A 72,089-nucleotide genomic window follows, 5' to 3' on the forward strand; every position below is an offset into this window, starting at 1 on the left:
ATGTTAGAACATAAACCATGAAAGAACAAAGAACAAAGCCTACCTATTTGTAACTTGTGAGTCAGTTTGAAAGATTTCAAATTAAGGCTTGGAAAGTGCTTCATCCATTTTGATTTGTCCGATAAACTCTTACCACGCTTCAGGGAAATACTTTTAAGTCTGTCCTCCACATTCTAGAGTCTGTCTTGAATGTTAAATTTCAGACAAAATTTTCTTGTCTGTTCATTCTTATGCTTAATCTTAACTGAATTGATACAGACAGTAAACTTTTCTCTTCATTCTCAATTCTCTAGAAAGACTACCATTTTTCTATTTCAAAAGTCCACATCACCTATGAAGTATTCTTGCTAAAGCTTAAAACTCCAAAGTGATCAAGGCTCTAGAATTAACTACGGAAAGTACAAACTATACTGGGTGCAGAGGGATCTGTTGAAATATACCACTGTGATGTAGTCTGCCAAATACAGATTAGAGGAGGTGCTACATGTCCACGGGGAGTGGTTTCTTGAACAAACAAATTGCAAAAAAATAATAATAATGGAAGGGAAATCTATAGATTAAGAGATACATTAACCAATTGCAATGTATGGACCTTATTTGGATTCTGATTCAAACAAACTGTCAGAAAAAAGAACTATCAGGGAATTGTGAACACTAATTGTACATTTTATGATAGTATTAAAGGAATATTGTTTATTTTAGGTATTATAAGAATATTGTGATTATGTTAAAAGGGTCTCTATCTTTGAGAAATACGTGATAAATGTTTATGGAAACAATATAGGATATCAATGAGTTCTGAGATCTGCATCAAAATATTCAAGGGAGTGTGAGTAAAAGCTGGTTTAAATGAAGCAAGGTAGGTGGGGAGTTGGTATTTTTGAGGCTGGACAATGGATAAGTGGGCATTCAATGGACCGCTCTCATTATGTTTGTGTGCATTTGAAAATTTACTTATATTTAAAAGAATCAGCAGGAAATATCAAATACTGGATTTATATTTCAATTATTTTGAGTGTTTTCAGTTTCCTTTCTCAATCTACTTGTTCTATTTTTTTTTCTTTTGTGAGGAAGATTGGCACTGAGCTAACATCTGTGCCCATCTTCTTCTACTTTGTATGCGGGACGCTGCCACAGAATGGCTTGATGGGTGGTGTGTAGGTCTGCACCTGGAATGTGAATCCACTAACCCAGGGCTGCCGAAGCAGAGCACGCAAACTTAAACACTATGCTACCAGGCCGACCCCTACTTGTTCTATTTTTAAACATTTTAGAATAATTTAAAATGTGCTTAATTGTGACTGAGTAAATAGCAGCTCTGTGCCTCAGTTTCCTCAGTTGTAAAATGAAGATAATAAAAGGACTTCCTCAAGGTATTGCTGTGAATATTAAATAACAGAGAACAGGTAAGTTGCTTAGAACAGTAAATGCTAGCTATTGTTTTTAATATTACATTTCATTAAATGGTTACCTATTTCTACCTCTATATCTAAGCACAGATTTTTACCAATTTTTGTTTGTTCTATTTTTGTCCTTTTGACTGGCAAAATGAAGTCAGGGTTATTTATTGTCATAAACTGATGTCTGAGAGGTGATGATAAGTACACTCACTTATATAAAAGAATATTAAAGGGAAAGAGATGGCTTTTCTCTGCCACTCTTGAAGATGGCATGATGATTTGCAGAAGGATGTCCCACCTGTACCATTGCTAGCTATCAGAGCAAATAACAGAAAGAATTTTTATCTGTGGAAATGAGAAAGGAGGTAAAAGCCAAGATAAAAATAAAAAAGTTGTCCAGATAGTTTCTGGAGTGACTTTCAAGCACTGTGATCTTAAGATCTGATGTAGTTTATCTTCATAATAATAGTCAAGCCCAGGAATAGGTAATGTTCACATTGTGACAGTTGGATGTGAAATTTGGTGTGAGATTAGAAGAGGAGAACATTATCACTCTATTAAGAGGGGGAGGTGATAAACTTCTAAAGGGAATTGAGACTGATTTAATAGAAAGGAATTTTGTTTGTAGGATATTATTATTATTATTACTATTATTTTATTACTGATGTGAATATAAATGAGCATATTCAAATCTGGCAAAAAATATAAAGTCATGACAAATGAAAAAAGCATTTAATGCAAGGAAAATACCTAGGAAAAGAGATAGTATCTTCTGTGTTTATTGATAACTTAAAGCTATAAGAATTATGATTATAACATAATTAAAATAATCTATTGCTAACTACAGTAAACTAGTGTTTTGGTTTTTATCTATTTATTTTGAAACTATTTTCCCTACAGAATTCCTATACTTATCTAAGAAAGTCGCTGCATCTTTTCAGAGAAACTTTTCAAGACTTAACTTTATATCAGATTATTTCTCTCTTGTCAAAAACACTCAATAGTTTCCTTCACCCCAGTTTGCTCACTTCCACCTTGCCCTTTTTCTTCTGTTTTCTCCTTCTCTTCTTCCTAAAATGATTGTTAAACAACTTGTGTCAATTTCTTTCTCATTTCTTTTCAAATGCTTTTAATGAGATATAATTCACATGTCATGCAATTCACCAATGCAGTCTACGATTCAATGGTTCTTGGTATATTTACAGTTATGCAACAATCACCACAATCTAATTTTAGTACATTTTTATTGGTACAAAAAGAAATCCTGTAAAATTAATAAGTCATTCCCCATCCCACTTTTTCTAGCTCCCCATCCACCAGCCTTTAGCAGACACTAATCTACTTTCTGTGTCTATAGATTTGTCTATTCAGGATATTTCCCATAAATGGAAAAAATATAATTTGTGATATTTTGTTACTGGTTTCCTTTAAGTTTAATGTTTTCAAAGTTCATCCATGTTGTAGCATGCATCAGTACTTCACTCTTTTTTTGTTCTATAATATTCCATTGGATATGCCACATTTTGTTTATACATTCATGAATCAATGGCCACTTAAGTATTTTCTGCTTTTTGGCTATTATGACAAATGCTGTTATAAACAATTCATGCACAAGCTTTTGTGTGAATGGAACTTTCATTTCTTGTGGGTATGTACCTAGGAATTGAATTGCTGGATCATATGGTAACTTTATCTTTAACCTATTAAAGAACTGTCAGACTATAAGTGACTGCACCATTTTACATTCCCACCATCAATGTCTGAGGGTTCCAATTTCTCCACAACCTTGTCAACACTTGTTATGACCTGTCATTTTGATTAAAGTCATCCTAGTGGGTGTGAAATAGTATCTCATTGTAGTTCTAATTCGAATTTCCCTGATGGCTAATGATGTTGAGCATCTTTTCATGTAGACTGGTCATGTCAGTATCTTCTTTGAAAAACATGTCTATTCAAATCCTTTGCCCATTTAGTAAAAAATTGAGTTATCTGTCTTTTCATTATTGAGTGAGAAGAGTTCTTATATATTCTACATTCAAGTCACTTATCAGATATATGATTTACAAATATTTTCTCCTAATTTGTGTTATCTGTTCAATTTCTTTGTAGCGTTTAAAAAAATTCTGATGAAGTCCAATTAATCTATCTTTTCTTTTGTCACTTGTGCTTTTGATACTATATCCAAGAAGGCTTTGTTTAACTCAAATTCATAAAGATTTATTCCTATACTACCTTTTAAGAGTTTTAGAATTTTAGAGATTTTATAATTTTAGTTTTAGCATTTTAACTCTTACATTTAGCTCCATGATCCATTTGAGTTAAGTTTTGTGGATGGAGTAAGAAAGGAGTTCAACTTAATTTTTTTCATGCAGATAACCAGTTGTCGCAACACCATTTGCTGAAAAGACTATTACTTCTTTATTTACCTTTCTTGGAACCCTTGTTGAAAATCACTTGACTGTAAATGTAATGGTTTATTTTTAGATTCTCAATTCTATTTCATTGATCTATATGTATATCCTTAAGCAAAAACCATGCTGTCTTGTGTTCATCTAGAAATTTTTCCATTTCTTCTAAGTTATCTAGTTTGTTGACATACCATTGTTCATAGTATTCCATTGTAATCCTTTTTGCTTATGCAAGGTCAGAAGTGATGTCCCTCTTTCATTCTAAATTTTAGTGACTTAAATCTTATTTATTTTTTTCTTAGTTTAGCTCAAGGTTTGCCAATTTTTTTGAATTTTTCAAAGAACCAACTTTTGGTTTCTTTGATTTATGTGTTGTTTTCCTATTCTCTATTTCATTTATTTCCACTCTGATCTTTATTATTTCCTCTATTGTGTTTGCTTTAAGTTTAGTTGGCTCTTCTTCTTCCAGTTTCTTAAGGTAGAGGGTTATGTTACTGACTTGAGATTTTTTCTTTTAAACTGTAGGCATTTGCCACCATGAATTTCTCTCTAAGTAATGCTTCAGCTGCACCCCATAAGTTTTCAGAGGGCACAGCCTTAGGCATGCACATAGTCGCCCTGGGGAGACAGTGGTTTTACCCGGACTCTCTTTGACTGTCTCTCTCCCTGACATCTCTGTTATGTTGTCTGCCTCTATTGGTATCACACCCAGCTGTTAGCCTCCATTAATTGATAGATGATTGCTCTATTGTTTGTAATAATGCCCTGGAGCTTAAATTGCCCCACAGTCTGATCCAAATAAATTCATGCCCCTTTGTAGGGTTCTTTGAGGACTGTCTGTGAAATTTGTTCTGATCCCAATGGGGTTCTTCTTCTATGTCTCTTTTCCTGGTTCTCTCTGGTAAACTTTTAGCTAGTTTATGGTTTAGCTTGTTGCTCTCATAGAGCTTCCATCCTCATTTTAGTTGCTTACCCCCACAACTTCCATTGTTTTAAAAATTCCCCTTAAGCTTGGACTTCTCTACACGCCGTTCCAAATAGTCATTTCACTTGGAGAGAGCTTCAGAACTCTCTAGTCTTACTGTCTTCTCTGCCTGGGCTAAATCTTTGCACCACTGTTCTAGAGCTAGAGGCAAGGACATTGGCCCACTTTTCTCTGAGTAATACCCCTGCTTTATGAACAGAGCACTGGGCTGGAGCAGTAGCCTCTGGTCTTCTTGGCTTGCCTCTCCCAATGTGGAACCTCTTCCCTCTGAGCAAGCTTGGGGAAGGATGAACAGGGCCCAATTACTCTCAGCCTGCTGCTCTTGGAGCAGAGCCTTTACCCTATGAATGAGGGATGAGTTGAAGAAGTGAGCTCCAGAACTCTCAGAAATTCTTTCCTGGAATAGAGTTTCTGCAACAAAGAGCTGATAAAGGTAAAAGGTGAGAAATGCTGTGGCTTACTCTTCCCAAGGAGATACTATAGTCCTTGTTTGAGATCTAGAGGGAAAGGAAGCCCTGTGGTCTTACTTGCACTTCCCCGGAGTGGAACTTCCATAATGCTGAGCTGGGAGGAGGGAGAGTGGGAGTGGGTCATGATCAAATGCCACAAGACTCTTGCTTTTCTTACCAAAATTTAGTAGGTCTTCTTGAATAAATGTTTCTTCGCTTAGTGTGTGCTCTTAGGGCAATTTCAACAGATTTTAAATTGTTAATATTTTTAAAAAATGTTTACCAGTTATGTTGTTTCATCGTGGAGAGGGACCACGGAGCTCTTCACACTGCCATTCCAGAAGTTACCTCTCTCTATTTTCACTTTGCCTGATTGCATACATCATCTGTACCCATGTCGATATTCACACCATCAATTGTTCTAGTATGTTTTGTTTTATTCTTAGTAATTGTTCTGCCTTGCTTATTCATTAATACAGGGATCAGAATAGCCATTAAGATTTATGGCTCGTCTTATAGTAGGAACTTAATTATAATATATAAATAAAATAACTACCAGTGCTGGGATCCATGCTAAGCTTTTTTAATATGACTTTTCATTTAATCCTCTACAGATTATGAAGTAGAAATTATGATCCTGATTTTATACAGAAGAAACTTAGATGTGAGAGATTAAATAGCTTTTCAGGCCTGAAAGCAGATCTCTTTGTCTCCAGAGTAGATAACTTCTCTGTTGCTGGAAAAAACATGATCTGATTATGATCAAATAGAATGTTTTCTCTGGAGTTGTTTAGTTCAGAAGTTGTAAGGTAAACATAGACAGTCTCAGTCATGCTGAGACCCACCATAAAGGACACTGAAAAACTGTGTTCTCTCTCTCTCTCTCATTCTTTCTTGGTCTGTGCACCACCTCACCACCCCCACCACTCTCTCTCTCCTTTGCTGATACACCGCTCTTTTATTAACCCAAAACGTGACTTTTTGAATAGTTAATACATTTCAACAAATGGCTATGCAACACTAAAAAAATTACATAATCTTAGATTCTTGTATAAAGCTTATTAAATTTCTCAGTGCCAACAAAGTAAAGACTCTGACTCTGTCCACTGTTGAAGAAAATATCTTTGCTACATTTACTTACCTAAAGGTTTAGATTGCCATAGCCATTTGCTCAGTTCACAGACTTAACGCTCATCTAAAACATCTTTTTAATATCTACACAGGACTAACAACAGGTGTTCAAATAAGATACACAAAAATTATATCAGATATCAAAGCCGTGTTAAACAATTTAAAGGTAATTTTTGCCAAAGATTTTAAAGTTTATTTATTTATTTTAAGAAACCAAATAAAGGCAATGATATTACATAGGTTTTTCCCCTTTTTTAGAAAGTCTGCAGCAATATGCTATTCCCTAAGATGTCTCCTCAGAGCTCAGTTCATCTTTAAAAATTTTCAGAAGATAGAAGGAAAAAGAATTGATAGGAAAAGAGTGGTGCGTTTATAGCTTCTGTTCAAAAGAGAGTTGAACAAAACAAATATTTTTTAGGTATAGCAACATAGAAGACCAAATCTCTATTTTCTGAGTTTTCATTCTCAAAAGCCATTTCCTTTTTCTTCACGTGCTGATTGTTTCTCTACAACAGTCACAATCAGCCTGGACTAGTTTTAGGAAGTATTGTACAAATGTATTGAAAATATTTAGACACACACAATCGTTTCCTTTAGAACAGTTTGAGCAGAGTGTTAAACTGCAGGCCCTGTCCAAGAAGTGATGAAATGTTAGAGGAATATTGATGAAGAAGGGTAGAGGTAGTTCATTGAATTAATAACCAAGTTTGTTGCTAAGTTAACTTTTTTATTAATGGCAAGAAATTATCATGAAATTGAATATAGACTTTATGTACATCAAGAAAATAAGTGGTATATATTTTCTGTCTTGGAAGAGATCAAGAAATATGGAACATAAAGAATGAAAGAAAATATAAGATTAATTCCTCTTGCGTAACAGGGCAGGCTAATTAACTGATCAGGAAAACCAGTAAGAGGCCCTGACATTAGTGACTTTCAATTAAGCGAGAAGCTGAAGTCATTGTGATAGGACTTGTGAAACATGAACTCAAGTGACTAACTGATCAGGCATACATTTTTCCAAAGGCTGTAATGAGAGAAAGTCATAGTTTCACTAGAAATAGAAAGAGAAAGAAAATCAAAGTTTAGTTAAGAGATGATTTATAAGTGACAGCAAGAGGATTTAGCATCTAAGGTGTCAGTTTATATTTAACGTTATGCTTCTTTCAATCTTTCTCTAAACAACATCTTTTTTAAAGCATTCTTAAAGGTCATTACGAATGTCCAATAAAAATGTTTATGCTACTTACTTAGCAAGTTATGTTTTATAGAAAAAAGCATCAAGAACGGACTTGTTTATTGTTACTCATGCATCTAGTGGTCCATGCCTAAGGAAAATCTCTATTGTGGGGAGATTCAGATTTAAATTGACATCTTCCAGAATTGCAGGCACAGGTGATGATCAGTATCTGTGTGCTTAGTCCTACATTTCCAAACATGGTAAGTGACAGTAAACATCAAAATCTCCTTTCAAAGAGACCATCTTTTCTCACTATTCTTTGGAATAAAGAGAGAGATAAGAGCCTGTTCTTTTAAATACAATCTCATTTTCAAAAAGGCAGTGTGTCTGAGATCATTGCTATGGCAAGTATTAAGATCATCTGCCTGAAAAGCACAGCTCAGCTGCCTCCCTAGGGTGCATTGTCAGACTTTTTGATTTTCAAAGAACCAGCAGAGCTAAGATACATGTAGCCCTTTTCATAACAGCTCATCTTGGTGCTCGAGCCCTCTACATAGTCCCTCTCTGCTGCTAAGCAATTAGAATGGTCCTGAGCTTTTCAAAGCAATGATACAGATCGTTTTACCTTTATGTCCTGATTGCACAGGGCTCAAAGGGAAATGCTTCTAAAGAGGTTAAAATGCAGCCATCTCCTGCAAAGTCATGTTGCAGCCCCAAACTCAGCCTCCCGCAGGGAAGACAAAAGGAAGAAAGCAGGATAGACAATTTGACAAAATGATATAGTCGATTCAACAAATATTTCTGCGGTCTCCTACTTACAATAGCTGGCTCTACCTTCAGCATTGTTATTTGTGCTTTCCCCTACATTATTTCATTGAATCTTTTAATGAGCCAGTGAGGAAGAGATTTGTTGGCTTCTAAGGAAAGGCATGCAAGGCTCCTCTCAGCTCATTTTTCAATCTTCTCTTCAGTCGTTCCCTAAAAATGAGTTCAGATTAAGGTGAAGTTAGCCCATCTCAAAAAGGAAGTATCCAGATTTGGATCAGTCAAATTTCAGATTTCATGCTGGACCTCAGTCCTAATGCATAAGGATCTCTACACAGCATTGAAACAGTAACAACTAGCTCTCTGCCCACTCTCATTCACTCACCAGGCCTTGGACAGTGGCCTGAACTGGCTCTATTCCAAGGTTTGGGAAAAATGGCCTTATCGCTCTCATTTCTTTTCCTTTGTCACTAGGAGCTATAGTTTTAATTAATTAATTAATTTATTTATTTATTTTTACTATTGAAATGTGGACTTGAAATGAATGTTAGACTTTGGGGTAGATATAAATGGAAGAGGTCTCACCTGCTTTGGTTTGAGGTCAAAAAGGAAAAAAATACACTTTTCCAGGCTAAATCACCATATCTGCCCTGGAGTATGGGCTCAGAACCCCAGCTAGCTTTGTGCTAGCTTCACGGACTTTGTGGGCAAAGGTGACTGCACTAAGGAAGGATTTGGGCTTGTGGTTCTGGTCAAATATCATGATGTCATTTTAACTATACCACAGCTTGCACAACCTCAGCAGTATTACTGTAACAATTTTACACATGAAGAAATTCAACAGCAAAGAGTTGAAAGAAGAAATTCAACAGCATGGCTTGATGAGTGGTGCCTAGATCCGCGCCCGGGATCTGAACCTATGAACCCCACCTGGGCCGCCGAAGCGGAGTGTGCAAACTTAACCACTATTCCACCGGGCCGGGCCCAAAGACTTTACTCTTTTTTTTCTTAAGTCACATTTGTTGAGGTATAATTTATATATATATAGTAAAATCCATATCCTTTAGGTATGCAGTGCTATCAGTTTTTTCTTTTTTTAAAAAAATGTTTATTTTCCATGAGGTGAAATTGACATGACATAAAATTAACCATTTCAAAGTGAACATAGTGGCATTTAGTGCATTCACAATACTGTGAAACTACCACCTCTATCTGTTTCCAAGCCATTTTCATTACTATGAGCTTTGGCAAACACACAAAAAAGGAAATTCTACAACATGCGACAGCATGGATGAACCTTGAAGACATTATGCTAAGTGAAATAAGCCATTCACAGAAAGACAAATACTGCACGATTCCACTTATATGAAATATCTGAAAGAGTCAAATTCAGAGAATCAAAGCATGGAATAGTAGTTGCCAGGGGCTGTGAGAAGCAGAATTGGGAGTCATTAATCTACAGGCACAAAGTTTTAGTTAAGCAAGGTGAAAAAGCTCTAGAGATCTGCTGTACAACATTGTCCCTACAGTCAAGAATAATGTCTTGTACACAAAGCCTTTACTCTTAACGACTATCCTAAACTCAAACGATTTTTAAAAATAAAATAACAATACAGACCATGTACAAACACCAAGTGAATGGGACAGTGGACAGTATCAGAGGAATTCAGATAAAGCAGCTGTTCCAGCGGACAATGAGTCTTCATTAAGGAGCTCCTGATCCATAATGAAGCCCAAACACCAAAAAGCAGGAAAAATTAAGCCAGCAACAGAAACAAGACAGGGGACAGCCAGCCCAACTCAATACAGCATGCTCTCAGTGGGCCACTTGCAGCCACACACATTTATGTTGGTACCTGGGGGGGTCCCCAACAAAATAAACCAGAAAGTAACCAGAAGTTGGGAGGGACACCCCATCTCCACTACAAGAGTCCATTCTTTCCCTCCTCCCCCACTGCTGACCCTACTCAGGCCTTAACCAATTTGGATAACTCAATGTTTATTTTCACTCTTTCATCCAACCAAGAAAGTAAAACATTTGAACATGGCCTGTCATGTTCAAATATACTGTACTTAAGAAAACTGTAAAATAGAATACTAAAATTTGGAAAATTCTGACATTGTATATGATGCACCAAAATTACCACTTTAGTTTTGAGGAATGGCCCCCAAATCAAGATTCTCTCCTCTCAGTTTGATCAATACAGTGAGTGCTCTTTCTGAATATTTGATTTTTAAATTAAGATATTATTAAACCAAATGAAGGGAGACCTAAATGATGTGAATTATGCAGAAGTTATAAAGACATATATGAATTTGAAGATATATAGTAGAAGGTAACATTTTTATATTTGATATAAATTTCCTGGAACTCTTTAAATAATATTATCTGGAGATAGACCATGATAATATAACTTCTTTGGCTTTAGTAATAATATCTGAAATAGCCTCTGGCAAGTATTTGTTTGAAATTTACGAAGCTCTTCTGTTTAACATTTCTTTATTATGTTTCTCACATAGTGTAAGTTATTTCTGTATTCTAAGTACTAAACATCATTAGGAAATAAATTCAAAGACAGAGATTCTTTTCTGAGAATTGAGAATAAAATACTTCAACTGTATTTTCAGAGCTGGAGGTTTTTTCCTATGAAGAATTTATTGGTCAACATTTTTCATGTAAAAAACCAAATTTCTTTAAGAGCTAATTTGCTACTTCAGGGAATTTCCCATAGTGCTTCATGCCCACACACAAAATTTTTCTTCTCCAGTCTATCTTATTTGTCTTGGTGGAGAAAAACCTGGTGATGATGATGATGATGATGATGATGATAATAATAATGAAGTTATATTTTAGAAACAGTTGAATGGGATTCAACTTTTGGTTTGCCATTGGGTTTAACATGCATATGTGTCTTTGTGGTGGGTAGAGAGTTCTGAACTCAAAATACAGCTGATTTGTGCTATTATGTGACCACTCTATTTAAGAAAATTGTAGAACTCTCATTCTACCACCTCTAAGGCTGTAGTTGACATATTCATAACAGTTCGAAGGGAGAGAATGAGACGAGGATATACATTTTTAAGCTGGTGAGTTTGAATTTCTTTTTAAGGAGAGGATGCTTCTTTTTTCAGATAAAGCCTCCAAAGAACCAAATTATGTATGAAACACATCACAAAGAATCTATTTTGAGTAAAATGGGGCTGAGGTCCAGATTCCTGCCCACTCAGAGTCTCATGATGGTACTGGAACATGAAGCAGCTCATGGGACTCTAAGGCTTTGCCTGAAAACAATTTGAAAATCCCTGCTTTTGACTACATCTGAGGCTTATGTGGAACTGTAGGATTTCAAAAGTGTCTTCTTAAAGTGGAGGAAGTGAAAAGGAAAAGTATTCAAGGCAGGAAATGAGCACAATATAGTGTCTTTTAGAAAAGCATATTTTGAAGATCTATTTGGAATTCATTGTATTTAATGATGTTAAAATGATGTGTAGATTCCTAGACCAATCCTCCTAATATACAAAAGCCTATTGAAACAATAATGAGCCTGAAATGAATCTATTAAGACCCTTAAGTCCTTCTGAGTCTTTGAGACTAAATTACTAATCCTACCTTAGTTTTATATCCTTTTGGTTCATGATGGTCCTCAAATCTTTCAGTCCTTGAGTCAAGAAATTCTTTGACATCATCTGCTAAAAAATAACCTGTTGGAGGGGCCAGCCTGGTGGCACAGTGTTTGGGTTCATGTGCTTCACTTCAGTGGCCCAGGGTTCGTGGGTTCAGATCCTGGGCGCGGAACTACACACCACACATCAAGCCATGCTATGGCGGCATCCCACATGCAAAATAGAGAAAGATAGGCATAGATGTTAGCTCAGGGCCAATCTTCCTCACCCAAAAAGGAAAAAAAAACCTGGCAGAGAATATGAAGAGAGTTAAGATTCCACAGTGACGTATTCCTGATTGGAGAGGCAGTGCCAATTTAAAATTGGTTCTCTGATCAGACCCCTTTTCTCAATTTTTGATTCAGAAAATACTGTATCCATAAATATGTGGAGTTCTCTCATGAATAAGGCAACCAAAGGTTGTAGGTAAGACCTTTAATTTATCAATAGTTCACAGTTTGGGTATAATATGGCTTTTTAAGACCAGTGTTCTGTTCATAAATTTTAACAATTAAAGAAAGAGAAACAAATGAACCTAACTGTGTAAGGAGTTGATAGCATAAACACACTAGGCAATTATTTCAAACTATTTTTAAATGACTATTTTAACCATATATCCCTAACAGTATATATCTTAAGGGAAAAAATATAACTACAAAGAAATCTTTGGCTGATCTCAGTGTTGTCTGGGTAGTAATAATATTGATATTATTATTTTGAGATTGATAAAACAAATAAACAATTACGTTAATGTCTGGGAACCATTATTTTGTGTAAGAGAACGGAGATAGAGATATAAAGTCAATGAAATTAAATATGATCCCTGTTGTCTTAAATTTGAATATGAAATATGTTTTTTCTCTTACTAAAAATTATATATTTCCTTGTACTGTACATTAAAAAGCTTAGAACCAATAGTCCAGTAGAAAAGTGTCCCTAGGGCCCAGAGTTTTGTCTACAAACATGATTTCTTACTAAAATGAATCATAACCCCTTGAAAGAAAAAGCTGATTCCAGTTTGAGGTAATATATATGCAAGATGAACCTGGAATATTTTGTCATACCAGAAAGCAAGAAAAGTATTTTAAAAACTCTCAGAGTTGTCTCAGATAGACAAAAGAGTCTATCTGAAGGGAACACTAACAGGTCAAAGATGAGACACATTAAGCATGACAAAGAATAATGATTGCATTAATTGAAACAGCTCAAATATATAAAAATTTGACTATAATAAAACAAAAACATCAACTTCTTATCTTTGGACATTCCTATAGTATCAACTCATTTTTCTAAATTGGTAAATAAAGGGAAAAAAACAAAGCATTTACTTGCTTTTCCTAAACAGACTGCACTTCAAGATAACCAAATAGTTGATGAGGAAAAGTTCTTTACAGAAAAATTCCAGAGTTTAAATAAAGAGAATATCATGCAGTTAGAAAGTTACCATTTTTCAGACTGTAATAAAGTAATAGATCTAAGCAACCATTGGGTCTGAAACCAGCGGGTGAAACGCTGATGACAGCTTTGTAGTAAATGGATTAGGCTGGCATCACTGAAAACCTAATGATTAGTCTTAATATTAGTCAAAGTGGAACAATTAGACATTTCATGCTTCCTGGTGTGATACAATAAGTAATACACCACACCATCTATAGAGTATTCTTGCTATTGCTGTATTTAATCAATCCTATAGTTTTAGAGACAAATGGCAAATAAAGGAATAAGTTAAAAACACCACATGGATACAATCTGCCAAATTCATAAAGTGGGACACACTACAGAACAAATGATTTAGGGTTTATTTGACAAACAGAGCAATAAAAAATGCAGAGAAGTAACATATATCCTAAAAGTTACATAAGAGAGATAAATTTAGTGCAATGCAGGATATTGTGTTTTTCCTGCTTAAAAAATAGTGATTATAAAATAATATTTTTGAGATAAATGGGAAATGTTATCATGGTCTAGGCATTTAATGATATAAAGGAAACAATATTTATTTAGTTAGGTTGTTAGGTATGCTAATGCTTTTGTGGCTATGTATTTTTAAAGTCCTTATTTGATAGACATATATGCTGAAATGTTTACAGATGAAATGTTTGGTATTTTCTTTAGTTAAATTCATGAAACAAACATAAAACAAATAAATATACAGGGAAATGAAAAAATAAAAAGTGAATAAATAGCATATATAAAACATTGTACTTTATACAGGCATATATTCTTTTTAATAGTTCACAGAAAGTTTAAAAAACATTAATCCCACTGATAATCTTAATTCCTTAAAGATAAAATTCTAAAAATTTATTTTTTGAGTACAAGTACAATGAAGTAGAAATTAATAATAATGGCAATAATAATAGAAAACTCTCTAAATAATGCCTAGGTCAAGGAAAAAATAAAACCGTGAAATATAGCAGATTAAATTACAATATACAATATGCTGAATTAATACCTTAGAAAAGAAGACAAGGGCCAGCCCCGGTGGCCTAGTGGTTAAGTTCGGCACGTTCCACTTCAGTGGCCCTGGTTCGGTTCCTGGGTATGGACCTACACCACTCATCTATCAGTGGCCGTGCCCTGGCAGTACTCACATACAAAAAGAGGAAGATTGGCAACAGATGTTAGCTCAGGGCAAATCTTCCTCAGCTAAAAAAAAAAATGAAAAAGAAGACAAGCTTAGCTCATTAGTTTAGTAAACAATATTAGTGTTACAATATTTATAATGAATAACATACTTTTTACATATTATTGATATTTAGAAATTTTAATCAAAATTTAGATCAGGGAAGAAATTATAAAATTAATAGTGGAAGGCCATTTTGAGTTAAAGAGGATTCAGAGGAAAAGAGTGCTTTTAAAATATGTGTTTGGAAACATACTTTACTTTTGTCCCCTTAAATTTTATTCAGCTAAGAAAAATTTTCCTTTGCTGCTGAATTAAAATTTGACAATCCTGTCACTTTGCTCTTTACTCTAACATGATACAAGAACTTCACAAAAACAGTGTTTTATAAGGGAGAACCAATAGTACTAAAAGAGGATGTGGTTGCTTTTTCCTTTCTTTTTTGAAAGAAAAAAAAGAGGTAACTCTTTCCCCACTTGCCAGAGTAATGGTGAAAGCAGAAAGTTTGTATTTGACTGAAACTTTTGTAAAATATCTTAAAAACTCTCTGTGACTGGCAGATATATTAAGCTTGTTTAGCTTTCATGCAAAATTCCCTTCCTGGACTCTTCTGACTGTATCTCCTATGAAATGATGTTTTCTATTCTGCCAGCAATTGCTCCTTAGTCCATGGGTTTTCAGTAATCCCCTGCAAAGAGATACTCTCTGTTGGTCTCCCGTTATCTCCCAACGGTTCTCTTGGACAAGGGCTAAGTGGCTCCAATCTAGCTATATCTGCTACCATCGTTCCCACATCTAATCTCCAGAATTCTCACTATTTTGTTTGACTGCCGTTGGGGAGTTTCTTGCCAGACACAGCTGCTCTGAGCTTTAGTCCTCTCTGACAAGTCCTTTATCTGATTAGTTCTCGAGTTTGTATCAGACACCTGTCCATATGCTTCCCACATTCCACGGGGAAATATCAGTCTCTGAGTACTTTCAATCATTTGGAGGGAAGGCAGGTGCACAACTCTCACTTTTGGGGTGAGTTTGAATCATAGTACAACTTGTTTCAAAGCAAATATGTATGTCAAAATCCACTTTCCACCAAATCACCCTTGTAATAGGTGAACTTGGAAACCAGTTCTTGACCTTTTTTATGAAAAATTTTCACATGCTAGTCAAATTATGGAACTTTGATTCAAATCTAGGCATTCTGGCTTAAGAGTCAAGGCTTCTAATCACTAATATATACTGCTTAAATAATTATGCAATGCTGCCTAAATATTTTCCTTTTATGTTCTATGAGTATGTGTCTGATATCTTCAATTAGACTTCAAGCACCCAGAAAGTGGAGATTATATTTTTGGTCAGAATTATTTTTATATCTCCATAGGACAAAATATCTTATAGAGAATGATGTTCAGGTGCTTCCAGTTATTATGGCAAGCTGTCATGATATGACATACCACTCCGTCTCCTACACTTAGAAATTCTGGATAAAATAAGATAAAATTTATTTAAAAGGAATACACATGTTCAAAACTTGGACTGGAAAAGTATCAGTTCCCTGAAATAAAGAGAGAAAAGAAAGTCACAGAGGTGAGAGAGCTTAGGCTCAATCGCTTAATAAAGCATGAAAGTCACGTAAGCCTTAGTAGCTAGGAACAGGCTTCAAACACTTTCTACCAAGAAAAAGACATTTGACGCACAAGCACAGATGAGCCTGCTGAATCATCATAAAGCCAAAATTCATGAAGAGCTGCACTGTCCTAAACATGGAGACTAGATAAGTTCTGTATACTAGATAAGGGAAAGTTTTCAATGGACCGGAATCATAGTTAGGAAGACAGTCACCTACAAAATGTAAATCCTAGAAGAATCAAAAGAGGACATTGACTTCTGAGCCACATAACTAAAATTAAATCATATTTTAGACACATCATAATGAAATCATACAACATGAAATAAAATATTGAAAGTAAACAGAGGAAAGAAGGCAGTTAACCTTCAAAGGAATTCCTGTTAGGCATGATAGCATTCTATCAGAGCCTTATCTTTGAATGCTGAGAGAAAACAACTTTCATCCTATAGTTCCGTACCTAGCTAAAATATTATTCAATACTTAGGGTAACATAAAGATAATTTTGGGTAGCCAAAAACTGAGAGTTCAGTGTTCTCAAACTCTTGCTAAAGAATGTTACTAAATGATGTACTTAAACAAGAATTGAACTCAAAAGAAGGAAGGGAGTTCAAGAAGCAAAGTTGAGGAAAGAAAAAAATATTTTTGGTTCTATGATTTGTATATAGATATTAATAAAATAATATTGCTTTTTTTGTTTTTTTAATTCACTTAAGTCTTGTCATGGTGTCTTTGCCAACAAGAAATTTGCTTCTTTTCACTCAACATTAGTTTTTAATCAGTTTGTCTCTACAAAGCAAGAAAAGAAAATGAAATAGTGTAATAACATATAAAGAATAACAATTCAATGTGTAAATTTTTTTTTGTAATTAAAAATACCTGGAGTAAAAATGACTAACTTTTAAAACTTATTAAAACCTGAGTGGCAGATATACAAGGGTTGTTATGTTTTCTATTATTTATTCATTTTAAAATAAAAACATAAATGAGCTACCCATCTAAAGAATATAGTAAGGAAAGGGAAAAATGGTAACTTTTCAGTGGAGAAAGCTGGCAAACATCATCTTTCCAAAGTGATGAAGTTTAACTCATCAATTTTGCCTTGTGGATATCATGCTCCCCCTGATTTGATGTGACAAGATCACATTTATCATAGTCTTTCCAAAAACCCATAACCTCAACCTAATGATGAGAAAAACATTAGATAAACCCAGATTAGGGGGCATTCTCTAGGGTAGCTGGCCAGGACTCCTCAGGACTGCCAAGATCGTGAGAAGCAAGTAAAGACTGAAAAACTGTCATAGACCAGAGATTGGGAGATATGACAACTAAAAACAATATGGCACCTTGGATTTGGTCTTGAACAGAAAAAGGGCATTCACAGAAAAACTGATGAAATTCAAATAGTCTGGGGTTTAGTTAATAGCAATGTATCAATATCGGTTTCTTAGTTTTGGCAAATGTAACAAAATGATTTAAAATGTCAACACTGAGGGGACTGGGTAAGGAATATATAGGAACTCTCCACATTGTGTTTCCAACTATTTTATAAATCTGAAATTATTCCAAAAAACTGTGATAAAAAAGTATTTTAGAAAATAAATCATTTTAAACTTAGGTAAACAACATCCCATTATTGTAAATTGAATGGGCAATATTCTATATCTTAAGCAAACATGATACATTGAAAAAACAAGGAGCATGCTGTCTCATTTTGCCTGAGAATATGTTAGCTAGTTAGCCTTAAATATTTAAATGATTAATTCTCAGAAAACTGCAATCACTTGGATGCTTAATAGAATAACACCGAGAGTCCATGATTTTGCTTCACGTGGAACATTTTTTCAGCTTGGATTCAGATAGGAAATTACTTGTTTCCCAACAAGTTAGAGACTATTAACTATTCCCATTGCCACAGTGTTGGACAGATCCCAGAGAATACTCAGACAAGTAAATGCCCCGTGAATGCTGATCATAGAGCAGAACATCACCACATTACATCAACAGATGCCTTTTCTAGGTTAAAGCAGGCAGCTGGCATTTCACAGAGGATGTCGGGAAGGAGCAATCTTCTTAACAGTCTTGAAGAAAACTGTATTTAAGATCTAAACTGTGGATAACTGTGGATACAGAGACTAAGAATTCTGATAAAGAGAAATGCTAGCTCAGCACAAACTTGCCAGCTTTATAACAAGATGGGGGATGAAGAAGAAAATTTGCAAAGCCTAGGTGGCAAAGCAGAACAGAGACAATTACATTAATAATTTTACTCTAAGGTTTTCACCAGTTTCTTAGAAAAAATTAAGTTCAAAATGAGAGCTTGAACTTTAATCCATGTGTGAACATCTCTTTTTAAGGTTACCATGATAAGATTTATATCATTGTCCTTCAGTTGCCTTCTTAAAATTCTTAATTTAATAATATCTTCGAGTATAATTGCCGATAGATGTTTTGTTGTTGTTGTTTTCTACTGACATATTCCAGCACCTAGAACACTGCATGGCACAAAATAGCTGCTAAGTAAATATTTGTTGAATGACTAAATGAATGATACCCCTTGGGTGCTACCAGCCACTGATGTCTCTCAGTGGTGGCAGGGAGTCTCAGGATCAGCACGGAAGGAAAGTACATCCCCTGGCCACTTATAGTTAGTTAAGAGCTCCTGATCCATCCCCTTTCTGGAGCCAACAATCTCTCCTGGTGCTGTCAGTGGAGCTCCCATTCTATCTGGGGAAGAATGACCTACTTGGATCACTGTCCTAGTCAGCTTGGGCTGCTATAGCAAAATACCATAGACTGGGCAGCTTAAACAATGGACGTTTATTTTCTCACAGTTCTGGAGGCTGGAAGGCCAAGATCAGGATGCCGGTATGAGTGAGTTCTGGTGAAGACTCTCTTGCTAGCTTAAGACAGCTGTCCTCTTGCTGTGCGCTCACATGGCCTTTCCTCTGTGCATGCTTCTCTCTCTTCTTCCTCTTATAAGGGCACTAATCCCATTAAGAGGGCCCCACACTCATGACCTCATCTGAACCTAATTACCTCCAAAGGTCCCACTTTTAAATATCACCACATTGGGGGTTAGGCCTTCAACATATGAATTTGGTGGGGACACAAACATTTAGTCCATAACAGTGACCTTCTGTTACCAGCTTGGGGTCTGGAGAAGCAGGGTCTAAGCCACCTTCTTTCATTGGGTGGGAGGTCCTAAAACACCCTTGATACTATGTTGTTCCTCCAGTCTTGGGGTCCTCAATCAGTTTGCCTTCCTCTTTCCACTTTTCAGTGTTCTCCTTTGATTGCCTTTTGAATTTTTTCCAGGACTTTTTGTTGTACTTAGCGAGAAGAAGCAGGTAGAAATGAGTCTATGCCATCTTGTTCCCACCAGAAATCACTTTTAATTTTGAGGTCCATGGAAATTTCAGCTAAATTCCATCCTCTCATTGTCACGAGCTTCCCACAAATATTTGAGAACTTCAAGTCCAGTGATTTTCCTGCTGCAATCCAAATAGTGCCAAAACCAACTACTCTCATCTAGAGAGTCACTGAGCTGAATATTATCTGGTTATAAAACCTACTTACAAGCTCTGCTTTTAAGCTATTTGATTACTGTGAGAGTGGACTCACTATATGAGAGAACAAAAAGTGGAAAATTGCTTTTAAAGGTCAATTTTGGTCATTTCTCTCTTACCCATTGCATAGAAATTGAGTTGCCTTATCATGGAATTTTCCCTCTCGCTTGCTGGCATGACTGAGTCTCTTAATTTTGATTTCTTTTAATTTTACTCAGTGAGTTAAGTCATCATTTGTGTATGTATGAAAATGTTTTAACTGAGCTTATTATGCTTGAAAGGGAGTGACGATAACTATTTTGACTTATTATTTCTGTCTGCTTAGGATAATCAAACATTCAGCAAGGAAGAATAAAAGCACTGTAGGTGGTATAAATGAGCTTGAAAAAGAGCTTCCAAAAATCTCTTCCAAATAGAGAACACTTCCCACTCCCTCCCCTCCCCTCTTTCCACTCCACCCACGTTCTTTCCCTACTTTTAGTCTGTTCCTAAACCAGGAAGTGAAAGTTGTGAGTGGGAAGGGGTGGGGAGTGTGTATGTGTAACCAACAAGGAAATTTATTCTCTTGATGAATCATAATGATTGTACTATAATCACACATTCCCACATACAGTCCTGAATTCTTGTGCCAGCACTTAGCTCCGTTTGCAACTGGGCAAGCTGGCTCCTTCTGTTTCCTTCTCCAGCTTTTCAAGCAAAATGATATAATCAGAAAATTTAAGATTTAAGGAGCCCTGAGACCATCAAATTCCAGCCTCTCGCTTGCAGGAGAGAAATTGAGGGCCTAGAACATGGTGAGAATCACTCAAGTTCATGTACTTGTTAGAGATGGAGCCATGGTTAGAATCCATGGCTTTCAGGCCAGTATTACATTTTTGTTTTGTTTTGCTGAGGAAGATTAGCCCTGAGGTAACATCTGTGCCAGTCTTCCTCTATTTTGTATGTGGGTCACCACCACAGCATAGCTTGATGGGTGGCGTGTAGATCCACACCCAGGATCCAAACCTGTGAACCTCGGGCTGATGAAGCAGAGTGAGCAAACTTAACCGCTACATCACTGGGCCGACCCCCAGGCCAGTATTGTTTTTATATCAGGTTGTCTCCTTTCAGTTGTAGTCACTATGAACTGTCATGCTTTAATACATAATATTGAGTAAGGCTAGGAGTAGATGAGATCCTATCTCACTGCTGCTTAGGATTATAAAAATGTCAGAAAAACTAAGTAGTGATAATTTCCAACTTGAAATGTACACTCAATGCTTATGATTCACATAACTGGTACTCCTGGTATTCCTACATCTACTTCATCTTCATCTTTTCTTTCCTTTGCTTATAAAAGGATGGAGACATTATGGGGGTTATGGGGATATTTTTGTCTTAATATTGAAACTCTTTCTACTGGAATAGGACAGAGTGTCTCACAGCTGAAGCCCAGGTCCTTAAGGGAAAGGAGGAGTCCAACAGCCAGAGCAGGGAGCAGGTTCTCCTTCCCCTTTGTGTGCCCAGCTCAAACAGAGGCCCTAGCATGTAGGAAATAGTAAATATTTTTGAATGAATCCTGAAATGAACATTTCCTACAATCAAGACATGTTTTATTCTAGGCTTTATCTATTAGAACAAAGCAATTTATGCAGATATTATTAGAGAGATTAGCAAAAATTTGGAAACTGGTTCCAAAGTTTGTTCTGTTAACACTAGATAAGAGAATCAGAACCTGATAACTGAAGAAATGGGAAGCCCACCTTGCAAACCCTGATTGGTACCTGAGAGAGGCACAACATTGTTAATGGATCAATTATTGGGGGAAAAAACTATCCCCTATAAAGCTAGGACGAGACAAAAAGTGTACAAGACCAAATACTTCTCCCCCATTTCTATATGGACCTGGATATAGTTCTATCTGGATGAATCAAAAGTGATCATAGTCAAGTGTACAAAAATTCATGTCAAATTAGGCAAGATTTGATTTCTAGTCATCTATGTCTCCAGACTGATGGTGCTAATATGTGAGGTGAATGAGGAGCTTGTGCAGAAATACAGGAAGCTTTTGAAGAGTATCAGAGAGTGAGGTGGCTTGATGCAAGTCAGGGAACTGCAGAGGTAAGTCTGTACAAAAGTGTTGCAAATGAGCAAGTTCCAATAAAGAGAATGTTCTCAGGGAGATGAGAAGAACTGGGGAAACAGAAATAAACTAATTTTAAATTCTATCTGATTAAAAAACTAGGGAGGGGTTTGGCAAGCTGTTGAAAAGTTAGTTAAAAAGAAGAAATTCAAGAAGATCAGAATAACTATATTCAAATATCTGAAAGATGATCGTGTGGCAATGAGATTACACATATTGAGATTGGCACTGAAGGGTAGAACTCGGACCAGTGGGGGAAGTTATAAGAGAAATATTTGTGTGAACATGAAGGAAAGGTTTCCAATAGCTAAAACTGTTCAAATTTGTGATGGGCTACCTTAGGAACTGCTTTACTTTTATCACAGGTCGTGTTCAAATACAGGCTTCATCACCACTGAACAAAAATCACATAAGAGGAACTCAAGCATATAACAGATTCATAACTATAAGATCCTTAATGAACTCCCATACACCAAAATCCAGCCTGCTGTGATGTCACGATTCTTCTAAAATCACTCTGGCTAGTAAGCATTAGGAATAGAACGAGAACCTGGCTGGCCCTTTAGATTCCATTCCAGAAACAGCAGCTCCACACCTTTTGGAACTACGTATTTATTTTGATACCAGTGTTCCATATCAACTTCCCTTTCTTAATGTCTCAGATTCAATGAATCAGTCTGTATTCCCTCAAGTAAGCTACACCAAAGTGTTTGTGTTTATATAAACACCCACACAATTATATTTATGTCCTTATTGTTCACAATGGAAAGCCTACATGGGATCCTCTCTAATGGATGTAACAAATACCTGCTATATCAATCAGATTCCCAGTAGAAAACAAAACTCACCCCAGATTATTTAAATTAAGAGACTTTAATGAAGGGACTACTCAGAGAACTGTGGGCAGTGCTGAGGTAACCAATAAAATTCTGAGACTAGCAGTAGCTGGAAGTTATTATTGCTACTAAGGTTGAAGGGAACAGAGAGGACTCAATACTCCAGGAGCCAGGAAGAGCTGGAACGGGGGCAGAGGAGCTGCCCAGCCTGACCTGTGCTCATGGGGGGTCACAGCTACTGCCCAGCTGAAGCAGGGAAGGAAGAAACCTCTGGATCTCTCCTCCACTTTGTGATCTTCCAGTGTCATTTTGTGGCCAATTCCAACCAGAAGTCAGCCCACAAATGTAGTCCAGTTAGTGCATCACAGAATGAATCTGGACAGGCAAATGGAGAGAGAGCATCCAGAAAACCTACAACAGACACTGGTTGAAGTGCAGTCCTAAGCCACAACATATACTGCTAGAAATTGACTACATGTGTGCTTTATTCTGATTATTTTTTGTATATTTTTATTTTTAAATTTATTTTTGTTATTGTTGTTTTTGTAAGGTCTTCAACTACAGGTTGTAGACTGTGACTTCTTTTATATCAAACACACTGCTCATTTCATAGAGGCTCAAAACTTATTTTACTTTTCATGTTCTCCTACATTGTCTTCTCTTTTGTTTTTTTCTAAGAGTCTATTTCCAAGTGTTTCTCCTTACATTTGTCACACCACACTGCAAGATCTGGTGACATTTCCTTTATCAAAAGCTTGTATTGTTTATATTACTAATTTAAAGACTGACAAATATGACTGCTTAACAAGCAATATAAAGCGACAATAGATGGTAGCTACAATCTATAATGCCAGCTGTTGAAATCAATGGAGTCATTGCTAGAAAATTGGGTAGATGTTAATGGACATAAGAAAGACGTAACAATTTCCAAACTGAACATTTCTTTGAAAATATATCAAATGTTGCATCTTAAGCCTTTGATGGTTACTTTTGCAAAACTGCATATTTGAAAGAAGCGTAAATACATATTCACATCTTTTGAAGTTTGTCTGACACCAATTTCCACAATGCTTTATGTTTTGATCTACAGATGTCTTGGTTTGCTTTCTCTCTACTTTTCTTTATTTGCCGTCCTCCCCTCATTCCTCTCTTATGTCTTCAGTTCTATATTCATCACCTAAACAGTATTTCATGGTATTTAGATTTACAAGGTTTCTACAACACTGTAAATACATAAGTTATTTAAAATAAGATGGTTATTGCAGATTGGGGAATGAAGAGTAGAATTTGTGAAGAGAAAAAAAGGAACATCATATATGTATAGATTCCCTCAAAAATTGTAACACATTAAAGGTTAAGAAATAGATTAGACTTGATTTAGTTCCAAATTACCCAGGCCTAAATCTACCAGGAACACATATTGCATTGCATTTAAAAAACAACATCTTCTTTAACGTTTCAAAGAGACAGGTTTGGATTAGCTGTTTGAGGGAAGAAACAACATATAGATAAAAATGCCAAAACAAAACAAAACTAGAATGAGTTAATGTCCCTTGGCAAGAGTTGCAGAAAGAGAGGAATCTAGAGGATTGAGGAAATTTTTATGTTTACATGTTATCATCATTTTCCTTTGTACTACTTGACATCACTAAGTATTAACCCAGGACATCCACAACATGGAAATAATGTTAGAACTCACAGTAAAGGCAACAGGAGATGAAGCAGGAAAGACTCCTTTAGGGAGAAAACACTATATAAATGCCTAGAGGAAGGAATCAAGAGATGAAGCTCCCAATTTTCAGACACCTTAAGGTTCTATTGGTGGACGTGACTTCTGGCATGCTACTGCTTTGATGGTGATGTGGTTGGACCTAATTTCTGTCACTTAAGGAAGTTGTTACAGTTTTCTGAAATTTCGTGGCCACTACAGAAGAAGGTTGTGTAAACCAGTTAGAGAAGGAAGGCTTTTTTGCGGGCTACAACTGGCTTCTATTCCGTTTCCATTTCCTCTCCAACCCTGTCTGCCCTACCGAAAATCAAACAAACAAACAAAGAATTAGTTCCTCTTTTCAAAGCAGGAAGAGGCTCTTTCTCAGAGAACATGTAATTAGACCACTAAATCTTTGCTCATTTGGACTAGCCCCTGATGCCTTGGAAATTTAATCTTCCTATAAAGTTGCTCTGTGGTGAGAAAGACAAGGTTTTATCTGTCTTAAGATTGATATTTCACATTTTCACCCTTAAGAAATGAGAATGCAACTTATCATTGGAGGTATTTAAAAATATCTGTATGTCAGGCATTGATGTAGCTGTCATTTCCTCATATGTTCATACTTGGTTGTTTTTTCTGGTGGCATGGCTGGACAACTGTATCTAGTCACAGTACCAGTCAATACATTGATTGTAGTCCATTCGAGGACAGAATATATGCCTTGCTTGTTGTCTGAAAATCATCTATTGATACCTTCTCATAAGATTAAAATAAGCCAAAATGAAAATGTGCATGTGGAGACAACAGCTTGCTAGAAAATTCTGTAAACAATATGGATCATTCTTTTAAGAAATATTGTATTGTTAGAACTCTGGGTAGCACATAGGTTGATATTGCATGGAAAAATAAAGATACTGATGATACTGATGCCATGATGAAGAAAGTAGGACTGTTCTTGTCCTTGTACCATAAACAACTAAAAAATTGAACTATTTTCAGATATTGGAGAACTGTCAATGCAGGTCTGTGATCCTTAACAGAGGAGAAACAAAGAGGTATTTCTACATTTGTACAGGATTTCTGTGTGGAGTCACTTTTTATTTGATGGTGCAGAGAGAGGGAATCCAAACAGAGCACTAGATACTTGCTAAATTGAGAAAACAATGATTTCAGGAAAATAAGTCAGTGAGAATTTTCAAAGGTGATCATTGCAAAACAGGAGCTACGCAGAAAAAGATTTTCAAAAATCTGCATGGGGTCCCCTTGAGTGTCTTGCTAAATAATAAACTGTACATGCTTAGGGTTAAAGTCCATGGAGCTAGGCAAAGAATGTCAGAAAAGCTGAGAGCTTAACAATTTCCAAAGTTCACACAGGGCTGAGACACATTCATGTTTATCCAGAGTAGCAAATCCCCCTGGAACACCAGGACATTTAATAGAAATCTCAGAAGGGTAAAGCCTTAGAAGTATGGCTAAAAGAGCTCTGGATTAAGAGCTCCTAGATATCTTGCCAAACAAACCTTGAAAATATCAAGCTAATTTGCAAGTGACATAATTGCCAGCCAAAACAAAATTCCATATACTTTAAAGGAAACAATAAAATCCAGACACTCAACAACATGACATCTACAAGTCAAGCATCAAATAAGAAATCACAAGACACATAAATAAACAGGAAAATATGACTCATAGACAGGAGAAAATTCAGTCGATAGAAATAGACTCAGAAAGGAGAGAAATAAAGCAGTTAGCAGATAAAACCTTAAAAATGTTATAATAAATATGATTAAGAATTAAAGGAAAACATGAACATAAGAAGAGAAATAGATATTAAAATGAGGCAAGTGCTACTTCTGGTGATCAAAAATATAGTATATAAAGTGAAAAAAATTCACTGGATGGACTTTCTAGCAGATTAGATACTGCAGAAGAAAACATCAATAAACTCAAAGATACAGCAATGGAACTACGAAAATAAAATAATGAGAGAAAAAAAGAAAAAAAATAACAGAACAGAGACTCAGCGATCTGTGGGAAATATTGATCAGTCTAACAAATAAGTTGGAATTGGGAGGAGGATGGAAAAATATTTGGAGAATTAATGGCTAAAATTTTTCCAAATTTGATGGAAACTCTAACCCATAAATTCAAGAACTTCAAAGAAACAGAATATTCAAATAGAATATTCAAGTGTTAAAACAGAATAGACATACAATTACACCATGGTAAACCATAGTAAAATTGTTGAAAATCAGTGATAAATAAAGAACCATTATAAACTGCCAGAGAAAAAAGGAAACAAAGAATCACCACAAACTTTCCATCAGAAATGCAAGTCAAAAGACAATGGAACAACATTGTTAAAATGATGAAAGAAAAAGAACCTGTCAACTGAAAATTCCATGTCCAGAGAAAATATCCTCCAAAAATAAAGACAAAATACTTTGTCAGACACATAAAACCTTAAAGAATTTATTGCTGGTAGACATCATGGCCCACTTGTAAATCAGTTCGAAGATATGAAAATGCCTCCGAGTTTTTTTATTTTTGTCTTTGCTTTTGTTTTAAGAAAGAAAATGTGGATCCCAGAAATGATGTGAAAACTTCATATGTATCACTGAAAAAAAAAGTTTTAGAAGGAATTTTTAGCCAGATAGCCTATAGCGCTTAGAAGAGAAAGTGGCGTCACCAGGAACCAGTAAAAATTAGAACAAAGGCATGGCAAACTAACCTCATTATTTTCCCTACTGGTTTACTTGAGAGGCAGAATAAGAGTACGTGACGATCACAGCATATCTTGATTTCCAAACTCACCTTAAAAATTCGCTCAGGATCCCCTGTGGTCAAGATGGAAATATTTATATAGGGTGACAATACAGTTGAGTGTTTTCTTAGCTGATTAAGGATTATAATCTAAAAGGTTGATAACAGAAGAAGAAAAAATTTAATGGTGAAACAGTTTTATGATAAGTAAGAGTTTTCAATTATTGAGAGGAGACAGACAGTCTTAGTAAGATGTCAAGTATTCTTTTATAATAGAAAAATATTTTGTGACTAATTAAAATAAATATTCTTGCAGAGTGAAATTATAGAAAAAGCACTGATAGGGAGTAAAGTGTACAAACTCCGTCCTTCAGTAACTTATAACTTTCCTTATGTCACTATATTTCCCTGTGGTTTTGTGTCTTCATAGTCTGAGGAAAAACATGTAGCTTTTGGACTTGAAAATCTCTAGAATCTTTTAGAGTTTCAATAACTTGTTTTTCTAAATTTCCATAAATAGTCACAAATCTATTTTGGTTGTTCAAATACTCTAAAATGGAGAGGTAAGACCACAGATAATTCTGGGAATTGCAGTATCACAGCAACAAATATAACTCAAAATACTTTGTTTAAATTTCAAACTCAATTTAGTGTTTTATAATAACTTGTTTTTGCAAGATTTTTCTGAAGTGGTTAAAAAAACCTATTATAAACTCTAGGTAAAGGCAAATCCTTTAATTAAACATGCTGCATCTGCCTAGGTACACACTGGATGCAAAATTAGAAGGCTTTTAAGTATTTAAGAGGGAGGAATATAAATTGGTAAGAATATTATCAGAGAAGAAAGGATGCATAAAGAATAGTCAAACAGAGATTAATTATTTCTCTCCTCCCCCAAAATAGTAGACATAATTACCAAAGATGATGAAGTTTAAGGCAGGAGTATTGCTCCATTTTTGTCTTTGATTTACTCCTATTTCTCCAAGAACCTTCATTGATTTATATGACTTTTTGGTGAAATAGAAAAGATGGGAGGTCTGATGATACATACACACACACACACACACACAGTGAGTTCTATGTTTCCCAAAGAGGCCAATAGGCCTGAGTATGTAACCAAGAAGAGAAACCAAGCAAAGTAAAAGCATTGAAATGGAGACTAGTAGTAAAGGTGAGGGTTAAATTGCTTCAAAGATGGACATATTGAGACAAATATTTGAGGGACATAAATACCTTTATTAGTCTCTGTGTATTACTTGTTCTTAAATAGCAATTTTATCAAATAAGTGAAATTTATAAAATCATTTTCTTATTTATCCTCAATATTACTTAAACAAACACTTAAAAAATATCCTACAAATAAAAAACTTATACTGTAAATTTTCTTGATTGGACACTTAAATAGCACTTTCTCTTGTTATCTGATTTCACCGTCACCTCGAAGTAGTAATATTTCAGCCTCCGACTGATTAGTTATGCATAAGAAACAGAATGAATCCTAAGTTTTATAACTTGAAATATAAAACTAAGAATGTTCCTTTAAGAGAGAACTTTTTGAATCTATTACTAGACCCCAAGAGAAATGGTAACACTCAGAAGTCTGGCTGTGGGGGAAGAAATAAGAATATTAATTTCCATAGTTCAATGACTATCTATATGCTGGTGGTGGTGAAGTATGTGTCTCTAACCCAGATCTCTCCCTTGAGATTCAAACCCACATGTCTCATTGCCTATTGACATTTCTACTCAGATGCTTTACAGGCAACTAGCATTCAACTTTGCAAAAACTGAACTTGTTTCCTCGCCGAAACGTTTTCTTCCTCTCATGTTCTCTATCTTCGTGAAAGGCTGCAAAAGCATAATGTGACTCAAATGGGGCGGGCAGTGCTGGGGCAGGTTGATTTTGGGTGGGGATGGGGGAATAATGTGATCTTACATGGTAGACATTGATTTTTCCATGAAACGGCACTTGCATAAAAAATTTTACATCTGTAAAAAAAATGTTGTGAAATGTTTCAAAATACTTGTAGCTAATTTTATGTATCATCAACTATTGCATCTATCACAATTCTAAAAGTCATCAATATTTCCCCTATTCTGGGAGTCATGACGTAATGTGGCAATATTTGGAGGTGTACTGTAATGTGATACAGAATTTGAAGAGGTTCCATGGGGACATGGGTCACCATGTCCCTTGATGCTATGTGTAACCTGGCACCACCACCTGCTAGATGCTCCAAGACAGAAACTTAAAAATTTTTCTGAATTATTCCTTCTGCCTCCCTCCTACCTCATAATCAGTCCTCAACTTGATTAGATTATACTGCTCAAGTACTGAAAGGAATGTGGGATGGGATTTTCACTGAGACCTACTCTTCTCTTTTTTCTATTCCAAGTTTCTCAATCAGGGGAGCATAGACCAAAGAAACAATAGCCAAATGGGAAACACGATATCACATGGCAATTATTAGTGACGTTCACCAAGTATTTACAGCTTTCCACCTTTCAGGCTCATGAATGAACTGAATTTCCACACCATCTGTTGAAGTTAAGTCTTTCTTTGGACAATGAAATGTGAGGGGAAGTGATATGTATCCCTCCCAATGGATGGTTTGTAATATGCTCCCCTCCTCATGGCTTTAGAAGCCAATGAGGGATTCATCACAGCTCCTCTCACTTGGGCAGTGGTCTGGGAAGCATATGCTGGCATAAAGCTTTAATGTCCCAGATCCCTGAGCAACTGAGATGAGCGGAGCTCCCGCTCAGCCCACATTGGACATAGACCAGGAATGAGTAATAAACTTTTGATGTGTTTGCTACCAGCATTTGGGGTTTGTTTATTTTGAAAATATAAACCCATCTATCCTGACTATTTTTAATTTAACTGACAGTTGGGCAAATGCCTATTTGTCTCCCTGCCGTCCTCCACAGAGCGTTTCTCAGATCAAAGTAGATTGAAGAATACTAGCTTAAGTAAAGTCTCTCACTTTGCCCATTTAGTGTAAAATGCCTGGAACTGCAGAGGAAACTAAGTTTCCATCAGCCATCTGACAACAAACTGACAGGCAGGGCCGGCCCTGTGGCTTGGTGGTTAAGTGTGTGCGCTGCGATGCTGGCGGCCCGGGTTCGGATCCCAGATGCGCATCGAGGCACCACTTCTCTGTCCATCCTGAGGCCGAGTTCCACATACAGCAACTAGAAGGGTGTGCAGCTATGGCATACAACTATCTACTGGGGCTTTGGGGGCAAAAAATAAAATAAATAAAATCTTTAAAAAAAAAAAAAACTGACAGGCATGTCTATGAGGAAGTAGAATAATGGCTGGACCCCCAAAAGGGACCCCGAATTCCATTATCTGGATAAGATTTGCTGGCTTGCCCCTAATAAGCTTAGCTTATGGAGGCAGAGAGTGAAAGATGAAGACAGACCATGGCTCTTGTTCGTTAAGGCATAATGACATTAAACACTAGTAAACATGGTTTATTTAATATCTTAGGCTTTGACCAATCATATTAGCCATCCCTTCTTTCTTAGGAAGAAGTTGTGAGAGGAGACATATTGGAAACGTGAGTGGAAAGTTTCTTCCTTCCTATAGGAAAGGTAGATTCTTTAAGAGAAGGAGAGTTCCTCCTCCCTCAAATCTCTCCCTCTAATTTATTAGCATCTCTCCACCCTTACTTCCACTAAAGCAATTCAGGACATCATGTTCCCTTGTTTGGATTATACCAGCAAAACTCTACAAGGCTCCTCGACTCCAGCTATTGCCTTCTTCAGTCAGTGTTCTATAGTATTACAACCCAGCTGATGTTTTTTATAAAAAGGCAAATCAAAACTTTCAGAATCTTGCTTAAAATCCTTCAATGCTTTCTCCTTGTTCTAAGGATAAGGACTAAAAATCCCTCCTTGACACATAGGGAATCTGCAGTACCTGGTTCTTCCTCTACTCCTTTGCCTTGTCTTGCGCCACTACCCTGACAATTTATTACAATCATGCTGAACTTATTAATTATTCAAAAGGACTATTGTTCCCTATTGCCTTTGGGCAACTGCATTTACCATTCTACTTTCTGGAACAATCCTCCCTCTCTTCATTGACTGTCTAATATCTACTAAGTCTTTAGGTTTCAAATTTAAATGCCCTTTCCTCTGGAAAGCTTTGGTTAACTGCTCTATGCAGAAATTATGACAAAAATGATTCTGGTGCCATCTCATACTTGGAAGGTTTTATTTCTCCTATCCTGACTGCTGTCTGCAAAGGCCTAGAGGTAGATGACATAGGCAAGCGATGCTCTAGAATTTGGGGAGAAACTTGGATTCATCTTTCCTAATATTAGATAGTGGTAGGATGGCAGATGATACCCAAGAGTATCAGCATATAGAGATACAGGTCATGAAGGTCCACTTCAGTTTTGTAAATGAAGGCCTTGGCTTAATGGCCTCATGGTCACAGAAGGCTCAGGGTTCCACAGGGGGAATTATGGCAAAGGTCCTGTCATAATAAACAATGGACATTTTTCTAGTCTCAAAAATTCTTCAGTTCTCTAAATCTAATCCTTTCTCCTCAACTACTTAACTTGTGCCTCCAAATTTCCTCTCTCCTCTGACTTTCCCCCCTTGATCTACATATATACCCATGTTATTATTAGTGGATCATTTTCTTCAATTTGCTATTGTTCAATTATGGTCTCTCCTATCTATCTCCCTCGTCTTGTCACCACACCCTTTGGTAGAATAAACTACAACAGTTACACTCACTCATCAACATTCAACATTCACTCAGTTCTCAGCCAAGAATGATTTGACTCCACCCTTACCTTGTAATCCAGACTGACTTTCAGTGGGCAGAAAACTCCGTCAGCCAGAGAGTGACATGTTCCCTGTCACTATCTTACATGACCTCTCCACAGTATATGATTGTGTTAAGATCTTTCTCTTTGAAATTTTCTCTTTTTTTTTAACTCCGAAGATCAGTACTATTCTAATTCTACTTCCTTTCAGGATACTTCTCCTGAGAAAGTAGTTTTCCATTATTTGAAAAAAAAAAAAAGTACATTTTTGCTCTAATTTTTATTTTCATTATCTCTTAAATAAGTTCTTAAAATAGCCTCACAACTAAACTGCCAGCCACAATTCAGTTCATTTTTTTTTTAATACTTGCTGTATTATGAGCACTGGGATAGAATTAGGAATGCTGAGATGAATTAGATACAGTCCCTGATCATGGGAAACCTCCTTGGAGGATCTGATTCGGTAGGTCTAAAATGAGATAAGAGAATCTGTCTTTTGAACAAGGGTCCCAGGTGACCAGTTGGATTTGAGAAACACTGATCTGGAATAGTAGTTCTCAAACTTTAGTGTCCCTAAGCATCAATTAGGAAGCCTGTTAAAGTAGCATATTTCTGGGCTCTATCCTCCTGTTTAGGAGGATTCAGATTGGGCCCAGATATTGGGCCAACTTATTGTTATACAAGGGGTATGAAGACAATTCTACAAGAAACATTGGTCTAATGAAACAGCAGGTACAAAAATGGATGGAAAAACATCTAGCTAGTGAGGATAGGAAGATATTCTGTCTCCTATGGTCCTATTGGGCTCTCTGCCATTTTCTTCCTGGAAGCTTCTCAATGAGCTCTTTCAGCTGGACTGAGTTAGTTTATGAGTTAGCTAATACCAAGTTAGTTTATGAGTTAGCTAATACCAAAAGCATTAGTGTGCAAACTCATCTAGCTAAACTCAGGAATGCCAAGGCCTTATCCTCAGCCAGGAAGCTCCCACTGTTACACCGTCAACTAGGGACGGCCTCCCCGCTCCCAGTTACCTTATAAACATGTAGAGTGGTATAAACAGAGTCCCTCTCCTGGAGCACACTCCGTGTAAGTCCAGTTGTGCCTAGCTCGAGCACTCCTCCCTGTGGGATAGTGAAGGTTTGGAGGATTCCATATGCTGCTGCCTATAAATTTCCCCAACAAACCTTACCAAGTGTATTGCTAGCAGAGTGTGTTCCAGCGGCCTTCATATAGCCATTGTTGACCACAATGGACATACCACACTTTATAGCCATATGGTTTTAAGGAATGGATGAAAGAGTTCTAATAGGTCATCCTGGTGGTAGAACATTCTCCCAGTGATGACTGTACATCACCAAGATGGCTGGTTGCCAAGTGACCATATTACCTGTGAGCCACAACAGCCTAACAGTGACCAGGTCACTGATCAGACTAAAATGCCTCATACCTGGGTAGTTGTGGTATTCATGAGCTATGGTATTTGTAGATTCCCCAGACCACTAAAGCCCAGAAGTAAAAAAGATCATTCGGAAATTCCGGAAGAGTGGATTAGCCTCAGGGTAAAAATAAATAAACAAACAACTGTAATAAGGCTGCAAGTGTCCAGGGGAAAGAGGCTTGTCTCAGCAGAACTGGGCAGATCCAGCAAGAGAGCTTGCACGCAGGGTCAACACACACAGCCAAAGAAACTTATTCTACGGCAGCTGCTCCTGTAGGTCAGGAAGGTAGATGGGAACACAGAAAAGGTTATGGCCTCTGCAAAGATCCAGAACAGATTTAAGAGAGAGACAGGGACAAGCTTAGTAAGAAATCAGAGTAGAGCTACGGCCATGTTCTCATCCCAGGCTCTATTTCCCATTGTTCATCTCAGGCTCGGTTTCCCATTCCCCACCGTAGATGGAGGCCTTCTATATTGGAGTTTATAAAGCTGTAGTCAGTTATTTTAACTGGATTGCCTTGCTATTCTTTTGTTAGACTGTATAATTGATTTGGATTTTCTGAGTTTCTTAAAATCAGCACTAGTGAGAGGACACGTTGGTTGGATGAAATCATTATGACCCCCTGCAGATGGATTTTATTACACTTGGTGAGGGGCATGGCTGAGAAATGACTGTAATCCTAAAACTTGCCACAGTCATGCAACTGAAACAGTACCACTTTCCAGGAGTGGAGAAATGAATTAGTCTCCGTATAAAAGACTTAAAGCAGGCAGGGATGTTATAAGGCACTCTTTCTCAGTTTAACCATCTTATCCGACTAGTTAAAAAAAAAGTCACTAGTACTTAGTAAACTTCTCTGTGGATTGTCAGGTCTATTTACACTGTGTCCACTGTTGTGCCCACGGTGATATATGTCATAAGAGTAACAACAATTCTCGTCCATTTCTGGCACTTGGTGTAGAACCTTGGACCAGCTTTTTTTCCACGTTCCTTCACAAAGAGGAATAGACTAAATTTGCCTTCTTTTAGCAAGCCACATCCAGTGTCCAACGACTGTCCAGAACTCCACAGCTCTGGATATGTCATCAGTGAGTTGGGGAAACCATAGCATATGAATTGCTTGTTGGAGTCCAAACATTCCATTATATTGCCTTAAAAAAAATTTTTTTTCAGTTTGAAATTTTAAACATACACAAAAGAGGAAGATAGTCTATTAAACCACCATATATACATCCTATAATGTCAACATACACATTCTTAATATCAACATTATCAACATTCTGACATTCTTGTTTCATTTATACTGCCATGTTTTGTTTTTTTCTAACAGTATTTTAAGCAAATTTCAGGTGAATATTCATAATATTTTTAGAATGCCTCAGCAAGGAAACTGCTTGCATTTGTGTGCAATTCAAGCACAGTCAACTAAAGATTGATGAGCATTTTATCAGAACAAAAATCCAAGGCCCTTTTGAGATTATATGGGCATCAGCCCAAAATAACATCCCCCAGCTTATCAAGAGCAACCTACAGGTCTTGCAGTCACCACCTAATACAAAAGTGACTCAACACATGTTTGGCCTCCTAAGAGATTGGAGGCAGCATATTCCATACTTGGGAGTCTTACAATAGACAAGTGCCCACACGATGGGTCAAGATCAAATCAGATCCCTGAAACAAGGACTCTTGGAAATATTCCAGGCATCTGTAAAACAAGCTATGTCCTTTACCTCCACTATGCCTTTCAGAGTCAACGTTATAATCATTGTCTGTGAACAGTCTTAAAGACTATCGGTGCTCTTGCCTGTGAGACTGCCAATACTCACTGGCCCTTGTTTTGTTTTTTTGCTAAGGAAGATTCATCCTGAGCTAACGTCTGTTTCCAATCTTCCTTTTGCTTGAAGAAGATTCACCCTGAGCTAACATCTGTGCCAATCTTCCTCTATTTTGTATGTGGGTCACCACCACAGCATGGCTGCCAACGAGTGTTGTAGGTCCGTGCCCAGGAACCAAACCCAGGCGACCAAAGTGGAGTGTGCCAAACTTAACCACTAGGCCATGGGGCTGCCCCCTTGGCCCTTGTTTTTTGAATTGGAGGATTTCCTCCCACTGCTGACCAGTAACCACCCTCTGAACTGTGACTGCCAACCTATCATGAAGTCATATAGTCTCCCTGATGGAAACTTCATGACCTCCTGACATAACATTCCCATCCTTCAGTGTGCCATCTCTGAACCTCAGTCCATAAGTTGAAAGAGCTCCCCAAAATCTCCATATGAAAATGAGTGTCTATTAAGAGCAAAGCCTGGTGCTGTTTCTGTCTTATATTTTTCATCATTATAATAATGTAAAGCACTTGCCTATTTTCATAGCTATAGGGATGAATTTATACCTGAATGTGTCTGTGGTTATGGATGAGCAAAATCCTGGACTTGATATGCAACATTCTCCAGAGATGGATCCTAACCTCTCTTCTCAATCTTATCCCTTGAGCTTCACTTACTCACGATATCTGAAAGCTCCCGTGAAAAGTTTGCTTTTGTTCACTCTAATTCCTCTACATGGAGTATCTCCCTCATTCCATTTCTGCACATCCAAGTCTTATTGATTCTTCTAGGCCCTGGTCAAATGTTACCTCATAGCTTCTTCTCTGACCTCTTATAGAACTTTATGTTCTTTTATGACACATTCTTCATTGTATTATAGTCATTATATTCATGATAGACTTTTAACAATCTTTTAATTTCTTTTTAAGTTGGAATATAATTGACATATAACATTATATTAGTTTCCGGTATACAACATGAAGATTCAATATTTGTATCTATTGTGAAATGATCATCACTGTATGTCCAGTTAGCATCCAACGCTATATCAGGAATTGAATTGTGTGAGGTTGGGCTCTGAGAAAGAAACATCAACAGGAAAATCCCTGTCCCCAAGGAGACCATGGTTTAACGGGGTGGCTGGACAGCTAACAACTGCTGTTGTAGGACACAGCAAGGCCTGTACTGGGAATATGTCAAGGGTGCTGTGGGAGAGCTGAAAAGGGAGTGGCTCCCACTGCTGGCCTTGCCATTGGAGGCCCCAGAAAGAAGTGATGCCTGAACACAGACAGGAAGGATGTGTGGGAGTTCCAACATAGCTAAGAAAGCGGAAGACATTCAATCCAAGTGTATTACAATTCCCCTCCCTGTTATTAAATTGTGAGCTCCTTGAAGGCAGGAGTGGTTCCAATCTTTAAGTTCTCAGAGCACTTTTTTGCCTGGTATAAAGGACAGGTATAGTAAATATATATCATTGGAAGGAGACTTTTAGGATAAGTGTGGTCAAACAGCATGTGGAGGGGCTGGCCCCGTGGCCTAGGGGTTGGGTTCACGCACTCTGCTTTGGCGGCCTGAGTTAGCAGGTTCAGATCCTGGGCACAGACCTACACCACTTGTCAGCCACACTGTGGCGGTGACCCACATACAAAACAGAGGAAGATTGGCACAGATGTTAGCTCAGGGTGAATCTTCCTCAGCAAAAAACAAAAAACAAAAAACAAAACACCCAGCTCATGGAATTTGGGCAATAAAATGTTAAGGGGGTACCATTGAATACTTTATACCATTACTTAGGCTAATCCTGCCATTATGAAAATTGGGGCAGGGAGAGGGTTGCTGCTGTTCAAGTTCTGGTTAGAAACCTAGGGATATAGCATGATTCTTGTCTTGCATTTAGAATCTCTGAAGACTGACACTATTTCTACCATCATTAAGAGCCCTATCCTTTTATGCAAAGTAGATACTACTGATCTGTGACCTGTAGTTTGCACAGGATGATAATGAGGTTTCTGAACCTCTCGCAACTCCTCATTTTCTCTATTTAGTCAAAAGGTGCACAGTTACAAGGCCATCAGCTGGGTCAAGAGTGCAAGCTATCATTGAGGAGGAACTTGTACCTCATTAGCACCAAGTTCTCACCAGCTAAACTAAGCTCCTCAGAAGAAAACAATCTGAATAGAGTATAAAAATCATGTTTTTACAAAACAGAAAGGGGGAGTGGAACAGAGGAATATGGAGTGAGAGCACTTGGGATCATGATTTTCTCTAAATTTCCATTTTGTACTGGTCAATTTCATTCCTTCCTATACACCCAAGTTTCCAGAAGGTTATCTATGATAGTGGTCTTCATTTTTCACCTGTGGTTCACACCCAATCAATCTTGACACAAACTTCTGTCTTTTCTACCTTACTAAAAGTATTTTCCCTAGCATCACCATGGTAGCCTTGATCAAGAGTAGCTTCACTTCAATGCAGTACCTGGTCCCTCTGACCACTCCACCTTACCCTAGACTGTCTGGGTTTTTTGTTGGCTTTCCAGTTTTTTCCACAAAATCTCACTCTTTCTTAGGTTTCTTTTCATATTATTCTTCCTCACAGGTTTATCTTCAGATATTTTCTGTTTTCACTTTCAATACTCTGTTTGATGAATTTAATCCTCTTTCCTCACTTACATAAAAATGGACAGAACTAAAACATAATTTTAGTTTTCAGACTTCTAGATTCCTATATCCAATTCTATTAGAATGTCCCTATGAACATTCAAATTTAGCAAATCCAGAATTGAACTCCATCGACATTTTATATCTTTAGTATCCACCTAGTGGCTCAAGTCTGAAAACTTGGAGTTGTCTTATGTTCTGTATTCACCTTCACATCTTTTGTGCCCTTTTCTTCTCAGCATCTTAATGGAGACCCCGAACTGCTTCAGCCTCCTAGCTAACTCACCTGCCTCCAGTCCTGCTCCTGCTCTAAACTCTTCTCCCAAGTGAGACGGATATCCCGTAAATGCTTGATTTACAGAAGCCCAAGACTCATCTCCTGACCAATAAACATCTGCCAAGACTCTCTTCCCATCCTCAAGCCAATGAATTTACCGCTTGGACTCTGGCTGGACTCCCCCCCTTTGCTCTCCTTGCCCATAAATACTGCCCACCCCGTCCCCGCAATGGATTCACCAGTAACTTGCTGCCGCATGTGTCTCCCGAATTTCAATTCCTCTGCTATCCCGAATCAACTCTATTTCTGGTAATTCAAGCTTGCCTCAGTTTACCTCCACAACAATACTGTATTCCAGTTGTTTATCGTCTATCTCCCCTTTACTCTGTTTCTCCTTAGTATTGGCACTCTGCCTTAGTTTTCTTTCTCCTCTACCACCCAGCATTATATATGGCACAAAATAGCTGCTAGCAGTCTTCTGAGTGAATAGATCTATGGTTTACCACCAGCTCGGCCCTTTGTCAAAATGTGATAAAATAACTAATTCTCAGTATTGCAGGTTCTCCACTTATCAAATAAGAATTATAGCAATATTTACCTCATAGGGTTGTGATGATTAAATGAAATGTTGCACACGAACAGATTTTGAAACTATAAAGCACTTTTTTAAAAACACATTGAAATCAGAGCTTGATCCTTGGTAATAGTCCTTAGTCAATACAAGTGTGTTTACATTTCTCAAATATGTTTGGATTTCATAAAATTTGAATGCCCTAGAAGAAGATAGACCCAGCAGTCACTTTCATAGTCTGAAAACAGAAGGCACTTAGCTGAGCTATTACATTTGAGAATAGAGATGCAAACAAAAGCATGGTACATTAATTTGCTGATATTTATATGTCTGTATATGTGACCTGGATGTCTTCCTCCTGCAAATAAGTTGTGAAAATAACAGCTCTAATGGACAGCCATACAGCTTCTTTCCTTACATTCATCTGTTTTTCTTAACTACACAGCTCTTAAAGCAGAAAATAAAGCAAACACATTGCATTTGAAAGCTTTCTCTGTGGGATGACTCAGTCCTCTGGCTATTGTTCATTCTATTTCTTTTGCTTATAGAGCCAGTAGGTGGCCAATTCAAAGTTTTCAGAAAGTCAGCATGCTCACCTCTCAATTTACTGCTTAAATGAGGAAAGAGTTAAATGGTCATCTTCCAAGCACTGTTACATTCAGAAAACAACCAAGCAAAACCCACTGTCACCTTTAGTACCACATTATTGTAGAGCTAGTATCTTCAAGGTAAAATCTATTTTTTTTATTGATTAAAGCAGGTTCTGGTTTCTCTGAAGTCAGAGTCAGGTTGTTGAAGCTCGGAACATTGCTTCTCTACCTCTTGTGTCACAAGGTATTCGGTCAGGCACGTCAGACTGCAGAAGACTTAAGAGTCTCATTTCTAAGGATCAGTCAACTGACTTCCCTACAGTATTTAGGAAAGAATTGTCTTTGACCTACAGTATTTCTTTTTTGGAAAAATAGGAAAACTTTTTTAATAGCAACAAATTGAATGACAATTCCAGAGCATGGCAAGTCAGAGTTCATGAAAGTTTATGAGGGTGTAGGGGAGGAAAAAGTTTTCCTCCACCCTCTTAGGTTCTGCACCTGAGATCTACAAATTAAACTGACAAAGGACAGATTATCAGGAAAAATGGTTTATTAGGAATGTATACAAGGGCCTTCGTAGAAAAATAGTGAAGACTTAAAGAAGTAGTTAGACCCAAGGGCTTATATAGCATTTTAGCAAAGAGCAATAAATTTGTGGAGAGGTGACAAGACAAAGGAAAAGGGGTTTCGGCTTTTAGGGGCAGTGAATTGAGGGAAGGTAACTATATGGGAGGAAGCTAATGGACCATAAGGGTTATTTAGTAAGTCTCTGTTTGTGCGGACTCATCTTGGTGCTATCTCTGGTGATGGGATTCAGTCTCCCCTTCCTGGTATGGGGGAGTGGGGGACACCTTCACAAAGGGATTTTATGCCCTGCTTTCAGGCTGAGAAGGGCAGGCCAGAGAGTTTTTCTTAGACCTGCTTCTTCTCAGTAGCCTTCAGGTCACAATAATCCTTATGTCAAGGTGGCATATTTTGGGGTGGCGTATTATGTTCCCCTTCAAGGGCATGTAATCGTGGGCCCCCCCAGACCAGTTCAACTGACTCCGTCTTAGCAGAGTAATTAAGTGTGGCTTTTCAGAAACTGAGACCCCTTCTCCAGTTCACGCCTGCTGAGATCACCAACCAATCAACTGGGCCTGCGGAAATACTCGATAAGTGACCTTTTTGATGTCAAGGAGCTCAAAACTCTGCCCTCAGATCATGGTAACGCTGCCATTTTGTGAACCTGCATCCTATGAAGAGGCGTGAAGGTTGACTACACCCGCACTTTTCATCAGTCCCCTCGCTTCTCCTTACTTCCAGTCATCTTCTCCACACTTCAGACCACCCCGCCACTTACCCCATAAATTGTGCGCCAAGCCCTGGATTAGGGAGACAGATCTGAGGGCACAAGACCCCTGTCTCCCTGCAGATCCATCTCACAGAACAAAGCTGATTTCTCTTCCCGAAAGCTGATGTCATAATAATTGGCTTTTTTTATGTGCACCAGGTAGGAGAACCCCATTTGTGTGGTAAAAGGCATGTCTTATGATTCATATCTAGATAATTTTAATTGCCAGTCTTGCTATGGAGCTGCAGACCTTTTTAGTGCTCCCTCTTTCCCAAACCTGAAGATTATTGATTGTTACAAGACTCATTTGTTATGCTGGAAAATATTATTTTTCAAACCCCTTTCTGTCCCAATTCTCTTCCTTTTGTTTTTTTCTCCCTCCTTACAAACTTCAAGTGACATATATAGTGCAAAGCTCCGGTATTATTATTACTTCACGTTTATCTTTAAAGTATCCAACTATTTTTCTTAGAAATTATTTAAAAAGGAAACTTTAGGGGCTGGCCCGGTGGTGCAAGCGGTTAAGTGCGCGCACTCCTCTGCGACAGCCCGGGGTTCACTGGTTTGGATCCCGGGCATGCACTGACGCACCACTTGTTAAGCCATGCTGTGGCAGCGTCCCATATAAAGTAGAGGAAGATGGGCACAGATGTTAGCCCAGGGCCAGTCTTCCTCAGTAAAAAAGAGGAGGATTGGCATCGGATGTTAGCTCAGGGCTGGTCTTCCTCACAAAAAAAAAAAAAAAAGGAAACTTTAAAATAATATTTACAGTGGGAAAACTGTTATCACGCATCACCCATAGAAGGTTACCATAGAAACAAAGCAAAATAAAAAAAAATATCTAATTTCTATTTTATTCTTTCCTACAGTTTCTATTTCTCTGCTGAAGTTACCCATCTGCACTTGCATATTATCTATTTCATTAGAACTTTTAACATATTAATTATGGTTAGTTTAAATTCCCTGTCCCAGAGTTCCAACAACTCTCATCAAATCTGGATCTAATTCTGTTGATTTCTTTATCTGTTGGGAGTATATTTTTTTCTTTCCTTTTAGCATGCCTTATTATTTTGTTAAGACAGATATCTTTTGTAGGATAGTATAGACTGACATAGTTTTTATTCTTAGAAATTGGCATGCTTTTCTTCTACTTGGATTATAGTGTGGAGGTTTGTAGTAATCCATCCAGAAGTTGTTCTGAGCTTGAGGCCTCCCTTGATGCACCACAGTCTTCAAATTCTTCTAGTGGTGTTTGGCATTTAGGGTGAAGATGATTTGCCAGAGGCTTTGTCTCAATGTTAGCTCTTTCTTCACTTTAGGTCTGCTCTTTATACTATACCTCAAAGGAGTGTGTTTCTCAAAGCTCCTCCAGCAATGTTCAAAGTTTATTTTTACTTAATCATTGTTACCCTAGTGATGGGGACATTCTTTGATGTTCTACTTAAGCCTCAGTCTTAGCATACATTGTGTACACAAGTTCTGGAGTTACTACTGCAGCGTCATTCTGGATCCAGTATTTACTTCCTCCCTTCTGCCAAGAGCAAACGATTATTTCTGTCCCCCTCTTTCAGATACGATGGATTTTCACCAGCGACCTATGGGAGACAGTTTTTGTCCCCCTTTCCTTGAATGTTAAGGCTTTCATTCCATTGGAAAGATAGGACAGTAGGGCCCGGTTACATATCTGTGCCCTTTCCACAGCGCCTGGCTTCTTCTTCCTGGACCTGTACCACCAGGCAAGCTCTCTTAGGAATCTCCCTAGTTCCTCCTGCCAGCACCTCAAAGATTGTGTGAGTCATCCAAGCATGAGTTATTGGGGATACAATCAGGTACTGGTTTCCCCTTCCTCTCAATAATTGCAGAATGATGTTGTCAATGTAGAACTGCAAGGATTATTAGTTTGACAGATAGGGAATATCTGATACTGGTTTGGCTGAAAAGTGTAGATTTCAAAAGTACTTTAAGACTCTATGTCTTAGAATGATGAAAATATTGATATAAATGTGAGATGAAAAAGGGTGGATAATGGACAAGGAAGATTATTAGTTAAATTTAAATGTTAAGCTGCTACTGCCAGGCGCAGTGGAAAGAACTGACTTAATTTTCAGCAATATCATCCATCTCAGATGTAATGAGCAGTTTTCAAACTGGAGAACGCTTATGGACCAGCAAGAATCATAGATTGTGTGAATGTGCAGACTAACAGAATCTGGTCGTGTTGCTGTGCAGTGTGGTGAGAAGAACAAGGGCACAGCCAAAACATGATTACAAATAGGAGTTATAAGCATACATTTTAGAATTAAATACAGCAGATTTAAGATTGGGAGATGTTCTTAGCAGTAAGAGGAGTGAATGCACTACAAAGCAAAATTCAAATACTTTGTAAAACTGCAACAAACTGCATCTGCCTTTTCAACATTCTAGAGCATGGGAAACAACAGCAGCGTCGGGGTGGGGGAAAATCCACTTTCTTCCCTTCTTGTCTTCTTATGGCTGGACTAACAGTAAAATTGACACATGACCAGATTAACGGGAGAAAACCCCAGTTAATATGTACATACTGGAGATCATAGAGAAATAATGCTTGGAGAGTGAACAAAGCAGGCAGTATACATATCTTCTATAAAAAGAAACAATAAATTTTTTTTTTAGGAAAAATTGAGCATTTATTTATTTTTTATTTATTTATTTATTTATTTTTTGCTGAGGAAGATTCACCCTGAGCTAACACCTGTGCCAATCTTCCTCTATTTTGTATGTGGGTCACTGCCACAGCATGGCTGATGTGTAGGTCCATGTAGGTCCGTGCCCAGGAACTGAATGTGGGCCGCTAAAGTGGAGTGCACTGAACTTAACCACTAGGCCACGGGGCCAGCCCCAAGAAACAATAAATTTGTGAAGAATGACAGGACAAAGAAATTTAGATTTGAGAGATGTAAATGATGAGGAATTGAAGCAGAGTTTAGGCTTGAGGTAGTAAATTAGCAAGGTTTGTTTACACATGCTTCTTGGCCAGGAGTTTCCTAGCTCTGGTGATAAGGATGCAGGGAGAGCACCTTTCATGTGGGAGATTTATTTCCTGCTCTCAGGGGTAACAGAGACTGGAGGGTCAGAATGCCCTTTTTGCTTCTCTAGTAACTTTAATTTAAAAAAATAATCAATACGCTATTGTGGGATATTTTGTGGGGGCCTGCCATGGGCCCCAATAGCAGAAGGGAAAAATATTAAAATATGCTTAATATCTTTGCTATGGTTGAATGTTCATGTCCCCTGAAATTCATATGTTGAAATCCTAACTCCCAAAGATGATGGTATTAGGAGGTGGGGGTTTTGGGAGGTGCTTAGGTCATGAGGATGGAACCATCATGAATGAATGAGATTAATGTCTTACAAAAGAGACCCCCCAGAGATCCCTTGCCCATTCCTCCATGTGAGGACACAGCAAGAGGCTCTGGCTATGAACCAGGAAGATGGCTCTCACCAGAACTTGACCATGCTTGCACCTTGATCGTGGACTTCCCAGATTCCAGAACTGTGAGAAATAAATTTCTCTTGTCTATAAGCTATCCAGTCTCTGGTATTTTGTTACTGCAGCCCTGACGAATTAAGACAGACTTTTCATCCAATATTATAGATTCCTTTTCATGACCAAAAATGAGTATCACGTTGCATTACTTTACTGTTATTATAGATCTAGTTGTCAATATTTAAGATTTATCTTAGTCTGGTAATAAATATTTCCTCTGTTCACAGAAAGACTTAGTTTACTAAAGACATTATCTCATTGGGGAAATTTTTTCCATTTTTTTCTTCTTCATGAGGCATAAGCTCCTCAAATCAGAACTTTGAATAGTTGGAAAGGAAAATCCTACAACTTCCTTACATTGTACATAGAAAAGGGCATAATAGTTCATTAAAATCAAGTAAATAGAAAATTATAAATAATAGTAAAATAAATAATGTATTCATCACCCAATAATAGTCATTTGCTAGTGGGAGAATTTTATCCTGTTCCAATTGCACTGTAGAGGGAGAAAATAGCCAAATGGTTGAATAACTAAATATTTTATCCTTCATTTGCCTAATCCCTCACTATTATGATCTCTCAGTGTCATTTTTTTATCTTCTAACAATCTTAAGCATTCCACTATGAAGCCATCTGAACTCACAACTATAGAACCAACCAAAACCACACAAAGATATCCAGGTTCTAGGACGTAGAAATGGTTCGATTTGGCACATCCACGCCTCTTCCTCAAAGCATAGATGCAAGTGATAAAGTGCAGTACAATAGGTATGCACTTATCATGTATTATCTTAAGAAAAATTTGGTAGATTATACCAAACATATAGAAAAAAATACAGAGAATAAGGTAATGAACACTTAAGTATCCATATGACAACTTAGCTAATTCCTGGTATTTTCCATATTTGGTATCCGTATTCTTTTAAAAAGATACCAAAAGAATTTAACTCCCATATGATTCCCTTCCCAATTCTATTGCTATCTTTCTATTCCAAGAAGTATCCTCATGCAAATTTTCTCTTTTTCATTCTAGAACTATTTTAATTTTTTTGGCTGCATACGTTTGTATTGATAAACAATTTACACTTGTTTATATTTATGTCACTATATTTAAATGAGTCACTAAACTACAGAACTCTAACATTATCATTTCTTCATTAAAAGTATGTATTTAATTGGGGAATACTATTCCCTCATCAGGAGGCAGACATAGACTAGTGTTGGAGATTTGGACCTAAAATCAAAAGGCAGGGTATTGGGTTGTGGCTAAGGCTGCATATCCTGGGCAAGTTCTACTAACTCTGAATTGCAGAATTTCAGAGAAAATATGTACTTCTTGGGATTTTGTGAATGTTATATAAAATACGGTATACAGAAGTATTTGGGCAACTATAAAATGTTTTTATATAAAGTATCATTGTAATTCTATTTCTTTTCATCTCTTGATCCTTAGATACAACTAATATTTTCTTATGTATCAAGAGGCAAAATAGTTCTTAATAGCTCTGTAAAATTGCCTGAGCTCATAAAATATTTTCTTGAAGACTATTTCTGGACCAATGAGAACCCTACCTGTCATGGACTAGTCAATGATCAAAGAGAAATGCAGTTAGATATATAGGTACAATTAAATGTTAAATAATTAAGCTCAGTGTTACAATATTACACAGAATGAAAGCGACCTTAGAGATTATCTAATTCAGTAGTCTAATTTAACGCATAAGAATAAAATACAGAGTCAGAGGTGACTTGTTTTAGTCACATGTGGAGACTTTTAAGCAGAAAATAAATATTGATTGAATTATGATGATACCTCTTCCATTTAAAGTAATATTGCTTTTATTATTTTTGTTCCCAATGTTAAAAGAGAGCTAAGCCTGTCTCTATTGAAAAATGATTCATGTTGAAACTGGCCTTGCTGGAGCGAAGTCCTGATGGGAGATCTCTTCCTCTTCCTGAAGATGAGCCAAGCGCTTATTCCACAGTTATTTAGTATAAATGTGGACTTCAATCAACTATGTGACTCTTTTTTCATTGTCATAGACTACTGTTGCATGTGTGTCAGTGGGTTTTTACTGATTATGCTGTTGTTTTTCCTCGTCTTAGATCAGAGCCCAGACTATTTGCTCATTCTGGAGGAGTGAGGGAGCTGACAGATCAGATGCTGCCAGCAGCTATCTGTCAGCCTGGAGATGAAGGGGGTGCTCCGCGATGGGCTGGGGCTCCAGCAGCTGTTTCAGCTGTTCTTCACTCTGGAGTTCAGGGCTTGTGTCTCACGCTACCTGTCTTTCAAAGAAGTCAGATTCCTATGTGGAAAGATCTGTAAATCCCCCAGAATCCAAAGGTGAAGGAGTGGTACACACTATAATTGTGCTTGATTCTTCAATCTTTGCCAGAATATGAGGCTCACTTTTATTTATTCCACCCATTCCCCAGGGCACATTCAAATTGCTTGAGTTTCAGCTACACACATTTATACCAGACAAAACCGGCACACATCTGCTGTAAAACAACTCCGACTATATCGGTATATCTTGCAGCGCGGAAGTCAATGTGTTTTGTTGGAAAGGACACCAGACCGGAATCTCAATGATCTGGGTTACAGTCCTGGTTCTGTGATGGATTAGCTATGTGACCTTGGGCAAAGACGTTCTGTTGAGACCTCAGTTTTTTCAATTGCAGAATCAGATTGTTGTTCAGGTGATCGCTGAATTTCCTTTTAGCTCTGATTCTATGATTTCTAAATGGGCGATTATGATAATGGCTACAGTGCATTGAACACACACTTTTAGCTGGACACTGGTCCAAGCCATTTACATGGATTAAATTATTTACTTTTCAAAACAGCCCTTTGATGAAGTAAGTGCTGCTATTGGTTCACAAAGGAGGAAAGTAATGCTAAATAAGTTCCCAAGGTCCTGTTAATAACGGCAGAGCTGATACTCAAACATTTTCTATCTGATATCAGAGTCAGAGCATCAAGGTGCTATGAAAAGAATTGTAATGGCCCTGAAGAACTGGGCTCCACAGGACCCAGGTTGTCCTAGAATTAATTCCTTATGTCTGGAATTTCTGTAGTATTTTTGAAATATCTACTATCAGATCCCCTCTTCCGTAATAAGATGGTACTGGGCTTGGACTCATTGGAATTTTATAGGCACTTTCATGATTTCCTCAGAAGTTTTATGTAAAAAGAAAACAGCTTTTTCCCCCCTGTGAATGTCTCAGTTTGGAGCATTGCTTATAAATTAACAGAGAAAGTAGCAATTAAAATTAATCTTATTGTTACATATACTTGCATATTTGTAATCTGCTATACGAGGGGTAATCCTTTTTTAATGATTGAAAGCATAAAATTCATGAGATACTAGACTAAATATTTTAAAATAACAATTGCTAGCATTTTTGAAGGAAGAATTGGCCAATAAATATTTTTTATTCCTTATGATTTTGCTTTCTGGTAAGAAGGAAAAAGAGGTCAGAGTTGTTGGAAAGAAATGGTAGGATTTAAAGGCAGATCCCAGAGTGGCCTCTCATTTCTTAGTAACCACAGACAGTTTACTTCAACTCACCAGTGGTTTCTCCATTTGCAAAAATAGTAAACGATACCTACCTCACAAGGACAAAGATACAATAATATTATTGTACTCTAAACGTATACCTCTTTCCTTAACTGTATTAACAGCCTTCTCATGAGACTCCATATCACCAATATCTCTTCCTCTATCTTATTTATTGATGTCAAAATAATCACTATGATAATATTACTTTTCAGCTTATAACTTCCAATTATTCCTCTTTGCCAAGAGAAGCAAACTCAAGTTCTTCAGCCTGGCATACAAGACCGGTCCCAACCCACTGGAGTGTCCCTTTCTTCTCTTGCATGTCCTCATGTGATAATCTGGCACTTCCCTTCTTTCCTGCCTCACTTAGTGCCCTATGTAGTCAAAGAAAGCTTTCAATATGGCCAACGCAGGCTAGAATCTATGATCTCTCTCTGTTATTGCATGAAGTGTTCTATCTGCTTGGAATTCTCCTCTTTTCTTTCCAACAAGTTCTCCTCATCTTTCAAGGCCCTACTGAATTTTCACCTCTGCTAGGAGTCTCCCCAGACACAGCCTTTCTGCAGTTAGTTCTTTCTTGTTTCCCACTCTTAAGGCAAGTGGTGTGGGATCACCCACTATGCTGCATTCCAGTTGTTAGTCTCCTTCATTAGATCAGAATTTTATCTTCCTCTTATTTACACATTGTGTCTTGCTCTCTGGTGGAGTAGCGATAAGTTGCAACAAATAATCCATCAAAATTGTCTTCATGTTCATTTTATCCTGAATATCCAGACACTATGTGAAAGATTTATCCAGAGTTCAGATATCTTTTACTCAAAAAACCACTATGGTTTTAAAAAAACAGTTGAGCCTATAAGACATGAAAAATGAATGAGTTTTTCAGAGCATATATCTTGGCAAGCTCCTATATACTACAAATATATCACGTGAATGCAGTTGAAGAATGAAATACATATGTCATGACTTCATATTGATAAAAACAACTGAATTTACAGGAAAATAGAAAAATATTACATAAAACTCCAAATTCATAGTGACTTAAACATAACACATAACCTAATAACTCACATTGAAGATCATAATTTTCAATGCACTTCCTTAAAATGCCCGAAGTGTACCATGTTATCATTTGATAGCAAGTAATTTACCAGAAAACCCACGTTGAACTCCAGCTAGGCATGCGATGTTTTGCCACTGGAAAACCTGAAGGTGAAAATGATACTGTAGCTCATCTGAATAGATTTCTTACTGTCTTCGGCTTGCTCTTGTTATGCCTTATATTTTCAAATTTGTCTACCAGTCTATACACATTATTTCCTGTTTTTTAGTAAATGATCTTTATTCCATAAAAGTTATCATATTTTCCCAACACAGTCTTGCCTCTGACAGAATAATTTTCCATTCTTAGTCACAATGATTTGCCCTGCCCATGTTGCACAGATTGGACCATCGCAACATCACTAACCGGTCATTCGCAGCCTGGCATATGCCACCATTACCAAGAGCTAAGTATTACAACAAATTGTCCTTGAGAGTTTACTATGGAGTGCTTTTAAGTGAATATGATCATTAAAAAAAAATTAGAACAATTCTATTGTTTGCACATCTTTGTTCAGATTTCCTTATAAATAAGCTTTAGCTATACTTTATATTGCTTGGTGCCATTGTTCTTATTTTTAATGATCATCATATTATCAGGAATTAGAAATAGGATAGATTTTAACATCTTTATTTGGAAATTGGAGAAAATAATTCTGAGAGAAGACACTGCATGACCTGTGATCTCTGAGGGCATCTTTGCATAATATAACTAGAACCAAATGCCTTGATTCCTAAAACCCTACTGCAAGCGTCTACACTGAGTGACTCTGTTGCTTCTACATAACTTCATCTTCATCAGCCCTAGACCTTTCTCTCTTGCCTCAGCCAGGTGTGGGGGTCCATCAAAAATTATGTATTATATTCTACATATCTTTCCTTCCCCCCCCCCTCATTTCTATCCTCATTGCTTCTGGTTCTTTTCAAGACCTCAAGATCTATTACCTGTAATATTTTAAGTATCTTCTTGCTAGGCTCTCTGCTTCCAAACTAACTCCTCCCATGAAATGCTCCATTTTTCTGCTTGGTGATCTTTCTATATTGTGGATCCGACTGTGATGCTTTGCTTACTGGGCAATTTCATGTCACCTCTAGAGGCCATACTCTCCAGAATGGCACAATGAATCATCCTGATGAACCCTATTTACTTCTCCAGCTTCAGCTCTAACCATTTCCTACACCTGGCAAACTTCATTCCAGCCACGCTACACTCTTACAGTTACCCTCATGAACACATTAGTGTGTTTTAAAGGCTGTTCACCAAGTCTTTTGGTTTCTGAAATAACTCCTCCATTGTCTCCCTGATTCATTCTTAAAGGGCCAACTTAAGAATATTGAAATTTCGTTTTATGCCTCTTCCCACACACACTCTGGCAACAGAACTGATCGATTCTTCCATGTCCCCACTGTACTTTATGAATACCTCTAGTCATATATTTATACATTACACAATAACTATTGTTCTAGATCCTCTCTGATGTCAATAAATTTTTCCTATGAATATACGGGAAGAAATTATACTTTGGTATGTTTAACAAAAGAATCCAATTCTGTATAGAAGATTTTTATATTGGATAGAAAATAACATTTTTAAGTTTGTTTTGTCTTTTAAGTTATTAAAGTATCTAAATAGAGCTTTATTCAATTAGTTTAAATTCAACAACAAAATCATATAACTATGTTTATATTTTGGAAAATCCAATTTAAAAAATGTTCTCTCCATAGTAAAAATTTATTCTAAAAATCAATTACGCTGATAATTATAATTAAAATGTCTCCTTAACTTTAAAGAGGTAGATTCTATGCCTAATTTTCCCAATATCTACCAGGTAGCACACTACTGGCAATAACTGTTTTTGTCTGCACAGTTGCTGACAGAGATGTTGCACAGATGTACTAAAGTAGAAGTGTCAGCTCAGCCATTTTATTGTTTATTTATTCTGGCATTATTGGATTATGGTCAAACCACACTGTTCTTACGGGAACTTTCTTAGGGCTCTTTGCATTTTACAAGAACTAATTAAGGTACATTAGATAGTATGATGCATAAATCCACTTAATCAGACATTTACAAATTTCAAACATCTCAATCCACTGATAGCAAATAAGTGTGGATGCTGCTTTCAGTCTCTGCTCATTGTTGCATCCCAACGTCCATGAAATACTTCACTTTTTGTGGTGACATGTGACTATGTAATATGTCTCTCTGTCTCTGTTTCTCTCTCTCTCTGTACCACACACACAGACATTCATATATATATATAGATACAGATATATACATATATAATATTTATAAAACCTAATTGCTTTCTTATTATTTCTGTTTATTATCTTATTATTCCCACTGAAACCTCAATAGATTTTCACATACGCCTGAAGACCACTTATCTAAAAGTTAAAGCAGACAAGATAGAGCCCAGGGAGGAGGAAGAAAGGATTTGGATGCTTCAAGCTTAATGGAACTTCCAGACTTGAGGAAGATAGGTAAAGGAGACCTTCAGGGCTTTTTAAGGATAGGATATGAAGAAATGCTCAGGACAGAAAGCTTATCTAGGAATCAAGAGTGTTAAAAATGAAATGGGGGAGAACTTTAATAAGTGGCTCATTTTTGTTCAGAGCAACGTCTGTTTTCTGCTTGATTGTCCTTTGTTATTAGCATCTTCTAGACTCAGTACACATACTTGAGGAGCCCCAAGAGAGCATGATGGCATTGCTCATATAGGTTGAAGGAATGGGAGGCAATATTTCACAAACACAGCACATACATGACTTTTCAGGACAAACATGGATGAAATTATAAAAACACTGCTTTGAACAAGAATGTCGACCATTCATCAGGATATTGTAGTCTTCTGCTGATGGCCTTTTTCTCCCCTCATATATCAGTTTAGTAATACTCATGCTGACGCGTTTCTGATAGACAGTTGGAGGAACCACAGAGGAGCTGGGGTTATTTGCTGCTTCCTTGTCTGTGTCTTTATGTCTCTGGCCAAGTTGGAGCACTGTGATTAATATGAGATACAGATGTCAGCTGTGCAATCAGTCTCTGACTTTGGCTGGCTGACAGGCTGATTCGGCTGTGCAGGTGACACATTTGCTCGCGCTTGTGTAAGTACCTCCCTCCTCCCCAGGAAGGAGAGGCAGTTAAAGGATGATATTCATTCCTAGACCATAAGGGTGTAGAGACCAGAGATCGAGGTATTGCCTATGAGATTCTTTGTGATGTTTCCAGCAACTAAAGTTGAGGCTTAACGAAGACTTCTTAAATCAATATAGACACATAAGAACTCTCTTCTGCTTTCACTCCAACAAACTAATTTCCAAGTGAGAGGAATAATTTATGTGTTTATTAAAAATGGACACAGATTTGGTTTACCATCACATATCTGCCACTTATAAGTTGCGTGACTTTATGGCAAGTTAAATATAGCATTCTGAACTTCACATTCTGTATCTGTTAAATAGGAATGATGATATCTGTCTGATGCACTGTTGAGATGATTAAATGAGATGATGAATAATAATTCACATGGCTCATAGTGGGTCCTTAATAAATATTAGTTATTCTTGTCTCTTTTTTCTACTCCTTCCTTACCTTGAATATAAAACACAAACCTGTGTTCAAATAATAATAACACCAATAATAATAAGATTGATTATTATGAGCCCATACTGGGCTAGTGCTTTGTATATATTATATTGTTTAAATTCCCTAATAACACTATGAGGTAGCTGCTATTATTATTATTATCTCCATTCTGTAGATAAGGAAACTGAAATATAAAATGGTAGATTCAAATCCATCTTTATCTAACTGTGTGCTCTTCATAGCTCTAAAGCTGATGCCAGTAATGCTGCCCTATGTTAAGGCCGTTAATAAGATTTTTAACATCAAATAACATTTTAAAAACTGCTTATAACTTATCTATTACTCTCACCAATACCTGTGCATGCATGAGAGTGCAAAGACCCTCATGCAAATGGACACAAGTACACATAACCATCGAGTAACCTGACAATTACAAACCAGAGGCATCGAGTGTCAGTGTTATTTCTGTTCTCAATAGAAAATCTGAGAACCTCTTAAAGATGAGCTCAGTCACTGATTTGCCAGACAGTAATCCAGTTTGTTCACAGACATGAAATACTTCGCTTTCATCTCTGTCATCTCATGCCCTAGAAAACTGGATGACTGCCCGTAAAGCTAGCCTGGTGCCACCCTTACTAACTATATTATGTGGTCATCTCATAAAAGCTTTTAGTTTCAGATAAGTCTGAAAAATTAGAGGCTGGTTAAAGGACAAAGAAAAATCTTCTGCAGTCCTCAGCTACCTGCGTTATATTTACATCTTCCTCCTGTCCTCTCCCACTAAACACCAGGATTCTCCTACTGCAGTCAACCACTCTCGCTAGTTGTCCTTCTCTTCTGAGCCCCAAAACGTTTATCAGTTTGTTGCATATCCTTGCCCTTGGGTTACTACCCCCTTTCAGGAAACTGCATAGCAAATCTGTGCTGAAACAAACATAATTCCAGTCTTTGTTCTACCACTGACTGTCTCTCTGATTTGTCTCTGCTCTCAATGTCCTCAGACGATTTAAAGGTGTGTAGTTGAATGATTCCTAAGACCAAGTCTAATATATTTTATTATTCAAGCCCTAACTCCCCCTCCTACACAGCTTCCCCCATTGACTTCCCTTTTGAAATCATCTGGCACTGTCCTCATCAGTTCTCCAGCCCCATCTCAGGGCCAACGCCCACCTCTCTTACTAATTTGATGCGATTGCCTTTCCTTCTCTGTGAAAGTTTTCTTTCTTTTATCTCTGTGACATTCTATTTTCAGTTTCTCCACATAACTCTCTAATTTGTCTGTGGTGTTTACTTTAACATTCTATGATATTCTGAAAATTCTAGAGACTAAATGCTCAAATATTGGCTGTGAGGTGATACAAGAATGTCAGTGGTCAAAAGAATGTTGACTTATCCTAGTTAACCAGGGTTACACCTAAAACCCCATGAACAGAGGTAGCATCAATAATGGTACTACATATGAGTATGGTGCTTTCAAATTCCTACACACTTTGTCATTAGATCATAAGTACAATATAGGGGACAGTTTATAACATGAAGGAGCAGTTTAGGATACGCTGAAGTTCGAGAAGCAGAAATGAATCCACCATCATCAAAAGATATCTTTTGAAATTTTACAATTTGCATAGCATATTCAATATATAGCTATTCTTTTTTTTCTTGTACTTATGACTACAAAGTGTGATGGGAAAACCATGAGACTAGTTAACAGAAAATCTGGGCTCCAGCTTCAGCTTGTCTTGTTCTAGTTGTGTGACTCGAGGCAATTTAATCCAATAAATTCAGTAAGTATTTTTAATGCCCATCATGTGTGAGAAACATGCTAGGTACTGCCAAAGATATAAAGAGAAGCTAACACAATTCCTTCGCTCAAAGCTATTACGTTAAATTGGAAGAAAGGAAAGAAGTCCCATCTCCGCCCTGAGATGGTTGAAATGCATTATTTGAAAGATATCTTCAGTCTAAGAGATGAAATATAGAGAAGAGAAAAATGTTTTCTTTGCATTTTTATTTATTTTTTACCATTCTTGAAGTGTGTTTTCTGTTTTTATTTGTCTGTGTTTTTCTGGTTCTATTATTAGAGAAATTGAAGATCCCAGCCAGATAATTTTATACTGAAAAACTGCCTTGACAGCTCTCCTAAACCTACCCAACTACCTTTATACTGTGTTATTATTGACCACAGAGAGGTTTCATGTGAAGAAATGTGTGGTCTGCCTCACACCCATCTGCATGCCTGGGGAAAGCCTGTGTTCCTGGCCACCGATATTATCCTCATTTGTGGAGGCAGACCATTGGCTCCTGTGCTCAGAGTAGGTGGGAGCCCAGACTGTATTTTCTGGAAACAGGGATTCAGTTAAGCAAGCATTCCACATGCCAGGGAGTGAAACCAACAGAACTGAACGTTTTCAGTTTTAGTGTCATCATTGCTGAAAACACAGTTGAAAGTAGCATCTAATCCCCTTTCTCAGTAGCTTCTCGGTTACTTTCCGACACCCTATTTTAAAAATATTGGAACCTTAAAATAGTGTTAATTCTGAAAGTGCCGCTTTGACTTCAGAAATTGTATACTTGCTCTCTTCTTAAATTATGCTTCTTAGAAAACAGAAATATGTGTTAAACAGACACACTGGGGATTGTGGCGGCAGGAGTAGGGTTATGGAGAAAAACTGCCTTGCCTCAAAGCCAGGAAGTTGGCCCTCAATCCTCCTGGGAACAGAAATGAAAGAACATTCTTCGCACCTTCATCTCCAGCCTCTGGGACTATTCTTGGTGAGAAGTGAGGTTTGCCGGAAAACAGACAGCTCCCCAGATTATGCCATGACTTTTCCTGCCTGGTGAAAACCTACATCCCTCTCGGCACAGCTACACCCGTGGAAGGAAGATTCATAAAGGCAGCCATCTGTCGGGGAAATGATAGCCTGTGTTTACCCTGAAACTGCCTCCTCCTAGACTTGCCCGTGAGATGGTGCCCAGTCTGGAGTGCACTGCCGTGTGCTGTTGTGGCTGCACTCAGATGGCATTTCACATGAACTTACATGTCAAGGCCTGACATGATAAACTCCCATGATTTTATAGTCATCTTGACTGAACTGGAATCTTGGTTCTGCCACTTACTATCAAGATGGACTTTGTCTATTATTTAGCCTCTCTGAGCCTCAATCTGCTCATATGTAAAATGGATATCAGAACGCCACTGTGTTAGAATGATTGTTCAAGTTCAACGATATGCTGCAGGTGAAGCGACTAGCACCTTACCTAGCAAATAGTTCACACTTATTAAATGTTACTTACTTACTCCAGGCATGGTGTCGATGACAGTGTCTGGAAGGATCAAGTGTATTAAGGAAGGCATCACTGGTACAGTCATCTCAGGCTCCAGGAGAATAGGAGGCACTTGGAAAATATGATCTCCCCAGGCCTTCCCTTTGCCAACTCATAAACCAGGGTCTTGGAGATGCATAAGGCCAACCTCAGAGATGAGGACAATTCATCATGCAGTGCAGTTCTTCCACCTCTGTTTCCACCACGGGATGGTTGAAAAATTCTCCACATAGGTAGAGTCAGTTCTCATGAAGCCAGACCACTTGGCAGAGCTCCCTGGGCTATTAGGCCACTGTATTTATCTTAGGAAAATACCTGCAAGCCTGCTGAATTAGAGGGAGTTCACACTGCCCCAGTAACACATCAACTGTTGGAATAATTTCCTGTTCTACATAGCTTAAGTCATTTAATTCCATAAATTACAAAATGTTCACCGTATAGAAATTCTCCCCAGTGGTGAGATAGTGGAATATTATAGATGGAGTTCTAGTAAACTTTTAATTGGCAGATGATAACTCCTGATTTGTTTCAAATGGGGCATTTACATCCCAGTGACAGATATGCAGAGACATCGAGTGGAGTGTCAAGTGGCACTCCAGCTTAACGGGTGACAAGAGGCAAAGGAAGCACTTAGAAGATGAATGTGGTTATTGCTTTCAAGACATTGCCATTTAAAGCCTTGGTGAATTTGCTACTAGGCACAGAAGAATTATCTTCTATGGAAAAGAAGGATTTCTTTATTTTCTTAGGGAAATAAATAATCACCAGATGTAGTCTTTTCAAATTAAACATTTCAATTGGTATCAGCCAGCCAGCACCTGGGGAAGGCCCAACATGGCTGCATATCACAGATAAGTTTAGAATCTTCACTCACAAAAAGGGGTGTGATCCCTCTGGCTCTTATAACTAATTGGGTTCATGTTCTAAGCTAAAATGTGTTGCACACTAGCATCCTTTCATCTCTGTGGAGCCTACACATTTCCTTTCTCAATCGTCTACCTTGATCCCTATCCATCTATCACCTCCCCACCCTCATGCTTCCCTACTAAGCCTCCTGCTCACTCACATCTTTACCTACTCTATTCGTGTTGTTTAGTAAGTTCATAAGCGTGTGTGTTTGTTAGGATATCTCTGTGGGTTTATATACATGTGCACGTGTTTATACATATGTAAGTAGACTTAAGAAATATCAACCAAGAGCTGGGCAGTCATCTGAATCTTGAATCCCTTCCCTCCCTTAAGTGTACATCTCTGGCATTGTTCCTTATCAGGTGGGAGAGTAATCCCTCTTGAGGATTAGGTTTGCATGGTTCACTTCTGGTGGATTTTGGAGCAAGGCACTTCCCTCCCCCTCTTTCTATCTATCTCCTTAGTAAAGTAAGCAATGAGAAGAGCAATCACACATTTGGAAACAAGGAGTCATCTGAATTTTGATTTCAGTAATTGTTTTCAGGACAGCAAGAATCCTGTGTCACAGATGTATCAGTTATGTTGTGACAACATAGGACAGAAAGGAAACATAACCATTTATTACCTCCACCATGAAACAAAGCATCACAGACACCTGGGGGTGAGCTTGACCTTGAGAAGTCATTGTTCCAGTCCAGCTTTTCTGATGGAAAGGCAGCTCTATACACTTAGTCTTGTTTCATGGACTTGGTGCTGCATGTCAGGCACACCAAAACTACCTTTAATTGCGTGAGAACATAAAAGAATATTCTCATGCTTAAATTGTTTGACTGTTTCTAATAGTATGAAAGTCTGTTATTGTCCAGAATAAAAGAGAAAGAATAACACTACACTATCTAAAAACTTAAATTGAGTGCCTACCATGTACCAGGCATTTTTGTATAATTTTCTTCTCAATATTCAGTCTTTGTAACCATTCTGCATGGTGGTATTACTGCTGAAAGTTAGCCAGGTTAAGTGGCTTTCCTTATGCTATATACCTATTAAGTGGCAGATCAAGAATAACAGCTACAACCTTTCTATCAGTAGTCATCTGTTAAGCTAGGGCTGCAATGGATACAGAAGTGAATTTCCTGTCAGTTTCTTCCCTTCCAAGGCCTTAGTACCACGTTAGTAGAAATGAAATCTTTTTCATTTTTTATTCTCAAGTTAGTACTCTAACTCCTTGAATTCAGGATCCATATAAAATTCAGCTTGGTATCAAATACAGTATGTAGTTCATAGTAAGTACATAATAAAAGTGTGTTGATATTGACTCTTCCTCAATTTCTTGAAGAATGCTTTATGTCTCTGCTTTCTTTTCTTCTCTTCTTAATTGACTTATTCTCTTATTTCTTATTCCTATATAATCTCCTCTCTCTAACTCAATGAGTTAGAACAGCTTAGTTGTATGACGTTTGTAAAGTTTTCAGATAAGTTTAAGGAAATCATCAAATACATTGAAACAAAATGCCTATAAGTTAAAGAAAGTAACAATTGGGAATAAATTCCTTTTGGTTCCTCTGAAAAACCTCCCTATAAAATAAAGTGTATGAATATTAAAAATTGTGATGATAGAATTTGTTCAATATACAGAATATTTCTAGAATTATAGCCTATTTCTAGGGAATGGAGCTTTAAATTCCAGCTACTTATATGCCCCACGTTTATAAAGTGCCCACTCTATGCCAGATTATGTCGGTTTCTATCTTCAAGCAAATTGAAGTTCAGTGGGTGTCTAGATATGTGCACCAAGTATTGCATTGCCATGTGAGAAGTCCTCTGAGAGAGATTATACAAGTATTTTGGAAGAACAGATTAATGATATCTAATTGAGACCTTGAGTCAGGAAAATTTTCCTAGAGAAGTTAGCACATGAAAGTTTTGAAGAACCAACAGTGGTAGTTGGGTCCATAGAAAAGGGAGAGAGAAGAAGTTAGCAATTAGATATCTCTCAAGGTTCATTCTTTACGATTCACACGGTTAAACTTGACTTAATCTGTTCTTTTTTCCAAACCAGCTTCTTTAAAAACATGTACAAACTATTTCTATTGCTATTTTTGTTTTCTTAATTTGTAAGACTGAATGAATTCACAATGTAATTTTTCAAAACCTTAGCCCAACTTTCTAATTCTCTGCAGCTAAATGAAATAGTGGAATGGGTTCTGAATTAGTAATGTTTTACTTTTTGACATTTTTAATTAAAGTTCTGCTGTCATAAAATCTGAACCAGTTTAACAAAGCTTTACTTAGTGAATCCATGACTCTATTGAAAAGACAAGATTTGTAATTAATATGCCAACTATTGAAAGCAGAGGCCTCATATGAATTGAAAATAGTTTCTTCTTTTAAAGTGGTTAACCACACTTCCTGATGTTTGTGTGTATCATCCATTTGCCCAGAAATGAATTCTTCACAAATACAATACAAGTGAACTCCAGTCCAACTTGTTCCAAATGAAAAGTTACAAATTAGTGTATTCCAGATCAATGTGGTATTGAAGTACATATAAATAAACATTTGTTATGGCACTGTAACATGATTTGGATTTATAATCTTTAAAATGCAAAACAAGCAAGGAACATTTGCAACAACTTTATCTAGTTTAATACTGTAACAAGTGTAATTAGAGCCTAAACATCCATATTAATGAGGAACCTGGGGTTAGATAATGGATAAGGAGAAGGCAGGAAGGCAGAAAACTAAATAAGAATTGATCCCTTTGGCTGCCGATGTCCAGATCCTGAGAGATGAGCTCATATGGATCTTCATGTCTATTGAAACACTTCACATGTTTTATCTAAGACAAAACTGAGTCTTTATCCATGTTCTACCAGCAGCTGGGTATATGAACTTGAGTGGGTGATTTTTTTTTCTATCACTGTACTGGGCAATCTCTTAACTCTCTTTCTCTGTAAATATACTTAATTCTCATCTGTATCTCTAATCTAAAAGGATTGGACAGGTTCTGTAAAGTGCTAAGCTGCTACCAGAAGGTGAGCCATAAACCCTGGCAGATGTAATCACTATTTTAAGACATAGGGAATTATCCTTTATGTCTTACAAATGCACAGAGGTAGCAAAAAGGTTTGTATTTATAGGCCCTGTTTCTGGTACCGGTTGCCCAGAGCATTGTGTTACCCTATATCAATTCTAAGATCTAGATAATAAGTCTTGAGTCAGCTGCAGTGTGCAGTAGCTGAACTTAAACTTGTGCATTAAGCACAGACTTGAAAGGTGGAGCTAAATGGGCCCAAGATCATTAAACAACCCCTTTCCCCAGCGCCTCGCAAAAGCAAAGTTAGAGCCTCATAGAATTCCCACACAGATAAAGAACTACCAAATGTGAAATCACAATCAAAGATCAATTAACACACAAAGAAACAAGTCACATGAGCAAAATCCAGTAAAACAATATTCATAAAATTTTATATATTAGAATTATTAATTACAGAATATTAAGCAACTGTTTATGAAATACAAGAAAATGAATCTGGAGGAAAGATCTATGAGATAAGAAGAAATAGTGAGAAAAGAAAATAATAAAAATTTCTTTAAATTTTTAAAAATATTGGCTGTGTAAAATAATAACATACCCAATTTCTGGGATAACCAATGCCCAAAAGTAAAATACTGTTAAATGGAATGGTAAGTGAAATGAGTTTATCTGCCTCGGTAACCAAGAGGTTTGGGATTTAGCAGCCATGTTGGAAAAAGAGACATCGTGTTCACCCTGACCATATGGAGAGATAGAACTGAGAAACCTGAATAAAGTTAGGAATTTGAAGGGTTATGTAAGGAATAAAAATATTGATGGAAAAACAAATTGAAACCATAAACCTACTTTCCTTCAAAGAAAGGAAACTCAGATCAGTAAAATTAACTTAAAGTGGACCTTAATTGGTAGCATTCTGGGGGCCTAGCAAAACCTAATACAAATCATTTCTGAAAGGTAAACCCTCAAACCAGGACTCACTGGGTCTTACATATAAAATCCCAATGAACATGACAATAATCCAGAATCACCAAACAGACTAGGAAATAGCTCACATTGACCAAAAATCAATGTAAACATTATGAACAGGGGGAAAAAACACAATTAGACCTCAGCCACCAAAAACATCCGATGATAAAATGTCAGAGAGAATACATAACTACATTAAAAATATTTAAATCAAGAACAAAACAAGAACAAAAACAAAAGCAAGGAACAAGATTGTAGAAAACTATCAGATAGATATGAAAACAAGTAAACAAAGCTTCTATTAATGAAGAATGTAATTATTGAAATGAACAACCTTAATGAATTTGATAACAATGTAGATAAGATATAAATAAAGAGAAAATTAGTAAACTATATATCCGAATAAATTACTCAGAATTAATCAAAGAGATATTATTGATTGGAATACAAAATGATATAGCCATTTTGGAAATGTTTACCACTTTCTTATCAAGTAAAAATATACTTACCTTACAAACCAGCAATCCTCCTCTTAGGTAAACTAGCCAAGAGAAATAAAAACATATATCAATATAAAAACCTGTATGCAAATATTTGTTATGGCTTTATTCATAATCACCAAAATCTAGAAATAATCCAAATATCCATCAATAGGTAAATGTATAATACATATACTTATATATATATATAATACATAAATGTGATAAATACATATAATAGAATAATACTCAGCAACAATAGGCATAAATTATTGATACTTGCAACAACATGGATTAATTTCAAATTCATTAAGCTAAGTGAAGAATATAAACTTAAAAGGCAATATGAGGGGCCCGCCCGGTGGCGCAAGCAGTTAAATGTACGTGTTCTCCTGCCGCAGCCCAGAGTTCGCCGGTTCGGATCCCAGCGCGCACTGATGCACCGCTTGTCAAGCCATGCTGTGGCGGTGTCCCATATAAAGTGGAGGAAGATGGGCATGGATGTTAGCCCAGGGCCAGTCTTCCTCAGCAAAAAGAGGAGGATTGGCAGATGTTAGCTCAGGGCCGATCTTCCTCACACACTCAAAAAAAGGCAATATGATATATAATCCCATTTATATGACATTCTAAAAAAGGGTAACTATAGGGGCAGATAATATATCAATGGTTGTTAAGGACAGAGGTGAGAGAGCAGGTTGACTACAAAGAAGAATAAGGAAATTGGGGGGGCAGTGAAACTTTTATACATTTTGATTGTAGTGGTGGTGATGTGTCTATGCACTTATCAAAATAGATAGGACTTATACTATATAAAGGGTGAATTTTACTGTATGTAAATGGGCCTCAAAAAATAAAAATTTATAGTGTGAAATAAACAACAAAAGTCAATGAGTTATAAAGAAGATAGCTCCATAATAAGGAAAGTTACAATTCACTAAGAAATTAAATGGGAAATTAACTAATCTACCATTAGTATGTCTACCATTTAAAGCCTTGCTCTTAATAATTGACCTCCCTCCAAAAAAAAGATGATGTAAAAAACTATAACAATACAATTAACAATTTTAGTTGAATAGACATGTATAGAAGAACTATATTGGCCCTGACCCTAGCAGGAAACAGATGGTGCATTCAAATCAGTTAATTGAGTGGGGTTGAGTAAAGGAACTGTTAACTGAGTTGTTGGCAGAGTTGAGGTAAATCAACAAGGGAAGATGAAGTTTTCTAGGAGCTGGAAACATGACCACTTCTAAATGTTAAGGAGCGCATGGCAGAGAGTGTCCCTGAACCCAGAGAAAGGTGTAGTTATAGTGGTAGGTGTAGAAGACAGCTGTCTGACAGAAGCTGTGGCCTTCTGTGGAGAGTTGTAGCCATTGCCAACCTGTGGCCTTGAAGTGAGGGAGTCCCAGGATTAAATCCCCTATTCTTACTCTCCTCTTTCTGCTCCAAAAAGGTTAGCCTCCTTGGACACAAAAGGGTAAAGAAAGTTAGAGATAAGGGTACGGAATGTTAGAGGTTGCCCCATCTAAATGGGCAGAAACTACATAGCATAAGAACCCTGCACCCAACAATTAGCTAATATATATTCTTTATAAACAAATAGAGGACATTCATAAAATTTATTGCATATTAGTCCTTAAAAAGTCTCAGTAAGCTTTAAAGAATTAAAATTACATAGAACCCATTTTCTTACTAACTACAATTATTAGACAATAAAAATAAAAGAAGAATTAAAACTTTCATAGAATTGAAAATTAAAAAACAGTCTTCTAAGTAATTCATGGTCAAAGACATTATAATGGTGACAATAATTTTTAACTAAATTATGATCAAATGCTACATATCCAAATTTGTGGGATGCAGCTAAAGCAATGTTTAAAAGGGCTCTTAAAATAGAAGAAATGATAAAATTAATGTGTTAAATGTCCAACAAGTTAGAAAAAGAAAAATGGAATTAACCCAATGAAAGTAGGAGGAAGAAAATTAATAAATAGAAGAACATAAATTAGAGAAAGAGAAAACAAAGCTAAAATAAAAAATTATCCACAAAACCACACGTTAAGTTCTGTGAAAAGATGAAAGAAAAAAAGTTAGTGGACTTTATCCCCATTCTTGGTGTGTCCTTCCATGTGCAGTGTGCTGCATTAGCATAATCTCTCTCCATCCCTCATAACTTTGCCCTTGGAAAGTGGAATTATTTAGTGTGTTTGGAAGGAGTAGCTGGCTACAGTTGGCCATGTTTCTCTGTCTCTACATCTCTGTCTCTATCTCCCTTACTCAGTTTTGTCCTAGACACATGGATACAGGGGATTCAAAGTGGGAAAAGAAATTAAGAAGTTGTGAAGATACTGGAAAATAAAGAAAGGCACCAAGTTCAAAATTTCTGATAAGCAGAGCTGCTGTTACACAAATGGCACTCTACAGTAGAAGAGATTGTATGTATACATGGATTCCCTCCTTTCCATTTCGTTTACTGAAAATGCATGTGCCCAAATTAACTTCTTGATGGGTATTTTAAATTCACAGATCATGGGTTCTGAATTACTTGGATAATGGCAAGGCTAAAGAAAGATTTTCTCTATTCATGTTCTCTCAGTCTGCTACCATTGAGATTGCACCATGATCATTGGCAACCCCAAATACTAACTTATGGGAATGTAATTTTGCTTGGAATAACTGTTCTAGGTCCTGAGGGTTTTGTATTATTTGGTGGGTGTGGAGTCAGTATTGTCATATTCTTAGCTGTCATGTTAATGATATAGATTCAAAAAATGAGCAACCTCAGAGACTTGGCACTGATCAATTTAACTTCCAAGGAGTACTACTCATTCCTATGGAAGACAATTCAAGCTGAAGCCACTGAAGAAAGTATCTTACATCCCAGGCACTCTTTTAAGGACTTTACATATATTACTTTATGTAAAACTCACATCAATTTCATAAGCTGGATAAGATTTAATTTCTATTTTACAGTTTGGATATCCAAGAGACAAAGAGGTTCAATAACTTATCCAGGGTCACTCAACTATCAAGTAATGCCCACAGGATTCAAACCCAAGTAATCTGATTCAGACTCTATGCTTTTATCCACTACATTTGACCACCCAGACAAATATAACCAAGATTTGAAATTGAGCAGAAATAAGAAATTGGAGTCGACTTTTAAATTTCTTTGGACTATTAACACATGAGGAAAATATAATTTAATTTTGGTTCTACAAATCTTTTATCTCTGGGCTTTGACTTGCAAGAGAATTTAACAGTTGGATCTGTTTTCTCCCAGAGAATTTGATGATGGCAAGAGATTTATATTCCTATCTGAAACATCTCTGTGCTGCTGGAATTTTATTATTGCAATATCTTTACGTAGTTTATTATTGAAATATATTTATGATGTCATTTGGTCTCATTGAGGACCTCTGAACAAGTGGCTGGACATAATTTGCGAAGGGAAATAGAATAAAGAGTGACTTTTTAGTCTTGAGTACAGAGTGGCCTTGGAGATGATTTAATTAATGCACTCTTCTGACCCATATCCAAGAAGAAAGCCAAATGAGCAGCTGTTAAATGCAGAGTGGCATCATGAAGGATTATTCTGAGGGACAGCTAATCTCTCCCTGAGAGGGAAGTAGCACATTCCCAACTAACCACAGCTTTAATAGTTAAGCCAATGAAGTAAGTACATACTTATCAATAGCTACTTTAAACGTCAATGGATTAATGCCCCAATTAAAAGGCATAGGGTGGCTGACTGGATAAAAAAACAAGACCCATATATATGCTGCATACAAGAGACACACTTCAGACATAAAGACACTCACAAACTGAAAGTGAAGGGATGGAAAAAGATACTCCACGCAAATGGCAATGAAAAGAAAGCTGGGGTAGCAGTACTCATATCAGACAAAACAGACTTTAAAACAAAAACTGTAAAAAGAGACGAAGAAGGGCATTACATAATGATCAAGGGAACAATCCAACAAGAGGATATAACACTTGTAAATATCTACGCACCCAATGTAGGTGCACCTAAATATATAAAGCAATTATTAACAGACATAAAAACAGAAATAGACAGTAACACAATAGTAGTAGGGGACTTTAACACTCCACTTACACCAACAGATAGATCATCCAAACAGAAGATCAATAAGGAAACATTGGCCTTAAACGACACCTTAGAACAGATGGACCTAGTAGATATATACAGAGCATTCCATCCAAAAACCGAAGAATACACGTTCTTTTCAAATGCACATGGAACATTCTCCAAGATTGATCACATATTAGGCCACAAAACAAGTCTCCATAAATTTAAGAAGATTGAAATAATACCAAGCATCTTTTTCTGACCACAACGGTATGAAACTAGAAATCAACTATAGGAAGAAAATCAGAAAAGCCACAAATACATGGAGATTAAACAAAATGCTACTGAACAACGACTGGGTTAACGAAGAAATCAAAGAAGAAATCAAAAATACCTGGAGACAAATGAAAATGAAAATACGACATGCCAGAATTTATGGGATACAGCAAAAGCGGTTCTAAGAGGGAAGTTTATAGCGATACAGGCCTATCTCAACAAACAAGAAAAATCTCAAATAAACAATCTAAAAATGCACCTAAAGGAACTGGAAAAAGAAGAACAAACAAAGCCCAAAATCAGTAGAAGAAGGGAAATAATAAAAATCAGAGCAGAAAAAAATAAAACAGAAAGCAAAACAACAATAGAAAAATTAATAAAACCAAGAGCTGGTTCTTTGAAAAGATCAACAAAATAGACAAACCTTTAGCTAGACTCACCAAGAAAAAAGAGAGAAGGCACAAATAAGTAAAATCAGAAATGAAAGAGGAGAGGTTACAACAGACACCTCAGAAATACAAAAGATTATAAGAGAATACTATGAAAAACTATATGCCAACCAATTCGACAATCTGGAAGAAATGGATAAATTCTTAGAATCATACAACCTTCCAAAACTGGATCAAGAAGAAGTGGAGAATTTGAATAGACCAATCACCAGTAAGGAGATCGAAACAGTAATCAAAAACCTCCCCAAAAATAAAAGTCCAGGACCAGACGGCTTCCCTGGTGAATTCTACCAAACATTCAAAGAAGACTTAATACCTATCCTTCTCAAACTCTTCCAAAAAATTGAGGAGGGGGGGAAGCTCCCTAACTCATTCTACGAAGCTGACATTACCCTGATACCAAAACCAGACAAGGACAACACAAAAAAAAGAAAATTACAGGCCAATATCACTGATGAACATCGATGCGAAAATCCTCAACAAAATACTAGCAAATCGCATATAACAATACGTTAAAAATATTATACACCATGATCAAGTGGGATTTATTCCAGGTATGCAGGGATGGTTTAACATTCGCAAATCAATCAACGTAATACACCACATTAATAAAATGAAGAACAAAAATCACATGATCATCTCAATAGATGCAGAGAAAGCATTTGACAAGATCCAGCATCCATTTATGATAAAAACTCTGAATAAAATGGGTATAGAAGGAAAGTACCTCAACATAATAAAGACCATATATGAGAAACCCACAGCTAATATCATCCTCAATGGTGAAAAACTGAAAGCTATCCCTCTAAGAACAGGAACCAGACAAGGATGCCCACTGTCACCACTCCTATTTAACATAGTATTGGAAGTCCTAGCCAGAGCAATCAGGCAAGAGAAAGAAATAAAAGGGATCCAAATTGGAAAGGAAGAAGTGAAACTGTCACTATTTGTAGATGACATGATTTTATATATAGAAAACCCTAAAGAATCCACCAGAAAACTTTTAGAAGTAATAAACGAATATGGTAAAGTTGCAGGATACAAAATCAACATACAAAAATCAGTTGCATTTCTGTACACTAACAACAAAGTAGCAGAAAGAGAAATTAAGAATACCATCCCATTTACAATTGCAACAAAAAGAATAAAATACCTAGGAATAAACTTAACCAAAGAGGTGAAAGATCTGTACACCGAAAACTATAAAACATTTCTGAAAGAAATTGAAGAAGACACAAAGAAATGGAAAGATATTCCGTGCTCTTGGATTGGAAGAATTAACATAGTTAAGATGTCCATACTTCCTAAAGCCATCTATAGATTCAATGCAATCCCTATCAAAGTTCCAACAACATTTTTCACAGAAATAGAACAAAGAATCCTCAAATTCATATGGAACAACAAAAGACCCCGAATAGCTAAAGGAATCCTGAGAAAAAAGAACAAAGCTGGAGGTATCACACTCCCTGATTTCAAAATATACTACAAAGCTATAGTAACCAAAACAGCATGGTACTGGCACAAAAACAGACACACAGATCAATGAAATAGAATCGAAAGCCCAGAAATAAACCCACACATCTATGGACAGCTAATCTTTGACAAAGGAGCCAAGAACATACAATGGGGAAAAGAAAGTCTCTTCAACAAATGGTGTTGGGAAAACTGGATAGCCATATGCAAAAAAATGAAAGTAGATCCTTACCTTACACCATACACAAAAATTAACTCCAAATGGATTAAAGACTTGAATGTAAGACCTGAAACTGTGAAAGTTCTAGAAGAAAACGTAGGCAGTACGCTCTTCGACATCGGTCTTAGCAACATCTTTTCAAACACCACATCTGACCGGGCAAGAGAAACAATAGAAAAAATAAACAAATGGGACTACATCAAACTAAAAAGCTTCTGCACAGCAAAGGAAACCATCAACAAAACGAAAAGACAACCTAACAATTGGGAGAAGATATTTGCAAACCATACATCTGATAAGGGCTTAATCTCCAAAATATATAAAGAACTCATGCATCTCGACAACAACAAAACTACCAACCCAATTTAAAAATGGGCAAAAGACCTGAACAGACATTTCTCCAAAGAAGATATACAGATGGCCAACAGACACATGAAAAGATGTTCAAAATCACTAACTATCAGGGAAATGCAAATCAAAACTACAATGAGATATCACCTCACGCCCGTCAGAATGGCTATAATTAACAAGACAGGAAACAACATGTGTTGGAGAGGATGTGGAGAGAAGGGAACTCTCATACACTGCTGGTGGGAGTGCAAACTGGTGCAGCCACTATGGAAAACAGTATGGAGATTCCTCAAAAAATCAACGATAGAACTACCATATGATCCAGCTATTCCACTGTTGGGTATTTATCCAAAGAATTTGAAAACACCAATTTGCAAAGGTACATGCACCCCTGTGTTCATTGCAGCCTTATTCACGATAGCCGAGACTTGGAAGCAACCTAATAAGTCAGAGGGAGAAGGCCAAATACCGTATGATTTCCTTCATTAAGTAGTAGATAATAACAACAAAAAACAAACACATAGGGACAGAGATTGGATTGGTGGTTACCAGAGGGGAAGGGGGGAGGGTGGAGGGTGAAAGGGATAATTCGGAGCATGTGTGTGGTGATGGGTTGTAATTAGTATTTTGGTGGTGAACATGATGTAGTCCATGCAGAAATAGAAGTACAATGATGTACACCTGAAATTTTTGCAATGTTATAAACCAATGTTACTGCAATAAACAAATAAGCTAAAAAAAAAAAAGAAAATAGTTAAGCCAATGAGTTAAGAGAACAAAACTGGGGGAATATTGGAAGTGGTGATGCTTCTATTTTACTCCTGATGATTAGCTCCATGTGAAAGGAGATGCTTTGGCATTACTCTTTTGGCCTCTCACTATATACTTAATCACTCTACCCAAGAGGAGATGGAATACTCTACCTGACTGGTGACCTTGGAAGGAGAATGTGGGCATGTGTGGCCAGCAGATTCCTTTCTTTCTAAGGAGCCAGCAGACTGCAGGTAATATATGTTGTGTTTTGGAGGTCTAGGAGTAGCTCTGTCCTGGGATGGGGGCCTGCTCCGGTTCAGTACTGCTGGATGGGTAAGTCTTTTCATTCTAAGATTCAGTAATAGGAAGTCCACTTTCTTGTAGATAAAAGAAACACTATTTAATATCAGCATTAACATTTCAAAATGTTTATTTTGTTTTCCATATACTTCCTTCCTTTGCCTTATTTTTGAAGTTGTTTAGCACTCAGGCAAGAAAACCAGCAAGTTATTCCCTCCTTATCAAATAACCAAACAGCAAACTATTGACCTAATTGATGAATGGAGGGAGAGAGGAAGGGAGAGAAGGACAGAGAGAGAGAGAGAGAAAATTTATAAGAGGGTAATTCAGCACCAGAATCATGCTTACTTATACCATAAAATTCCAGAAAAACCTCAGGAATTAGGGGTCTTGGATAGATCTAAAAGTGAAGTTCTAGATGGAGCTTGAGACAGTAGAATTAGTTGAATATTTGTATAAAAATTTCAGAAGGGTAATGGCTCCATTCTCAAACCACTGGAAGATAAAAGTTGAATGAGAGAAAACTGGATTTGTGGGCATGAAGCACACATGAAATAGCATATTGAAAACAGAGGGATTAAATGAAAATCTCCTTCTTAGAAGATAAGCACCCCACACCCCTATCTCCTACATGGATTAAAGACAATTCTGGTAGCCGAGCTTGTTCCTGCCAAGTAAGAAATTGGATGTTTCCTTTATGGGGAAACTGATCAGGCTAAGAAATTAGTAATAATAAATCTGCCAATTGGGTATTAAATGGTTCATCCAGATCATCCCGCAATAAAGCCATGCTCTGAAAAAAACCACTTCCAAATAGCTTTCTAATATTTTACTCTTAAATAAGAACAGACTGTTAAGAATCATTAGATATTTAAAACAAACCCGTAACATGAAAACAGAGAGAAATCAAACAAATAGCAGGAAAAAGGAAGTAGGAGGAAAAAAATTGTGAGGAAAGTAGGAAAAAATTTACACAATTACATATATAGACAGAGAGATAAGAAAAGATAAATTACTTCTATAATTAAGATTAATATTAAATTACTTTCCTAAAAAAGAACTGAAATTAGAAACCAAGATATTCATAAAATAATTCAAAACAACTCTTCTCTCTTTCCCAAAATCTTGGAAATTAAAAACATATAAGAAATGAAAATACTAATAGAAATTTTTGAAAATAAAGTTTCAGAAATCTACCAGAAAGTAGAACAAGAACAACACAAATTAAAAGATAGATAATAGTAAAAGTAAGATAATAAAGTTAGACAATCAGTCCTAAGGTCTAAACATCCAAATATAGGAAGTTTCTGTTAATGAGAACAGAGAAAACACAGGGTAAGAAGTTATCAATGATAAATCAAGAGAAGTACTGAAAACTGAAAATAACAGTTTGCTGATTAAAAACACCTACCAAACAACAAAAAAACTAACCACCCAACTAAAAAATGGGCAAAATACCTGAACAGACATTTCTCCAAAGAAGATATACAGATGGCCAACAGGCACATGAAAAGATGTTCAACATCATTAACTATCAGGGAAATGCAAATCAAAACTACAGTGAGATATCACCTCACACCCGTCAGAATGGCTATAATTAACAAGACAGGAAAGACAAGTGTTGGAGAGGATGTGGAGAGAAGGGAACTCTCATACACTGCTGGTGGGAGTGCAAACTGGTGCAGCCACTGTGGAAAACAGTACGGAGATTCCTCAAAAAATTAAGGATAGAACTACCATATGATCCAGCTATTCCACTGCTGGGTATTTATCCAAAGAACTTGAAAACACCAATGTGTAAAGATACATGCACCCCTGGGTTCATTGCAGCGTTATTCACAATAGCCAAGACTTGGAAGCAATCTAAGTGCCCATCAAGGGATGAATGGGTAAAGAAGATGTGGTATATATACACAACGGAATACTACTCAGCCATAAGAAAGGATGAAATCCAGCCGTTTGTGACAACATGGATGGACATTGAGGGTATTATGCAAAGTGAAATAAGTCAGAGGGAGAAGGCCAAATACCATATGATCTCATTCATTATGTACTAGATAAAAACAACAACAAACAAACACAGAGAGACAGAGATTGGATTGGTGGTTACCAGAGGGGAAGGGAGGAGGGAGGAGGGCGAAAGGGAGAATTAGGCACATGTGTGTGGTGATGGATTGTAATTAGTATTTGGGTGGTGAACATGAGAACATGATGTAATCCATGCAGAAATAGAAGTATAATGATGTACACCTGAAATTTAAACAATGTTATAAACCAATGTTACTGCAATCAACAAAAAATTAAAAAAAAAAAAAAACGTCTACCAAGCATCCAAGCTTACGACAGTAGAACAGAATCATACCAACACACGGTATTGTAAAATTTTAAAAACAAGAGAATAAGAGATTATTAAAGTTTCCAGAAAGGGAAAAAAATCTCAATACACAGAAAGCAATAAGAATATAAATAACATAAAACTTTTCCACAACACTAGAAATTTGACTGTAATGAAACATTGCTTTCAAATTGAAGGGACAGATTAATCAGAACTAAAATTCTGTCCTCAGTCAAGCAATTATTAGTCAATTTGAAAAGTCTCAAAAAATTTACTTCCTAAGTGCCATTCCCAGGAAGCAATGGGAGTGAACCATGGAAGAGGGAGATGTGTATAATTCAGGAAGGAGGAGCTATAACTCAGAAGAGAGGAGAGAGAACATTTCATGATGCTGATGAAGACAGATGCCACGTTGACAACTGTGCAATTGGCCTAGGAAAAAAAACAGACCAGATTGGACTAAACGGTCTCAGTCTTGCAAGATTGAGGTCTCCAAGGAGAAGATGAATTTGATATAACAATAGATGTGTGGAATATGTTCAGAGAAGATATAGAACCCTGAAAATACACCCAGAAAAAGTTTTGAATTGTCACCCTAATATCTTTCAACCTCTCCTAATCAAGTACTTTCTGTTT

This window comes from Ceratotherium simum, chromosome 1 (genome assembly GCF_057802395.1).
Source record: "Ceratotherium simum simum isolate JZ-2026a chromosome 1, ASM5780239v1, whole genome shotgun sequence".
NCBI classification, from domain to species: Eukaryota; Metazoa; Chordata; class Mammalia; order Perissodactyla; family Rhinocerotidae; genus Ceratotherium; species Ceratotherium simum.